The 66,521-nt window shown below is 46.0% G+C and overlaps 1 protein-coding gene across 1 annotated transcript; it reads right to left on the reverse strand.

Annotated features, from left to right (window-relative positions):
- Positions 1 to 34,557: 34,557 nt before the first annotated feature.
- LOC146769220 (protein S100-A2-like) lies at positions 34,558 to 60,740 on the reverse strand. Its single transcript, XM_085640526.1, has 3 exons — positions 60,588 to 60,740; positions 37,697 to 37,843; positions 34,558 to 34,741 (listed from the first exon to the last, which is right to left on the reverse strand). Exons 2-3 carry the CDS (start codon positions 37,826 to 37,828, stop codon positions 34,601 to 34,603), a joined length of 273 nt encoding a protein of 90 aa, XP_085496652.1. The 5' UTR covers positions 37,829 to 37,843; positions 60,588 to 60,740; the 3' UTR covers positions 34,558 to 34,600.
- Between the last annotated feature and the right edge of the window lie 5,781 nt (positions 60,741 to 66,521).

Here is a 66,521-nt window from a genome sequence, read left to right on the forward strand (position 1 = left end):
GACAAATATGTAATGGCTCAAAGGGAGCACACATAAGATAAGTGAGGACAAGATTCAAGTACCACTAAGGCATTAAGAAAGGAGAAGGAGGAAAGAGACGAGTAATGCCCTTCAGAAATCGGTTAAAGATAGGGGACTTGAAAAGAGAAGGCTGATCAGGAAGGTGAAAAAAGGCCGAAAGATAGCCATTAAGATGCCCAGAGCCCCGCTCATCCAAAGAAAGAATGAAGAAGAGAACCTCTGAAAGGGGGTATAAAGGGCATGAGCTACCAGCAGGATGCAGGAGGCCATGAGACCATGAGACCATGAGACTCAGCAGCCTCAGAGTCATTCTCACCAAAATCTGGGAGGATAGGTCCAAAATTGCGCTGTATCCAGAACTTTTCTGATGAGGAGCTTCTGAGAGGGAATCAGGTGCGACTTCGGCACGTTGATCGTGATCCCCAGTGAACGCAGGAGGTCCACCTTTTTCTGGAGGTGAGAGACAACAGCCGGGGAAAGCCCACCTTCAACAGCCAGTCATCGAGAAAGGGGAAGACTGGAAACCCTGATCCGCGCAAATGAGCTGCGACCGCCATCACTTTCATGAACACCCACAAGGCACTGGTAAGGCCAAAAGGGGAGCACGGTACACTAAAAATGCTCGTAGCCTACCATGAACCATAGGCAACGCCGTTGGGCAGGCAAGACTGGGATGTGAGAATAAGCGTCCTGCAAGTCCAACGCTACCATCCAATCTCCAGGGTCAAGGGCAAACAGGACCTGAGCCAAGGTTAACATTTTGAACATCTCTTTCCGAGGAAGCGGTTGACATCCCTGAGGTCTAAGATAGGACACAGGCCTTAGTCCTTCTTGGGTACCTCAACCTACTTCTGGCAGGGGGACTTGCTCGATGACTCCCTTGGCCAAGAGAGCTGTATCATCCTGGCGAAGAAGGGCCATGTGATCCTCCAACATGCAACAGAGTGTTGGTAGCATGGGGGAGGTGTAGTCTCAAAGGAGATGGAGTAGCCCCTTCAGACTATCAGCAAAACCAACATGTCCGACGTGATGTTGTGCCAGTGGGGGAGGTGATAGCAGATTCTGCAACCCACTGGCAACTGGTGGCACTTAAAAGTCAGACTAGGAAGGTTTGGAGGCTGCTGCAGGGGAGCATTGGTTGACTGGCCCACCCACTGGCCCCCAGACCCGCAACGCTGGGTCCCACATCTCTTGCTACGCATAGGCTGGGTAGCCTGTGCAGCCCTGTGGTTCTTGGTGAACGTGGTGGGGCACCCCTTCTGTAGCCACGAAAGGGGCAAAAGGCAGCCTGCATGGGGCAAGATGTTGTAGCGAGGCCCAAGGATCTGGCCCTAGAGTCCATGAAGCACTACAGCACGTTGTCAACCTTGTCACCGAACAGGCAACGGCCATCAAAGGGCATGTCCAAAAGTGTGGATTGGGCATCCCCAGGGAAGCCAGACGTTCTCAGCCAGGCAGAGAGTCTCAGGGCTACCGACGTGGAAACCGTCCTACCCAGCGAGCCGGCGGTATTCAGCCAACACCGTATGGTGAACTTAGCTGCATCTCGACCCCCAGCAACAGCGCGGTGAGCATGGCCTGGGCCTCCTCCAGGCACTGTGGCTGCACTTGCATTACTGTATCCTACACCGTGAGTATATATAACGGCCCAAGAGACATGCGGTGTTCACCAGCCGCAGTCCTAAGCTGGCGGAAGAAAACATTCCCAAGATGGTCCAGTTTCTTGGATTCCCTATATGGGGGGGGGCAGTAGGGAACACCCCTTTTGAGGATGAGGCTTGGACCATCAAGCTCTCAGGGGTAGGGTGTTGGGAGAGGAAAAGTGGGTAACCCTCCTGTCCACAGGAGCCCCTGTGCTGGGCTTGGACCAAGTGCCTAGAGGATGTCAGTGAGAGCCACATTAAAAGGCAGCAGGGGTTCCGAAGAGGCTGCTGCTGGCTGAAGCACCTCAGTTAGGATGTTAGTCCTGACAGCTACAGTAGGAAGCTCATGGCCTCAGCAACCCCACACAAGATCACAGCGTAGGAACCCCCCTCCTCTGTAGCCAAGGTAGGGGAAGAAAGCATACCAAGGTCTAAGGAGGTCTCCAGACTACTGGCATCACCCACCTCCTCCCACCAGTCCGGCTCCTCAAGTTGGTCTGCTGGAAGGCCAACTGACCCCTCCCACTACTCCTCAGGCTGCCACTCGGGGCAATAGGGAACGCCAGGGATAAAAAGGGGTACAAAAGTACCCACCGATGTCGGTCCAGCACCAGGTCCAAGTCGTGTGAGGCTGGGGTGAAGCCGGGTGGGGGCACAACCGGCGTTGGCGGCTTTGCCACTGGAATCGGCACAGGGGAAGGTACCGTGAGGTCGACCGGTTCCGATCCAGACCCAGTCATGGATCCAAGGGGGCTCTCTGGCGCCAAGGCCGGAGATGCCAGCATAGAAGGCCCAGGGTCCCAGGCCAAGTCTGTGGGGCCCAAAGGCATGCCAGCGGAGTCGGGCTGCCCAAAAACGCTATGGAGCACTTCGTAAAAGGCACGAAGTTGGGCAGGGGAGACACTGGCTCTGGGAAAGTGAGGGAAGCGTGGAGCCATCCCAGCGGGCTCCGAAGATGGAGCCGGAGAGCGCCGACGCTCCTGGTCCCGCGTTGCATCAGCCGACGGGAAGAAGGCGAAGAGCAACGATGCATCTTCACCTTCTTACCGGAAGAGTGTGAAGACTTCGAGGAGGAATAGTGATGACTCCGACACCAGTCCCGCAACCTTCCTCTTGACAGGGACCGTGACGGCATGGAGTGGACTGCCAGGCCTCCAAAAGCTTTCGGGACCTCTCCCGCAAAGACTTCGGGTTCATGGCCCGTCAGTTGGAGGACAACTTGGGATCATGGTCGCGCTCCAGGGACCAAAGGCACACGAGGTGCGAATCGTTGACCAACATCAACTTGTGACAGGAGTTACAGGACTTGTAGCCAGTCCAACGATGGGAATTCCGTCATGCACCAGGAGTTGAAGACTCAAAAAACGCGTCAACATAAGTCGAAATAGGGTTAGTCAAAAAAGACTAACCGGCATGCTCTCTCCGGATTTGTGCTGGCTGACGCAGAAAAAGAAATAACTGATGTCAGCGCGCAGGGGCGGTGTCTAAGTAGACACGGCGATGTCATCCCAACGGCCACGACGCCGCCAGACGGGGAGTCGACCGACGCCACCTACCAATTTACAGGGGTACTGCTACAGAAAAATTCTCCAGATCCAGTCTAACGCCTGGGGGTAATTCTAAGGTAAGTAATCTATAATCTACCGTCTTTCAGATGGACAGCATTTCAATCCCCTCATAGATTAATTAATTTAAAGATTGCTGTATGAAATGGAAAGTAACCTCTCTACATGTGTCATACATTTTTAATTTCAGCGTTTTTTTAGTTTGTGTTAAAGAAAAAAAAAGGATGTTTCTCATATTACATTTCATTTGGTACATAACCCTATTATTGATGAGAGGTACATCTATGCTTTCCCAAAAAATTAAAATCTATCTATATATATATATATATATATATATATATATATATATATATATATATAAGAAACTCTCCAATACCCATAGAGAGAACACGAAATGCACCCAACTGCAAGCAATTCCTTTATTTAGCCAGGACACAAACACGGGTGTGCCTCCCCAACGCGTTTCAGTCTTAACACCTTAATCATGGGTTCCAGCGGCAACAAACAATTTTACGAAAGCAGCTGACATTGTTTTATACCTGCTGAGGGACAACCAGTAGAAAACATTCTCAATGCATGCTGGTTCCCACTGCATTGTGGTTAAGATGGTACAACACAGTCCTTTCAATTACATATTCAGGTATGCAGCCGCTTTTCAAAATATGATGAATCATTTTATCTCCATTATTTCAAAGCCCAAGTGGGTTCACCTTATTTGTGTCCTTTAAAAAAACAATTTCCACCAGCTAGCAGTCCCAATGTCACCATGTATTCACAGCAACGCAGGCCCTCTACGCAGTTGATCTGCGATGGCTCCAGCCACCCATCTTTCTCCTGGCAGCACAGAACCAATATTCTCGAGGTGGTGCACTTGCATGCGCCGTTGGGCTACAGCGTCAATTTATGAAAAGAAACTCTCCAATACCCATAGAGGGAACATGAAATATATATATATATATATATATATATATATATATATATTCACTGAAAAAACCATAGGTTTCACACATGTTATAGTTAGCGGAAATTTTACTGATAAAAAACCAATGAAATTGCCCCGTTATAGTTAGTGCTGGCAACTATAACTCACGCGACCGCAATCCTCTGCTGATGCCAATACTGTATTTAGACACTTATTTGCCCATGTCTTCTTCCATACATTTTTAGCTATACATATATTACAAATATTTTTTTTTCATAAAGACACATATGTCATCAGCAGAAGATTGCGGTCGCGTGAGTTATAGTTGCCAGCACTAACTATAACGGGGCAATTTCATTGGTTTTTTATCAGTAAAATTTCCGCTAACTATAACATGTGTGAAACCTATGGTTTTTTCAGTGAATTTGCAAGGTTTTTTAAATGCTAATTCCTAACTATAACGTGTGTGAAACCTATGGTTTTTTCAGTGAATTTGTACGGTTTTTTAAATGCTAAGTTACTTTACGCCATTCGTGGCGTGCGCGCCCACTTAACGCAGTTCGTTCCGTGCACGCACGGTGCGCTTCGCGCACCGTGCGCGCACAGTGAGCACGCGGTGCGCTTCGCGCACCGCGCACCCACTTTACGCAGTTAGTGCCGTGCCCACGTTACGCTAGATGGGCCATGTACGCACGATGCGCTTCGCGCACCGTGCGCACATGGAGGACATATTATGCGCTTCCTTGTGATAGGTAATCTGTTGAAATTTTTTTGGGAATTTCAGTGCTATAATAAGCCATGCACAAATGGTGGCCTTCGGCCACCATTTACACACGGGGTGGAGAAAGTGTGGATTTTTTTTTTTTATAATTTTGGACCGTACGCGTACGGTAAGCGTACGGTAAGCGTAATCGGCGAAATTGCCGAAAAAAAAATAATACCGTTTTTGCTCTTGGGGGATGTTTGGGGACTCCCTCAACATGACTATGTGGGAGGGAGTTGTCAAAACAGCCCCGTAACATGTTTTTGGGCATCATGTTTTATAAATAACACTCAGTGCGAGAGACAAAATGGCGGACGCCGCTTCCTGGTTTCGGCCGATTCGAATGTTTACTAAGATCTAAGAGCCAATCAGAATCGCGCTCGCGCACGCCACCGTACGCTTACGGTAAGCGTACGGTAAGCGTACCGTAAGCGGGCTCAGATATATATATTGATTTAAAGGCTATTTTCTCAGAATCTACTGAACAGATTTACACCAAACCTACAAAAGGCACTTCCTTGACCTAGGGACTACCTCTCTGCCAAATTTCTAGTAATTCTGTTCAGCCGTTCGGGCTGTAGCTCGTTCTAAAGGTCCTATGGAAAAATGCATGGGAAAAACGCGTTTTGGGACCCCCCTTTTATCTCAGCCCCCGCTTGACGAATCCCCCCGAGACTTTCAGGGTAGGAGCGGAGCGTAGCGCCCCACCTATTTTGAGAAATTCGCGAGGATTCGTCGACCGGCGCCAAAGTTATTCAAAATAGAATGTTGCGGATTTCCTATGGAAAAGGGGTCCTAACTATAACTACCTACTGGCGACCGCCAGTAGGATATATATATATATATAGATATATATATATATATATATATATATATATATATATATATATAAATAAATAAATAAATTAAAAATATGGATGTTGTGTAGTTTATAATAAAAGTTAAACAATTTAAATTAACTTCTTAAAAACAATTTTCAAGGTTGCATCAAGACTATGCCATCAATCCAATATGGCCAAAATAATACTTAAATCAATAAATAGTGTATGGTTTCATCAAGATCAATGGAAAGGAATCCTGTTGCAAGAACAATTAATTTGTTTTGGATTAGAACCACAATAATTGTGTGATGTCAAGTCAGAAAAGGAAACAATTATTCTCCGCTCCAATTCTATGTGGTTGTTCTGTAGTGCAAGCCATACCAAAGGATAGCAGAGCCCTGTGCCAGGTCAAAGACCAGCATAAAGCCAGCAGGTGATAGAGGCAACTCTTTCCTAAATTAAAGCAGAATTGGGACAGTACTGAACAGGTATGGGGGGGATTTTATTCCAGGTCGTATGTGCACAGATAGAAAAGACCTGCTGCCTTTTTTTTATTTAGTTAATCTTGATTTCAATTTAAATAACCATAAAAGATGTACATTAACAAATTACACATCACAGTAAAAACATATCACATAACCTTTCAAAGAGGTACCGCTAGACCAATGCATACATATTAGAAATCCTACTTCAGATACAAGACCTTTCTTAGCTGTTAAAAAAATATATATAGGTAAAATTTCAAAAATTCATTTACACTTTATATGTACTGTGATGGTGTAGTGGCAACCACCAGAGAGGATGATCTTGTCTGCAATATCACTGTGCAAATGATTCAGCTGGTTTTGAAGTCAGTCCAAATATTAAAATACATGTGGCTTATTCCAATAATTTGTTAATCCACTACATGCCATTACAGCATGTGTTGAATCAGCGTTTACATAATTATTACAAGCTATAACTGTAAATGAGAGAAATGAGGCCTGAGTTCTTGATGCCGAGAGGTAACTATTTTAATAAAAGAAATTAGAGTTTTGTGGCAAGTAGTATCATAAGGCAGATCTTTAAGTTTTCCACATTTACACTAATACGCTCAGACCTCAAATGAATTTGGGCCTATCACTTTAAACCAAAAAGTACAGTCTGGATGGATAACACACCATCTGAATGTCATTTGTAATAAAGGATATATATTTTTTTTTAATTTAAATACCTGCGTTCCAAAGTAGCAATTTCACCTTTACTGTCAAACATACCAGCCACTATAAACAGGGGTTTTGGTCTCTCCTTTGTATCTATGTAAAAGTTTCCAGAGATCATTAACAATGTGGGAAGACACTGGTGAGTCTTTCATTGTGGTCTCATTTGTTGTGAATAATTAATTTCATTACCATGCTACCACTTGATGCTTACGGGTAGGTTTTCTTCTGATAAGGAACTTTGTACTAATTCCTAAGGACACCTATGGAAATTGCCGAATCTCAATATAGACAGCCCGTAGCCTTCCTAAATATTTGTCCTATGTTAATCTACTACAAGAAACTAAAATTCTAAAAAAGAACGGTACCGTTTTGTGAGAAACATTCAAATACTTTTGATATATCAACAATGCTAGAAGATAGTAGCTTGATAAAAAAAAAACAACCTTTAAAGCACCAATGAAGGTGCATTTGAGATTAGTTTAAAGGGATTTGCAAAGTTTAGCATTCAAAAGCAGCAAAGAATGGCAAATCTGTCCAGAAGCGAGCTTGCTTGTTTCAAGAAACTAGGTGACTATGAAAACATAAGTTGGTGGATAAATAGGATGCTAGTCAAAGATATGGTATGCTACGATAAGATTAAATGAATGTCAGTGACCAATACTTAAATACTATTGGAAAAGGTTCCACCAAACTACTGAGAACAATACAAAAATTATAGAAAGCAGAACAAGGCTAGATTTGAGGGGGAAAACTTAACACAAAGAGTACCTATAATTAATTTACTGCCAACAAAAAAAATCTACTTCATAGACTCATCATCTCCAATTTATTAATTACAAGAACCTCTTACCATTTACTGATGCTTTGTTACAGAAAATACCACAAAGTGCTGAAACATTTTTAAGATGCCATAGATTTACAAATGTTGACCAGAAGTCTCAAAAGGAGTTCTTGATTTGTACCTTAGAGATTACCTCTTTTATACATCTATTCATCATCAAGAAGTATTCGAGTGATAGGGCATTACTCAATATATACAGAGGATGGAAGCGATTTTTGTATTCCTGATAGAATTCACAAAGAACGTACTCCATCGTAACAACTGCAGATCATTAGAAAAATAATATCAAATCGCCAGTACTTCATGAGCATATAAGCATCTCCATCATATGCCACTACCATTACGCACAATATTTTAAAAACGACCAAGTACTCAAAATAGAAGGCTGGGTGAAGGAGTTAACATTACTGCCAAGATGTTAAGATTATCTTTTTCTAATTTGTAACAGAACAAAAGATTAATGACCAGAGGACTACTCTGTGTACCAAATCTACTGATTTGAAATATTTGTTACATGCACATAGCTTTTACCCAAATACTTAACAGAAAAAAAATTTCACAATTAATTTGAGTAAAAAGAATGGTGTCAGATGCAGAACAATTCCTTGGCGAAGGGGAAACAAAAGGATGATACGTAAATTCAGAATGAGGCAGTACATTCAACACTGCATATGGATTAGCACAGGCAAAATACCTGAAAACCCCTAAAGAAAATGGCCCAAAAAATAAATTCAAAAAAAGACTATTCCCCCAAGCAAAAATTATCTGAGCAAAGTGCAAAACTTAAAAGGATCATTTACAACATCAGAAAATGATAGAATCCAATGAAGATCCACTCTTCTTCAAATACATCATACTCTTGATATTGTTGCCTCTTTTAGAGCAAACATTTAAGAACAAACTAAACTAAAGATATTACCAGCACTGAAACTTGAAATGTTTCGATGTCTCACCTTTTTAAAAGTTCCAGTGGGAAATAAATCTAGAACAGATTAAGATCAATGTTTACAAACAGTGGGCTTACAGCCCACCTATAGCTTGTCATTGGTAAGCATTAGAATTGCTCTAATTTGCTAGGTTTCCATTTTCCGTGGCATACACGTGTCATGTCCTCCTCTTGTGTTTGGCCCTCCCCTTGAGGGAAGGCCAAGTATTTGTGTTACTTCTGTCCTTCCACTGCTCCTGTTTGTGGACAATTTTTTCTATTTGTATTCAAACATCCCATATCAGTACTTATTTCAGGCCCCTTGCCACACCCAGTCCTTGTCACTTTTTTTTCACTTCCAACGACCCCCATCCATGTTGCTTTTTAAATTGTGTCACTTTTTTCCCCTTCCACCCGCTCATGTTGCTTTTCTCTCTTCTCTCTACCCCTTCTGTTTCTGCTCTTCTCGCACCTGGTCCCCGTTTCATCTCACTCTCCCTCATTCAGGTTTGTTTTCTTGAGGATTCCAAAATAAGTACTTCAAAAGCCACCCCATGGCAATGTGCAAGGGCCCTGGGCAAAGTCAGAAAGGGCCCCTACTCTGCTGCAAGACATTCTCCCTGGTATCTACATGGATAATTGGTTGTAAAAGAGCTGAGGCAGTCTATCACCTAAGACGTGCACAAAACATAGGCAATACATTCAATTCTGAAATTGTAGCCTAAATCCAGGAGCCAAGTAGCACAGTTGGTGTAATATGACAGATAACCACAAGGCTGGTAAAATGTATGCAAAGTGCATGGGAGGTTTGAGCAAATACTAAAAGCCTTTTTATTTACCATCTTACCACCTGCCACCCACCTATATTTTGTTACTTGCCCAGGCCCCCCATGTTATCTTTCTTGTCCCGCCCCTCCTGCTAGACAAAAAAGGACTATGACACAGCCGGTGCTGGACATATTTCAAAACTTTTTCCCATGACTTTTACCTGTGCTGCTGTAAAACATGGCTAACAGACCTGGTCAATGCCATTAGCTCTCGCAATGCTGAGAACTATTTGCTTTGCCTATCTTTTTTATATTTGAAACCACCAACTGTATCTATGAGTAAATTGTTTTGCAGAAGGGCTTGTGTCTCTAGTGGACCACATTGATGCCAGCACCAACAGAAACAAAGTAATATGCACCATTTTGAAAGATTTTACCTCACCATTGACTGCCTCAAAAATTGACTACCCCCCCCCCACACCCCTCGAAGGGGCTCTGCAGCCATCCCTCTCAGTTCTTCAGCAATGAAATCACTGCCATTTACAGCAACTTCAGCCCAAAACCAGACCAAACAGATCTCAAACACCTCTCGATCTTATCCAAAGTGCCAATGCTAACCACATGACCCATCACCACCCCAGGAGAAACCACTGCCACCATCATGAAGTCCATCCACTCAGTGGCCCTAGCCAACCCCTGCCCCCAACACACATACTCCAGAGGACTGCAACCAATCAGAGCCATGCTCACATGTTATAAATGCCTCTACCTCTTCTGCAACCCTCCCACTTGCTTGAAAGCATCCAACTGTCCTCCTATTACTGAAGAAATACTCTGTGGCTCATTCAGCAATGAACAAATACAGACCAATCTCCCCACAACCATTCCTTGCCAAGATCTTAGAGAAAAATTGGACACCTCACCAAATACCTTAGCTGCAACCAACTCCTCAACAACTCAGTTTGGTTTCAGGCCCAACCACAGCACGAACTGCCCTCCTCGCTGTCATGTCGGACATATGCCTTCCTCTGGACAGAGGAGACACAGCGACCCTCTTCATCCTGGACCTCTCTGCACCATTTGACAGTCTCCCATCCCATCCTTATCCAACACCTACACAACATCCAAATCCAAGGGCATGCACTCCAATGGAACTGCTACTTCCTGATTAGAAGGACCAAGTCAGCCTGGCACCGTACACCTGAGACCTCATCTTCAATGCATATTTGATTGCTCTAGCCAAAAATCAACGTCCTCTCCTACGCCGATGAAACAACTCGTTCTCTTCCTAGTAGACAAGACGACCAGCACCTGGATCAAGTTCAGTGCCTTTTATACTGAAGTCACCCACTGGATTAAGACCAACTGTCTAAAGCTGAAAACTGACCTGACCGAAACAGACCTTCAGGAGGCGCACATCACTGTTGGACTCCACCTGGTGGCCAACAGAGCTAGGACTAACACCCACGCTAAGAACTTTGGGATTATCATTTTTTAAACTTTATACGATTGCCCAAGCCAATGTATGTCACGGCCTCATGCTTTTATATACTTAAGATGCTAATGAAGATTTGTAGATGGTTCTCGATCAGCACCTGGAAAACAGTCACACACACACCCTGGCAACAAGCAAGCTTAAGGGACACCCTCTATGCCGAGCTCCACAAAAAAAAACATCAATACAGAAACAAGCACAATTCAAACTCCTTAACCACACTTCCAAGCCACTCCATACCACTGGACCAGCATATCTCAACAATAGCATCTGCTTTCACAAACCAATGACACCTCCGTTCATTCGAACTCCTACTTGATAAAATCCCATGAATACAGAAACCCAGTTCTGACAGTTGCACCTTCTCCTACCTCGCTCCTAAAGCATGTAACAACATGCCACTTCACAGAAGAGCCTCCTCCTCACTTCTTGCTGAATTCAAGAAGCTGAAGACCTGCCTTTGAACAGTCTCACTAGGCCCACGGGGCACCTAGACTCATGTTCAGTACCACGATACCCTCCTGAGTGAGTGTGCTCTACAAATCTGCATAACATGATCTTCAAAAGGTAAGCGAATATTCAATACAGTGAACATAAAAATTATTAGAAACATAATATAATGCACTAGTTGTACATTAGTTGAAAGAAAGGTGCAATTTAAGTCAAATTAGATTCCAAATAGAAGCAAAACACAGATTTCACAGAGGATGACCATGCTAGTCTACGTGCGACATGAATATTATGGGATTTAAAAAAGCAAAAACATAAAGACTAAATATTACATAACAGGATTGAGATTAAATGCTTCTTATAATCATAGCCCACAGACAAAAATCACTTATTCGTGGCAAGTAAGGATCTTCCAGCAATACATCAGCTACAATTGTTTTGAAATGATCAGTAAGCAAAATGTATGGGTGTTGAGGTATTGAATTAGATCATAAAAACACCCTGTGCATGGGGGGTGTCCAAATGATACAGCAATAGGTGTGAAGATTAACACCAGTGTCAAATGTATATGGAGATATGGTACCACATTATAAAACTAGAATTCATATTGAGAGGTTAGGTTCAATTTCGATAGGTTGATTGCTGGTCATATTAATGTTAAACTGTATTTTTTATTACTCAAAGTGTGGTGACCAATTTCACGTTCAAGAGATTCGCCTCAAAGTACGATATACAGGAGACTGTTTTGAAGGAGGTAATAAATGTTTAACAATATTAACTACAGACAAAAACATTTTCTGATTGATCTCACAAATTTGATCAGGAATAGCCAACCATAAATTTCTTTAACACAACAGGAATGAATCCATATAAATTCTATAATAGATTGTATATAAGTGTCACACAATGAACAGTAGAAAAGGAAATTGTTTTTTCTTCTTTAGAAACAAACTTGAATGGGACCAGGATAATAAGCTATGTATCACTTGGGATGCATTGCAACAGTGGTGAACTTAATTGCTGCTAATATTTAAAATAATCAAAATAAAACTTCTAATGTCATTTCTATTAATTTACAAAATAGCTTACAATGGTTATTGAGCAGTTCTAAATTTACTCTTGATTCATAGTCAACAATAGACAGGTCTACTGAATAAAGGACAAATATTTGTGGTTGTCTAGATTCTGATTCATGGATTACAATTAGTATCAATAAAATTCTATCAGTAGAACATACCATATCAGTAGTATATGTACCTTTGAATATTAAGCTTAAATTACAATGAAATTGAATAGTCCACAAAAAAAAGAAACAAGATGGACATACTAAAGTCTTCCCACATATAGTTAAGTGTAGAAAGAAGATATCCAAGAGGGATTAATAGCATACAGCAGAGGTCAAATTATTGCAAATAATTCTGGAATGGGCAAAAATAAATACTAACATTAACTATGGAAGAAACTAAATGTATTCTTTATGTTCCATAACATATGCATAGATGTTGTTTGAAGGACAAATATTTACAAAGTATCTTTGTTGTCTAGTTGCTTTGTTACAATAGGCAAACACAAGGAGATGGATGAAGTGCTGAAACTTTTCACACACTTCCGCCCAGTCACAGATCTGGGCTGAATCCATAATCGTTCTTTAGCTCACTTAGCCACCCCAGTTTGGACCCAATCATATGCAAATCAGTCTTGACCCTGTGCCTCATAGGAACAGTCCAGCCCGAACTGCCAGGCCAGGTCCTCCCTGGTGTTACACTAAACTGGTCCCAGGATGCTGGTTACCAGTCCAGGGAAAACCTGGCTTGGTAGTTCGGGTATTAGGTTGTAATGTGGAGTAACCGTAGGAACAGTCGATAGTCATTCCATATAAGGCCTTGAATGTGAATGATTTTCTAGAAAAATTCAAAGACCTCCTTTCTCCCATAACTTTGCATTTAGAGTTCATTGAAAGGGCAAAAAAGGAGATAGCATCATCAAGAAATTTGCCATTTTATGATGGTGGGGTTAGGGAGAACCCCCAAGGGCAGTTGCAAAATCTTGTGGAAGGTGACCGTAGTGATATGGTAAACAGTGCAAACCGCCCAACAGTGATGCAACAAACTCATGGTGTGGCTTCAGTCAGCCAGCTTCCATGCAATGCTGCTTGCCCCCCACTCCCCGGTATCAGCTGTGGTTCAAGGACCAGGATCAGTGACGTTGCCCCATCCCCATCTGGACTGCAGGTGCATAGAACACGAGATTTCTGCTTTAAGAGGGGGGGGGGGGCTAATTTCACAAAGATTTGATGAGCGGCTGAGGTTAGATCTCCCGCCAGCTGCATGTCCCCATGTAGTCATTCTGGAAAATAACCCAGCTTTAAAAGGGACCAAACAGAAACTACTGCCCAGCTAATCCACAAAGCACATCACTGGATCTATAAAACTGCGAATGGACAAGTAGAGGGACTCTGTAATATTTGAATTGCCCGCATAGTCTATTGGCTTGGGAAACAAGCCAAATCTATTACAGGTGACCATGTGGGGTTCTAACTCTGAAATCTCTGGCTATGGCTGAAAAGCGGTTACAATTATTACCAAATAACCCTTCAGCATCGACAAATATTTGCACTACCTCTTGGTTTCTTTTATAGACAGTTGATGCATCAGCAAGGTATACACAGAAACAAGGCTCACGATTTTACTTTTTCCAGAGTGGAGACCCAATCACACTTGCAGTATAGAAGAAATACTACTCCTTTGCTACCAACCTCAAATCACTTTATGGCATAGACGGACCTGGATGCCTGTGATTGACTGTGTACTAGGAAGGGATCTCAGAATGTTGTAGTGAACGAGACTTGGCTGAAGAAGTCCCTCTCTCAAAAGATATGTAAACTTTACAGACCCAGATTGGTTGAGGTATATCTCCACCTTTGACCTAGTATGCCTGCAAGAGACCTGGGTAATGGGTCCTGTTAATAGAGATGGCTATAGGTCATACTATACCCCTGCAATTGCCTCAACTGCTGGAAGGGCGAGGGGTGGGATGGTGACACTTTTAAAGAACACTTTGAGATTTGAAGTTTTATCATTGTATATATTTAATATGTTAGATCTTAAAGGTCCGGAAGGCAACACCATAGTATTAATTTTTACAATAATTTATTTGGGGGTGAAACGTACAAAGTTGTTTCTATAGTGGAGGAAATATATGCATAGGCTAATTCATTCATGTGAAAAAGATCCGACAGTGTTGTGGATGGGCGATTTTAATGTACACCACTGCCCTTTTGCATTAACCTCAGTCTTTGGTATAACATATGGGGATGGAGGAGGTAATGTACACTTCTGCCAAAACCACTATGGGAATGCACTAAATAAACTCATTAGCCTCCCGCTAGAAACATTTTACTTTACCTCCTCAATTGATTTTGTAATCTACATTGGGAGGAGCTCTTTGTAACAGGAAAGTTGAATTTCTGGGTTTTAGTGATCATGCGGCTGTAACTTGGCATATGAACTGGATAGGTATTCATGGCCCCAATTACTCACATATAAAACCCATTATAGCAAGGAAGAATGGGATAACACTTAAGTGGGAGGGCATTGATAAGGCTGTTCTTATTCTGCAGGTAGTACTTAGCAGAATGAAAGAAATAGTAATATGTTTAGACCAAATCTGGACGCCCAGTCTACTATTGAGGCCTTTGGAACTATTTTGTTAGAGGTGAAAAATAATCTTTTAAAAAGAGTGGTGGGTCAAATAAAAACAAGGGACCGAAATGGTTTGACCACAACTGCACTAAAGCACTTTGCCAGATACATCAATCTCTTAAGTGGGTGCCAAATAATCCCATCCTTGTGAAACAAGCCCGCCTAAATTATTCTATGGCCAAGAAGAATAGATTAAAGATATTGAAAGAAGAAGTTTGGGAAAAATTACTTAAAGCATGGATTACAAATAATGCAAAGAACGTCTGGTTAACGATTAATGCTCCATTTCTAAAACCAAATTCTGATCCTAACTTGTCACCCATGTGGCTGAGGATTCATGGGTGTAAAATTTTAGTAAAATGTTTAATGGTATGCGAGAGGGCTCTGAGGTGACTGATGAAGAGCCTGTTTCTTCATCCAATGTCACTCCTACTTTTAATAATGTGGAAATAGGTGTAGCTTTGGCACAATGCACTAAGGCGCCTGGTATTGATGGCACCCTAATATATTTTTTTACAGATTGCCCTGATCTTTGAGGACCCTTGCTTACTAACATATATAATGCATAGCTAAAATGGGTCCTCCTGCTTCTTGGCATAAAGCAGTTTTAATACCAAGTTACAAAAAAAGGAGACAAACTAGACTGCAGAAACTATAGGCAATTTCCCTCCTCGATAGCACAGCAAAACTCATGGGCAGAGTACTATTAAATAGATCCCTGACCCCAGTACAATATGGCTTTAGAAAAGGTAGAGGCACTCAAGACCAGTGTCTGAACCAGAGTCTGCTTATAGCGAAGTACACCCATGCTTAACAAGGTAACTTATATTTGGCCTTCATGGATATTAGCACAGCCTTTGTCTGCATACCCCATTCCCATCTATGGTGGATCGTGAGGGAAATCGGGGTAGACCAGGAAATAATTACCTTCATAAGACAACTGTATTCGAAGGTTGAAGCGTGTGTGGGCAACTGGGCGAGTGCACTAGATGGTTCTCAGTTACTAGAGGAGTTTGCCAAGGGTGCATTCTCTCCCCTTTTCTGTACTCTTTATATACTAATGGGGTGGAGTCCCAACTGCTAGAATCACCTTTAGATGTTCCTAGAATAAATAAGATGCGCATCCCAATTTTATTGCATGCAGATGATGCAGTTTTAATTGCATGCACGGGAAGGTCACTCCAGAAATTGTCAAATACCTAAGTAGAATTTATGAAAAGTCTGGATCTTCATACAAATGAATCCAAGTCATTTGTTTTAATTGCAGGATAAAAGTTGAAAATATCTGTCCTTTTTTATTGTAAAGTGGTGTAGACAGAGTTATTTTCTTATCTAGGGGTGACTTGACTATAGAGCATGCTGGATGAATATGGTGGCGAAACGTGGGATCATGTTTGAAAAGAGCACAAATGCCATTCGTTCATTTTCAAAAAAGTTGGGTACATGAAATCCAGATATTTTAAGAAGGGTTTTCAGGGCCAAATCTAGTGCAGTAGTTGCATATGGTGCCGGAGTGTGATGCCACAAACAATTGAGGATTGCTTTTGGAGATCAATGATGAGCTTCCCTATTAGTTGTTCCAACTTTAAAATGACATCAAGAGCTAAATATCCCCTATGTAACTGATCGAATAAACATAGCACCCAGTCTCCTTTGGCATTCAATATGGCGTGAAGATACTGTGTCCCTTACCCAACAAATTAGAATGGATTGCTTATCCCTAGAACACACAGAATATCCAGTGGTTAAAGGATGTGAAAACATTTTACATACTCTAGATCTAGGAGGCTCATTTGAATGACCAGGCCAATATGTATCTGTCTTGAAAAAAGTTTTAAAAACCCATTTTCTATCAATTGCTAATGATGCAAGAATTAATTCACAGTATAGTAAATCTACTATCAGGAAATACCTTGACGGCCCACTGCAAGGTGAGGGAATATCTTTCTATTTGGAGTTTGTAACACTCCCTCAGCACCAGAGACGTTTTAATGCATGGGCAAAGTGGGCTCTGGCCCAGGGCCCCAGCCTTTCAGGGGGCCCCCCTGACAGAGTCAGCTCCATTCTCCAGAGTTTTGCCCTAATGACCTTGAATATTCTTACACAGATTGTTTTAAATACTGTTTTCCTTTAATTAATTTTTTTATGTACCTTATTTGTGAGTCTAGTATAGCCATTTTGCAGAGAAATGTTATGTTTATGTTTCATGCAATATACATAAAAAAGTTTCTTTTAGATCAAAACAAGGCCTTACATATAAGAAATGGGAGGGCGTTACAGAGATTATTTGCAGTAATATTGCTGAGCTGCTGCTGTGTTACAATATTGAAAACACACATAACTATCCCTGAATATTGGATGTAAACACATGTAGGGCCTTATTTATGAGAAGTGATGCATCGCTGTGTGAAAACAGGGATGCGTCAATTCTCAGTGCGCCCTCCTTGCTACATGATGGATGCGTCATATTTACTGTATGACGCATCATGTCGCAAGGAGTTACAGATACGTCAGTATTTCTGACGTATCTGTAGGCGCAAAAGTGATGCATTGCTGGGGTGTGTCTGAAAATAGACCCAACTCCAGCAATGTGTCCGAAAGGGCCTGAATCAGTCTTATACCTGCTGTGAGGCAGGTGTAAGATATTGAGGCAATGGCATCCTAGAAGTGGCGCACTGAGTTCCCATCGATTTCAATGCGCCACTTCTACAAGGCTTTTTGCGGGGCAACACCCACCCTGCATACATTATACCTGGTGCAGGTATAATGTGGTGCAGGAGTTTCAAAGTGATGCATCTGCCTAGATGCGTCACTTTGCAAATATGGAGCAACATGGCACATTTTTTACGCTGCCGGTGCATCACAAAAAGTGATGCACTTGCGGCATAAAAGTGAAGCAAGGCCTCATAAATAAGGCCCTTAGAATTTGAACGAGTGTTCCTTTGCACTGTCAGGGACCTAATGAAATGAAATAGTGTATTTAATAAAGTGCGCAACTACTCAGACTAGAGTGTCCTGGCGCATGACAGCGGGAGGAAAACGTGCGTAAAAGACCCATCAGTTAGTAAAATCCAGGTTTTTAAGTTTTTCCTGAAAGAGAGTAGGTCTGTGGTTAGTCTCAGTGACTCAGGGAGGCTCTTCCACAATTTTGTGCCTAGAAAGCTGAGGGATCTGCCTCCAGTGCGGCCACAGCATTTTTTAGTCACGAGGGCTAGGTTGGCATTTGAAGATCTTAGGGGTCTAGCTGTTGTATAGCGATTAACGCGCTTATTTAGGTAGCCAGCTCATAAGCCGTGGAAAGCTTTAAAGAAGATGGTCCTCGCTTTGAAGTCGATCCGTTCTTTTATGTGGAGCCAGTGTAGAGACTTGAGAATAGGGGCCATACTAGATCTGGGTTTAGGTCTCGGGATGGCTCTGGCCGCTGCATTTTGTACCACTTGTAGGTGCTGGATAAGGGATTTGGGAAGACCAAGGTACAAGCTGTTGACATAGTCAAGCTTTGATGTCACCAGAGCCTGCATCACGATCTTCCTGCTCTCAAGCGGTAACAGTGGCAGGAATATTTTTAGCACTTTTTAGTATGCCAAAGCAAGCGCCAGTTAGATTTGGATTTGAAAGCGCATGGAGATTGTCTTTTCTATGACAATTCCTAAGTTTTTGACTTTTTCCTTTTCCGCGGGTGGGGTGGCAGATCTTTTGGCCACCAAGAGCTCCAGTCAGGCGTTTCTGGATTACCAAAGAAAACAACTTCACTTTTGTCAGGATTGCACTTCAGCTGACTGATCTTAAGCCAGTTAAAAACCTTTGTGAGGCAAGACCTAATCAATGCCCCGTCAAAGTTTTCACACGTAAAAATCAGCTGAGTGTCATCAGCATTGGAAACAATTTTGGCTCTTCCTCTACCAGAAATGCAAGGGAGGATAGATATATATTAAAAAGGGTAGGACTGAGGGACATCATGGCTGGAACCGGGGATGAGAAAGGGGGAGCCAGATGTCCTGAGATCCATTTGCCAAGAAGGATGACATCCATGTTAAGGCTCCTGGATGTTAGCAAGTCTCTCCAGGAGCCTCTCAAATGGGACCGTATTGAAGGCCGCCGACAGATCGAACAGTATCTGAACAGCCTTGCCTCCCTGGTCCAGCTTACCCGTGAGATGTTCAGCCAATTCCAGCAGAGCGGACTCCGTACTGTAGTTAGCCCTAAAACCAGAATGGGGAACATGAAGGAGTTTCCCATCTTCAATGTGTTTTTGGAGGGCCTTGTTTACATGCTTCTCTAATACTTTGGAGAGGGCCAGAAGAAGGGAGATTGGCCTGTAGTTGGCAGGGTCCGTCGGTTTGGCGTTAGCCTTTTTTATCAGTGGAAGAATCTTAGCATTCTTCCATAATTTCGGCATGTTGCCTGAGGATACGGAAGCATTAAAGAGCTGGTTTACAGTGAGGTTTATGGTGGAAGCTAATAGGTTCAGGATATTCGCTGGACATGGGTCGGTAGGAGAACCAGACTTAATGCTTTGGAGAAGGGTCAGTGACTCTTCAAGCTGAAACTCAGGGAAAGCTAGTAAAGATGGAGGATCCAAGAGGTGAAATTTGCTATTAGAACTAAGGTAGAAGGTCAGTTATTCCTCTGAGATGTGAGGGAAGGCTTGTTCGATCACAGGGATCTTTTTGTGGAAGAATTGAGCTATTTGCTTAGACCATTCTTGCGTGCATGGCCCTTCCTTTGTGCCAGCTTTCGGGGCGTTAAAGGATTTAACTATGCTAAAGATTACCTTACTCTTATTTTGGGCATTTTCTATCTTGGTTTTAAAGAAGTTTTTCTTGGGTGCCTTCACGAGATTGTAATGAGCTTTTAAGTTGTCTTTATACACCTTCCTGTCCAAGGTAGATAGGATTTATGCCATTTACGTTCCATTTTTCTACAATTTCTTTTGCTAGATCTGAGGGAATCGTTAAAGCATGGAGCTGGTGGGGGCGAAATCTTTAAGGAGCAGGAAAAAACTGGTACAGGTGCATCAATGTTAGTTCGGAGCCATGAATCTATTGAGAGGGCGTCCGAGTCGGGGCAGACAGATCGCTCCAGTGAGGAACAACCGAGGGCGTCTGCTAACATCGGGATGGATATTTTATGGAATGTCCTGTAATTAGGGACCCTCTTCCCTGCGTTAGCCCGAGGGGCTGTGGCAGAGTTGGGAATGACAAATTTTAATAGGAGGTGGTCAGACCAGATAATGGGAAGAGGTAGGCTTACTGATATGTCAAAGTTGTGAAAGATTTGGCTAGGGTATGGCCCTTCTCATGGGTGGCCGAAGAAATTGATGGAAACGTGTTGCAGGCCTGCAGCGTCCCCAACAAGGAAATTGTTTGAGGGTCTTTTCCATTGTCCATACGTATATTGAAATCTCCCAGAATAAGGCAGTTGTATTTTAAGGCCAGGGAGGTGGTGGCTGTATTAAGTGTAGTAATACAATTTCCAATTGCACTGGGAGGTCTGTAAATTAGAAAACCAGCTATTCTATGATGGGGAAGAAGGTACAGTGGAAGTCTAAGGACTCTGCGCCCTCGATGTTTTCCATTGGGATGGGAGAGCAGTCTAGTATTTGATTATAAATTATGGCGACACCGCCCCCCTTCCCACTCGGTCGGTCCCTCCTAAGGATTTTATAACCCGTAGGGATGACCGAGGTGATAGTAGGGTTGGAGACTTCAGACAGCCAGGTCTCAGTGAGAAATAAAAGATCAGGCTGTTCGTCTAAAAGTAGACCATAAATCTGTGGTTCATGCTTTTGCATAGAGCGACAATTTAAAAGGGTGGCCTTTAAGTCCTTTGTTTTCTTATTGTTTTTACACTTATTGTTGCATGGGAGTATCTTGGGTGTGGGTTTCCTGGGCTGTAGGAGAGACCAGTTGCACTTATTACATCGAAAGTCTACCTCCAAGCTCGGATCAGCCGCTGTACACTGACATAATGGTAGCCGCCTAAGACTAAGCAGTGTTTCCCTATTGTAATATAGTGGAAGAAACTCACCGGAGGGGAACTGGGCAGCATGGCCGGCGTCGGACGCCACCAGGCGCAGACGGGCTTGCCTTTGGTGCGCCTTTGACGTGCCAGCGGCGCGCCCACTGTGCGCATCCTTTTGCATCAGGAATATATCGACTAATGCCTATGATGCAAACTGGATCGCTAATGCAGCTGAGGAAGTGCAAACTACGTGGGTGGAAGTGAGGAGCCTTATAGTAGCCACAGCCCTCCGCACAATCGGCGTATCAGCCGCGGCGGACCAGGGCTGGAGGAAAAGCGAGATGCGAATCGAAGCAGCTGAGGAGGTGTAGGCAAGCAGAATCAAGTAAAGTGCAAGTGCTCGTAGGTAGGAGAAAAGCACAGAGTAATTCAGCCACACATATACATTTTAAAAAGTATTAAAAAAACCTACGAGTAGGGCAGGAAACACTAAATCCTACCGCTGTCAGCTGCGCGCGTCCATTTAGATCGGGAATATATAGGCTAGGAAGCGGAAACTGTGTGGGAAACAGGGGCTCAAATTGGATCATAAATTCAAAGCTGTTCTGAACAGGGGCCCCAAAAATATGTTTGGCCCAGGGCCCCCAAAATTCTTAAGATGTCCCTGCTCAGCACAGATTTATTCTGTTAAGGTTTTGCCTTAATTACATTCGGTGAATACTGGGCCACCCTGCTGGTGTCTATTCTACTAATGCTCTCCCTTGTTGCCCATGTGATGATCTCGCACGTCAAACTGATTTGCACACTTTTTGTAAATTTTATTGTAATCATCGGAAAATGTTTTCAATTCCACTTTTGCGTGAGCACAATTTTAGAAAAAGTTGCCCGGCCTCCTCTGGTTTACCTTTATAGGAGAATATATATATATATATATATATATATAGGTCAGCAGGTCCTGGGTCTGTCGTAGGTGGATGGGGAGGGTGTTCCATGTCTTGGCGGCGAGGTAGGAGAATGATCTGCCACCGGCAGTCGTTCCGCGAATGCATGGTACGGTAGCAAGGTCGGTGGAGCGGAACTGGCAGTTCAGGGTGTAGAAGGCGAGTCGGATGTTGAGGTATGCTGGTCCAGTGTTGTGGAGTGCCTTGTGAGTGTGGGTGAGGAGCATGAAGGTGATCATCTTGTTGCTGTGGAGCCAGTGCAGGTCCCTCAGGTGGGCGGTGATGTGGCTGTGGATGTCGAGGGTGAGGCATTCTGAATGCGTTGGAGTCTCTTCTGGAGTTTGGTTGTGGTTCTCACATAGAGGGCATTGCCGTAGTCCAGCCTGCTGGTGACGAGAGCCTGGGTGACCGTTCTTCTTGTTCCGGTGGGGATCCATCTGTAGAACTCGCAAAGCATACGGCGGATGTTAAAGCAGGAGGAAGAGACGGCATTGACTTGTGGGGTCATTGACTGAAGAGTCCAGGATGAACCCCAGGTTGCATGCGTGGTCGGTGGGTGTCGGCGCGGTTCCTAGCGAGGCCAGCCACCAGGAGTCATCCCAGGCGGAGGGGGTGGAGCAGAGGATGAGGACCTCTATCTTGTCAGAGCTCAGTTTCAGGCTATTGCTCTCCATCCATTCGGTGATGACCTTCATCCCTTCGTGGAAGTTGGTTTTGGCAGTGTCGGGGTCCTTGATGAGGGAGAGGATCAGCTGGGTGTCATCGGTGTCTGAGACTATGTTGAGGTCGTGCGATCAGACTATGTTGGTGAGCAGTGTCATGTAGACGTTGAAGAGGGTCAGGCTGAGTGATGATCCTTAGGGTATGCCGCAGGTGATCTTGGTGGCTTCGGATCGGAATGGAGGGAGGCAGACTCTCTGGGTTCTGTTGGTTTTATTAGGACAATTAGTCTAAACATGGAGGACTCAATCAATGATGTAGGGAAAAGCCCAGGAATAACAAGTTACCAGAATAGATTGCATATATCAGAAGATTTTTGATAAGCACAATAGGAGTACACGTGTCCTTTTTGCAGAGTTGACACAACTTCAGCATAACTAGTCAAACGGCCTCTCTGTTACTAATGCAGTCGTTGCAGATTCCTTATCACACAATCTGGTTTATTAATCCAAAACATTTTAAATCTTACTCATAAAAGAGATATTTGGTTATCTTTGGAACCATACTTTAAGTATATAGAATAAAAGGATTGGAGTATCACTTTGGAGTGCTGGCACAGGCGCTCAATTAGACTATGGCAGATGACCCACAATCTGTTAGTGTAGGAGAGGGTGTTGCCTTTTTAACCCTGGCCTCACAGCTGATCATCATCCTTCAGCCCTACAGAGAGCTCTGCCTTCAGAGAAGCTGCCACCGCAGCTCCGCTGAACCGACCAAGTTTAGAATGGTTGCACAAACTTGCTTTAAAAAACAATGCCCAGAATGTGGGAGCTTGTTGTCGAAAATGAAATGACCCAGATACCTTTAGTGTTCTCTCTCAGGATGTGTGGTGCCATGTTGATTGGTTTCCAGTTGGTGGCCACTAGAATTCCACAGCAGTCCTAAACTGGGGCGAGTAGGTTTGCATTAGACTGTGGCTCTAAATAAGGCACAAGGTGTGATACATAAACACCGAGGGCCCATACTCCAAGGGTACACTGCTGCGCGAAACGCGAGAGTTCACCCACCCTCAAGTAGAGCAAGGGGACCATCAGTTTAGTGGACAGTGTACTCCACAACATTTGTGACGGGGTACCTCACACACCAAATGAAATCAAGCCCATATACTTCACATCAATGATTTTTTGTTTTTAAGAGGTTAGTTAGATTCGACTTAATTGGACTATAAGATACATGATGACACACAAGTCCATAATCAATTAAGAAACCATGAATCAAAAAATATTTATAGAGCAAGCAGTTACCCCTGGAAATGGGTGCTTCCTGGCTTTACAGCAAGAGACATCAGAAAGACTACACAGTTGTTGGAATAACCTAGGGATTTTCTGAAACAGTCATGTAGTAACCTTAGGAGGGGAGCACATAATTCCAAAGCTTAGCAGCATGATCAAAGGAGAAACACACTCTGTGGTATTGTCTACATTTAAGGTCCTGCAGAAGTGTGGACCTAAACATAAGGCGCATGCAGGGAAGTAGATACACATTTTCCTAGACCCTTGCCTGCCATGGCTTCAAAAGCCAGCTAGACAGCCTTCAAGGTGCAGTTGTCGAATCTGAAGCCTACGCAACATGGGGAGCAAGGGTTTAATGGGGGTGGGTTCAGAATGACCCCAAGCTGCTGCATTCTGGACAATTTGTAGTTTGTCCAGAAGTTAGACAGGCAGTCCCACCTAGAGATTTTGTAATAGTTGAGGAACAAGATCAGCACCAAGACTATTGTTTTCAGGGCAGATGAGGAAGGATCCTCCAGCTCACACATAATGTTGCAAAGCATTTGGAGGGTTGTATGACATAACCACACATGCATTACAATGCATGCTTTTAGGACGCATCCATTAAAACGCAATGCCCTTACCAAGCAAATACATTTACAATGCATGGCAAGTATATATGGTAAACTAAATCCATACTTTGTTTTACATGGGGTAACGCTCCCAAATGATAAAGATAAGAATATTTTCTTCTGGGGGAAATCCCCCTCAAACCCTACCTTTTGTAGTGTTACAGCCCAATTCCCTTACCACCCTATACACATCCCAAACCATATCTGTGTACACATACAAGTCACCCCCTGGGCAGGCCTTGAACAGCCCAGAGGGCAGGGTGAGGTGCTTTTAAAGTTAAGCATGTATTTGAGTTGTACATGTCCTGGTAGTGAAACTCTTTAAATTAAATGTTTCACTACTGCAAGAAGACCTCTCCCATAAGAGAGCATTGGAGTTACCTTATTACAGGTAATACACTGACTTCCATTGGGACCGGGTAGACAGGTCGAATTTGGGTCTAAAGAATTGTAATTAAAAGCACTCTAATTGTAAAGTCAGATTCTTAAATCCCAATACTGAAAAAGCCACTTTTAGAAAGTTGCCATTTTCTTATCCTGATAGTTTGGTGCATGTAGCCTGTTCCTGGGTCACATGACTAGGTGCAGTCGATCTTTGTGTATTGCTCTCAGACAGTGGAAGCAAGGGAAGTTAGGCTTTGCTTGCAGGATAGGCTACTCTCAGTTTACAATTGTTATCTGCCACACTTGCACACCACAAAGGCTCTGACCCGAGTGCTCACAAAGGCCTGGTCACTAGCCCATTGTGACTCCAGACAAACTGTGCTTGGGACAGGGAGGCAGGGGATGCCTGAAACCTTGGGGTGGATACCTGTAGAAGCTGCTCTAATTTCTAAGTAGGCACTGGGTATAATATTTGGACCTCAGACCCAAAGTCTTCAGAACCCTTCTGGACCTATGGATACGCTGCCCAGAAGAAGGACAGCTGTTGTGCTGAAAAGACAGCTGCCCTCCTGGGCTGGCCTTTTTGTCTCACCTGGGTGAGAAGTACTAGACCTGCAGCTGTTGAACCAAGGACCCCAGAGTGACTCCAAGGGCTAGATGACTGGCCTCCTGACTGGAGGCTCAGGACCAGAAAGCTCCCAACACCTGCAGTTAACCATCTGTAATTCTGCTGTGTTAAGTGGGGCCACCCCAGCCCTAGACCCTTGGAATTGAGCCCAAGGTGCTCTGCCAGCCTCAGTGGAACCAACCCAGAGACAAACCAATGCAATTTCACTTCTGTGTGGATCTTTTCTGTCATAAAGGTCGCATCATCAGAACCACCGCTTGCCAAAATCCTCCGTGCAGGCAGCCTCGATGACACTGGACTCTGCATTGCAGCTCTTCAGATTCCAAGCATGGTCACCGCCGCGCGCTTCCCCCCCCACCCCATTGCATGTTGCATCCTTGACACCGGACTTGGATTAAAAGCCATCAATGAGCTTCTTGATGACCTCACATCATAACCTCTCTGCATCTCAAATAGACATTTGCGACCCTCACAACACTCTGCAAAGCACGATTTAGGTACTTTGGTCAATTAACCTAACTGGGTCCCAGTACCCAGCCCATGCTTCATCGTGGTCAGCCTGAACTTGTGACTTTGACCCAGTCTGGCACAACCAGATATCCACAATTTGAGTCTTTGTGGGGCCATTGTTTTTACAGAAATCTTTAAAATGTAACATCTCCTGTTGAAATGATGGGATGTGTCATTTTGGTCTCATTTTTTTATTAAAAACTACTATTTTACTGTTTGAAGTGTTGCACAAATACTTTACACATTGCCTTCGGGTTAAAACTGGCTGCTCTGTGCTAACCTACCAGAGGGTTGAGCACAGGATAATTTGGGGTTTGCTTGTGACTTCACCCGGAAAAGAAATGTGGTGGTTGCTGCTCGAGTAGGATTACACTCCCTCAACAAGTAAGCCAATTTCCTACACATACCTAGGCTTTCCTGTTTTCAGTTTCTATTTTTGGTAAATTCTGGTGTTTTTTTTCCCCAGTGATTTCAATATCTTAAAAACAGTGGTTATCAGTGGCTACACATTCACGCCATTAAAAAACTACAGAAAGTGTTTTTAACAGTGGTTATGGAGCATTTTGCTTTTATTATTGCTTGCTTTCTGCACTGATATTGCATGGTATATAGACAGTGTGTATATATATGAGGTCCAAATAGATTTTTGCAAATAAACTTGTTGTACACCATACAATACTTCAGTGATTCTTTGGTCATGTGCGCCGACTCTTTCCTTCCCATGTAAGCTTCTGTGAAAAAGCTTACAACATTGGCACTTGAGCTGGTTAACGACAAAACCGCCAGTACTCAATTTGTTAGCTCTGGCCACTGACACAGCTTTCTATGCCAATACTGGTTCACTTGAAGATTGCGATTCTCAGGGCAGGTTCTGCAACATTTGCACTGATCTAGGCGCTTATGCTCTCAGAGTTATTGAAGCGGTCAAAAATAAAGCAGCACTTTGAAACTACGGAGGAAATTCCTTTACAGAAGGGATCTAGAACAGAGTACCACAGTGAGGTTTCATTAACTTAAAATACCATTGGTGGTGAAGGGACATTTCTATGCATCATTGCAAGCCATTTCTCATACATTGAGAAATACAGGTTCCTGAATTGCTCTTCACCATTGCTTAGCAAGCACTCTAACATGGAACCTGTTTCAGTGCCAAAGTCACTAAAGGTGTCACCCAGCCTACTCTCAAGAGGTTTCACATCTACATCAATTATGCTGAACACTTGACAGACAAGCGTGTTTTCCAGAATCTAGTTTGTTATTATGTTTACTACAGCAGTTATGTTTTCCTATAAAAACAAATCTAAGAATTCAGTAGTGTACTTTTTTCAAATCATTATGTGACCAAAGATCCTTATATTTCTGGTCTTTGGCATCATCGCTCAGCAAAAATTCCAAAAACAGTTGCCACATGGATAATAGAGCATTCATAGCCCCTTGGACTGAGCGCCATCAGCTAAGGGACAGAGTTGGGATGATTCTTTGATGCCACACAAAGAAACAAATAATAAATATTTGAGTTTCAGGTCCTGTGCTTAAGAAAACAGTGCACCAGAATGGACTAAATAAGTCAGTCAATAGCATTCCTCATTAACCTGGAAGATTGTAAAGATGCTTTCAGCATACCATCTAACAAGTGGCAAGGATCTCTTACAAGGAAGCACTTCAGCTCAGGTATCAATTATGATAGTCATCACACAACTTTTTCAAATAAATAGCTGAATCACTGCAAATACAAACAGTATCACTCCAGTCTTTGTTGAACTTGGAAATAACCTTTTTGCAGAGCATTCCAAGTGACACTGCGTTCCATGTTTTCCAAACGTCTGGTGTCATGTTTCAACCACTATCCCAGATACTTTGTGATAACCTCTTTTCACATATACTTGTCACTATAGCTTGCATTAACTGTTTAACCCAGAGGTGTTGGCAATTTGCCTACTATCAATACTGACTCACTAGAAACTGGGGACTGATGTATTAAGGGGCTTTTACCCATTCTCTGTGGGTAGATGTGATGACACATTAGGAAAGATTCTTATGAAAACAGCCATTTTACCCCTCAGTGAAAGAATCAAAACGCAGCCACAATACGATTGATATTTCCTGGTTCTCTACAGTTTATAAAATAATTAAACTAGCTCTAAAACATGCTTCTAAACACTGCATCTTTGGACCAAAGACGACAAAATTGAAAGAAACAATATTTTAGTGGCATCCCCAAACAAAACTCAAGCAGAATAATGTCATCCCAGACTTTTACTGCTAGCTTGTATAACAAAGTTACATTGTATTGGCCCCTTCAAGAAGGAAAAAATTAATGTTTTCCTTTCTTCGAAAGGCATTTAGTTTGCGGTTGTGCAGGCGTTTTCAGTGTTAATATGGTTTTACTGGTGAGAGCTATTTCTCTTTCAGTTGGGTTTTATCAGTTATAAGTTTAAACCTAAACCAGGACAGCCTACACATACCTTTTATTGTAGACGCACAGTTCTTCTAATGTCTACAAGTACTCAAGTGCTGGGGCCAAATGTCCAATTAAAACTGAACAAAATAAACAAAAAACTTTGAGTCTATTTAAACGTGCCTACTATAAAATAACCATAGGTGTATTTACCACCAATAAGGTGGCATGAGAGGTCTTTAGAGCATGTAGAGATTAAATGCCAGTTAATATCAATACTCGATTATGACGTAAAAGCAGAATTCCATTTTATCCGTTAAGGATTATTCCTTATTAGGATGTTATTTATATATTGAATCTGGTTGTAACAAAGTTCTTGCAAATGTATGGACTTGAAAAATCAGCATTACAAACGTTTAAGGATTTCCTTCACTATAAATATTGTACAACTCCTGATGGATCACCAAATGCATGGAGGCAGACGGGGATGTTCAGATATAAGCGGAGACTCCACAAGAGGCATGGTGTTCTGTTTTTGGAGTAAGTTTTACAAGACGTTTTCCTGAACAACAAACATGTTCAGTCTGCTGACTACGCATCTATGCTCCATCACCTTTTTTGATTAGCATGTCAAATCTAATTTGGAGACTATGCCAGAAGCTCCAGAGTGCACAACTGTATCTGAAAGGAACCACATGACCAATTTCCTTAGACATACGGCACTATATGTGGCGCACCTTGTTTATGGAGCCTTATACTATTATGACTTAGATAGTGACTATTTGAAGTCATCAGAACTTGCTATTAATAACCGTAGTGTGCACAAGAGCTTGACTCCAATCTGAAAACATGGATTGTTCTTTCAACTGAGAATCTGTAGACCGGTTTGAAATGGTCTCAGGGATACATTAGTGCAGTAGATTCAATTACCAGTTCACTATGGATTCTCCGGATTCAGGTGCATGACAAGATATACTTGCAGTAGTACAGCATCTCAAGCCCCACTGAAGTCATTTTACTCTCATCCCTTGCCCCTTCTTAGGGTCAGGTTGGAAGGATGTAGCATGTCCTGCATGGGTAGGTGTTGGGTGAGGTACTTGTGATTCAAAGCGCTCCTTCAAACATGCATTGAGAATTACTATCCTAAATTAGGACAGAGTATCATTAAAAGCCAGTAAGGGGGCGTGGCCAACCAAGATGGCCGTGCAGACATGATCCACTAGGGCTCTGTGGCATTTTCCCCGAGCTCAGCTTAAAATGAGCACCCAGGGGTTAGACACCAGAGAGATCATCCTGCGGACACTGACGAGGAGGACAGACACAGGAGGACCGGAACAGCAGACGAGGGCTTTGCGAGCCAGCCTCTCTGGCGGGACTACAGCCTGTAGCAGAACACTTTACCCAGCAATGTGCGACAGTGCGTGAGACCAGAGCCAACTGCCAGAAGACCGGAGAGTGCACACATGCAGAGACCCACTTCAGGCACCCACAGGATCCAAGGAAGGGGGCAAGCTGACCATTTGCAGTGCCCATCTTGTGACTATCTGCCCAAACACAGGATGCCACAGTGGTGGGCATTGGACAGACCAAAATCGTTCACTAAATGCCTGCTGGAAGGGTATGCGCATGCCTGGACTGGGAGATGCTGCGCCCCAAATGCAAGTGCGTTTTTTTTCCATAGTCAATGATACGGGATAGAGTACTAGAGAATTCCCTTAGGGTGACCATCAACACCTTTAAGGCAGGCCTAAGGGGGCAGTGCATTACGCTAAATGCTGCCCTCAAGGTCACGGATTAAGGACAGGCAGGCTTTAGAAATAGAATTACAAGAGGCAGAGAGACTCCATAAGGAAAATCCAACATGGGTTATGCAGAGGAAAGTCACAGCTTTGAGGGGGAAGCTTAATGCAATTCATAAAAACAGAACTCTCCCTATAAACAGTCACGACAGATCAAGAAAAGGTCTAGAGCACGTAGAATCACTGGGACCCCAAGGCACCACCCAAGTAAGGGGGACCTCCCACACACACAGGCCAGGTACAGTGTGATAACATGACCGCAGGCTCTGTACAATTCTATGGGGAAGTCAGTTACATTATTAAAGTTTAAGGACCCTTCTAGGAGTACTTAGCAAACCATTTGGAATTTCAGAGTTTGATGCCACCCCACCAATGGGTACTGTGGTACCAGATCTTCCTATCCCAGAGGAGCCAGGTGCATAGGTCTGAAGTGGCATCTGAAGCTCTCATCGTTATCAATGGAAGGCTGTGAAGTACTGCTGCCGTGAAGGTGAAAAGTGTCCGGTGGAATCCAAGCCTGGATTCTAGAAGAAAGTAACCTGAAAGCAGAGAGGAGAGTCTGGGTCTCTTCAGAGTGACCAGGAGCTCGGTAGGAGAATGGCCACAGATGTCGGGTGCTTCAGTTGCGAAAAAGGGATGCTGTACTCTGCAGCCACGAGAACCAGGAGACAGAGGATGACCGGGAGCCAGATGCAAGCTGTCCCACGAAGGATGTTGAGTGCTGAGGGGTCAGTGTCCAGCTGGAGCACCAACAAGCCTTGGCAAATGCAATCCATGCAGGAAGGTCAAGCAGGTTACGGTGTGGACCAGCAAGGTCCAGGGGACTCCAAGCAATGGGGAGTCAGGGCATGTCTGGAGCAACCAGGAAAGCCCAAGAGAAAGCAAGGTTACCCTCAGGAGGACCCACAGGCCTAATGACCAGAAGTCACAAGGGGACCTCAAGCAAGATTGCAAAGTACCAACCCACGGAGAACTTGGTGGGAGGAGGCAGAGTGCTTTGGTGCAAATACTTCACAGGGTCAGGACTACACGGAGTCCAATGCACAAGCTCAGGCATGACCAACGCCACTTGCAAATGGACAGTGCACAGGGGTTCGGGTTACGCAGTCACCGAGGGATACTGGCCTTAAACTTGGTGAGAGGGCAGATCAACCTCAAGAACCCACCTCCTGTGTTGCTGAAATCTTTAGAGTCGGCAGGAGGTCAGGAGCAGCAGACCAGTCAGTTGTGCTTTAGGTGCCTGCGAAGCAGGGGAGTGACTCCTTCACTCCAAGGAGATTCTTCTGTTTTAAGTGCACCACAGGTCCTGCACGGAGCCTGTATGGAGCAAAGGCACAAACTAAGCTTCAGCAGGAGAGGGGGACCAAGTCGAGGTCCAGCAAAGTCTAGTGTGTCCAGACTGTCGAAGGTCAGTGATTTCTTCTCGTAGAATCTTGTCCATGTACAAGATAATGCCCTGTAACCAGGTAATCCCTTTTATACCCACGGGAGAGGGTTGGTCAGATTTAGGGGACCCTCCTAGGGGAGGGTCAGGACAGAGGGGTGGCTACACCCATGTAGTTTGTCCAGTTTCACGCCAGAGCAGGAGCCAATGGCTCCCAGAACTGGTTTGAGCTGGACTATGCACAGTGACCCCAAATGTGGCCCTAGTGCAGACTTTTAGGCACTGAGTGCACCCAGCCAGCCCCAAAAAACTAAATCCTGTCTGGGAGGTGGTCACATCTCCCTGTGACAGGATGCCTATTGTGCTACCTTCCTTGGCTCAGCGGCAGGAGGGCATAAATGTCTTTGGTCGACAGCATCCAGTTTGTGCTGTCCAGGTCGAGAAGGCTAGCACCAGTAAGACCAGTGACCCCATGAAGCTCGTTTCATAAGGGTGGAATCATACCTCCCACACCAGTTGCTGGTGTGGAGGTATGATTCCAAGGTGTTTGATACCAAACACAAAATGTTTCTATACAGCTGTTGGAGATGCATTTACCACAAGGTTATAATGCACCTCTGCCTATATGTCCAGCTGAGTCAGACAACCCTGGAGAATTGTCTCCGAAGGCTGCAGAGAGGCGCTCTGCTCATGCAGGGGTACCGTCTCAAAAAACCCAGCACCCTGCCTTCAGGATTGTTAAGGCCTGCTATAGGGGTGACTTATAAGTTTTAAGTGTTGTGACTAATAGATATAGGTAAACTATATCTAGAGTAAGAGGTGCAAGCACCAGCTTACACAGGCTGCAGTAATAAGAGTTCCATTTTGCATGGCCTCTCATGGGTGGCATAATACATGCTTCAGCCCATGGGAGTACCCATGCCCTGGGTACCATATAGTAAGGACTTCTAAGGGTACCCCATTATCCTATCTGAGTGTACTAAAGTACATGCATGTCAATTTAAAGGAGAAAGCAGATGGGGGTCCTGATTAGCAGGATCCCAGTCAGACTAGTCAAAAACCAGCAAAACACCAGGAACAAAAGTGGGGGTAACCATGCAGTCAGATCCTACCTTCTTACAAACACATAGGAGATATCTATGATGATCACAACACAATTGTGGGACAGGATACTGGGGAAGCCTGGGAAATTCTATTGAGATCTCTACACAGCAGAGCCAGCTACAGAAGCCGCACAGTCTGAATACTTGCAAACCACTAGAGTATAGAAAGCCCAGAATACTCAACTGAGCAGCCCTATCACCGATGAAGTCCGCATGCCATAAAAAGTTTCAAATGACTCAAGTCTCCAGGGTCTTATGGGCTGACAGCCCAATTTTACAAATCCTATATGGTGGATTTGGCCCCAAAGCTTGTACAGTTCAACTACATGGCAGGTGAGGGTAGGGCGATTACTCTATGGGTGAGGCTTTGGTGTCTTATCCCTAAACAAGGCAAAGATTTAAGACAATGTGGCTCCTTCCGACCTATAGCATTGTTGAATCTGGACGCCAAACTATATTCAAAATTCTTAGCCACTCGACTGGATTGCTTACTCCCCGAAATTGACCCACCCAGAACAATGGTGGTTTATAAAAAGGCAAGACAAACCCATGATAATATTCAACGGACGCTCCATATCATTGAGAGAGTCTCCAAAATGAAGATACCAGCTGTCTTTCTGGCACTAGACGCTGAGAAGGTGTTTGACATGGGGGGGGGGGATGGGGGGGTTCCTTTACCGAACGTTAAATTTGGCTTTTGTGATAAATTAACAATGGTCAATGTGAACTACCCCTCTCCAGCAGCTAGAGTGCTGGTAAGCGGGGTAAGCACTGAGGTGTTTCCGTTGGGAAGGGAAACGCGACAGGGGTGTCCCCTCTTGTTTGCGCTCAGTCTAGAACCTTCAGCAGCCACGATCGGACAGAACCCAAAGATTTGTGGAATACAATTTGCAGGCGACCACCATAAGGTTTTGCTCTTTGCAGACAATATTCTGCTCTCCCTGACTGAGCCCACGACCACACTGTCGGCCATCTCGGAGGATTTACAACATGCATGGAGGCATGAAAGGATAAGAACTCCCCAATCACTGATGTGATACTTGAACCCATTTCTGGATGACACATGCCACTCGTACTACATTTTGTATCTGGTTGTTGGGGGGGGGGTGCGGAGAAGGGAGGAGATGCCTTGGAGGGTTTTGTTTTACAGTTAATTTCTCAAGCTGTGTCTCCTTACTCAAGGCTGTAAGAACACTACTCTTGGTAATACCAGTTAACCTCCTGTATCGAGGAGTATGGACACCGTAAGAATTGCATACATGCTGTGTAATGTACTATTTGGAAAAATAAACAAATCTTTGACTAAAAGCCAGTAAAGGATTCATGAGTTACGGTAGGGATACCTGGTTTGAATGCATCTGCGAACCATGTTCCAGAGGGCCAGTTTAGGTTTACATTTTTTTATGTAATTTCATTACAGGTTATTACAATAACCCTAAGGCACATTCTAGTTGACTCCATACCAGCCTGGAATTTGGAGGGGGGAACCGGGAGAGTGCTGCACACATTTATGATAATTACTTTATTTCAAGACAAAATGTATGCAGTTCTAACTTGGCACTCTTTTGCAAACAATTAGAAAGTGGAAAGTACATAGGAAATTCATGGACCCCACATTTGCAGCCTTGCATTGCTCCATTTCCCCACACTCATGCAGACCAGGAAAGCAGGAAACACTTCAGGATATCACCCCTTAACTATCAACCATGTGAAAAACTCACATGTCAAGACCGACATCTTACTGAAAAGAGGAATAAACTAACAAAATGGCATACTTATTTTTTAATCAACAGAGAAAAATGGGCTTAGATCACGATTCACATTCCTCCATTAGAATACTCAAAGTTGCTAAAAATACAGCAAACTCTCTGAAGGAAACCTTCTGGTCGCCATCCAAGTCCATCTCTTTCATCACCTCTTTTGCCATCATGTCCTCATCCTTCCCAGAGTCCTGTAGAATGAAGAGGGAACACACAGGAGAAGGTTTGGTAAAATGAAATGCACTATATTCAGAACATTCTACTTTCTCGCTGGGAAGGAAGTGGAGACGCTTCCCTCCCAAAACCTCCACCATCCCTCAATGTTTGCATTATTCTATACACTGATTTGTCAGGCTCAGTACAACAAACTCATTTCATAAGACCATTCTCCAGAAACCAATGTTTCGCAGATCTTACTTTTGACCAGATGGGCTAGCCAACAAGGGAGAGGTCTATTAGTACTGGTTGCTCAAACCCTATACCATGTCAGACTCTGGTAAGTGGGGCGCGCACACACACCCTTCAAGTGGAAGTTCTATGGGTTATTAACAAACAAACCTTCCCAGCACAGTCCAGCTTCTGATCTCCTAGAACGCAGTCAAGTATAAAGCTCCACCCTTGGGGTTGCTGCATCTGCTGCCTTAAGGAAGAACCATCTCAGATGAAAGTCCGGGGCAGAGACGGACTTCATTTACAGGGTCATTCTCTAGAGAGAAAAAGCTGCAGAGAAAACATGCAGCTCAGAAAAATCTGTGGCACAGAAATTGCCTAGAGCGTTTGCTTGTTCTGCAACACCTTACAGCATCCATGGTGTCCCACGGCCTTCAACCAGCAACGGCCCTCAGCCTCAAGCACTGGAGGAGTGTTACAAGCCATCCAAGTACACCTACCTGGAACCACTAGAGCCAACATAGTCTGTCCTTCTGCCCTCAATTTGTAAACTTGTGGATTGAACCAAAAGTCACATTTGTGTTTAGAATGTTATCCCTCCTTTCATAGAGGGAAGCTAAATATACCTAGGGACATTTAGTGTTGTGGAGATTGCATGTAATCCAAGAGCTAAATAAAGGAACCTTGGGGGGGGGGGTGGGGAATTGGATTGCAAACTTTGAAACTAATAGGGTAGTTGGTTCATGCTCATCCTGCCTTCTATTTCTTCAGAACAACCTGACAACCACTGCCCTCCTCCAGACCTGAACTAGGAGAAGAAAAATAAAATGGAGGTTTGGAGGGCAGGGTAATAAAGAAGGCACTTCAGATAGAACAGTCTACTAGCAATAACTATAAAGGGCTAAACATTTGCTCAGCCATTAGTCATTTGACTAGACTGCAGGTAAGTTGGTCACATACTGGGCCAGTTCCTATACCTCAATCATGGTAGTTGGAGCGTTGGCCATCTTTACCCATCAGCATTTATAGAAAGTAGGTTCTTTCAGAAAGCTCAAACTAACTCATTTTCACCTTAATTTGGGATACAAAAGTGCTTTCACCCATGCGGGTAGATGACCCAATCCTACCCATTGTTTCCAGCCAGGCTACTGGGAAGGTGTCATTTGGGTGAACCAAGCTCACAGTATCTGTAGAATATTAAATGTAATAAATGTACTCACCCTTCCTGGCTTCCTCCCAGAAGCTAGTATTTTCTGGATTACAAGCTCTCCGTGGCAAATACATTGTTAATCCTAAAACGTGGTTAAAGTACACACAACTCTAGACATTCAAATTATACCAAAGCATTGCTTGTCTGAAACAAGTGTGGTAGACAGGAAGGCGTCCAAATAGCATGGCAGAAGTGCACTGCCTTCAAGGCTCAAGTGCTAGCACTCTGGAATTGTATTCTAAACTTCTCACCCCAAGCTTCAGGCTTACTATAAAGGTGGAGAGCACGAGTGCTTTCCAAACAGTCCTACTTAGGTAATCTTGAACAGTGACATTTAGGCAGCTGTGCATGCCTTCTGTAGGAGCTAAACAATACATTTCACATCTGGAGGAGACAATCATTCTGCACAGCTATGATGCAAACGTACTGGAGCAAAGCATCAAGAGATTGAGAGAGGCTATTCATACAAACAAAAAGCTTGGAATATTGCCAAATGTTAAAAGTCAGTGGTGGAAGAGGACTTCAGTACTAGTGTCTCTATAAGGATTATCCTGTACTTTGTTCTAAATCCAGCCTTTAAAGCTTCAAGTCTACATAGACAATCCAATCTCAATAGAGTAGAAGGTACCAATAAAAGATAACCGAACTGGCAAGCCAGCACCCAACCAGAGACATGAAGGGGAACTCAGAAAGCACCTGCTGAGCTGCAAGTTGCAAGCAGCATTGTGAAGGTCCAGGTATACATTTGGCTAATAAGCCCTATAATAAATAGGGGAGAGAATACATACCGATTAACTGTGCAATATGGGCCTATATTGCCATCAAGCAGTTCTGGTGACATTTACAAAACACAAGGCTGAAGGTAGAGTTTTAACAATGTAACCTGAATGCCCCCCCTTCACCACCCCCCCCCCTTGCTATATTGGGAAATATTACATGTTACACTGTATACATTTTTTACATTAGAATTGATTGTATGTCGCTTCAGATAGATTTAAAGCCTGATCAGTTTTTTTAATTCATGTTTGACCGATACCGCAGGCAGGTCAATGTTTTGGGAAATATGGGTTTTGTTTGGGGAAAATATTTACAAAAAATTATTAAATCAGATTTTAAAATGCAAAGAGCATTATAAGGAAATTAAACAAGCAATTTAAAATGCATTTTCGTAGTACAACGATATAGGATTAGGAAATTAAAAGAAAATAAAGTGCGATGAGGGACAGTACATTTTTACAGACCGGATCGTTGGTTTACCTAGTTTCACACACGGGGAGGATTCATTGGTAAAGGTTTGCATCAGGGTGGGCCTGCAGGGGGGCTTGTCCAGTATGGTAATACATGTTCTAATAACAGCACTAATATTGTGCAAGCATGACAATACCTGCATTTAACTTTTGTTTTGGAAAGTTAAAATATCCTGCAAATTAATTCGGCACTGAATTATGAGAAATATTCCCAGCAAGACCTTTAAATCACGCTCTTTGAAACCACTGGCACACATTCAATAGGTGTATATTTAAAGATAAACATAGGTTGTACTCACAGATAGACTTGGGAACTCCTCCTTCAGAAGCTTGGACAGATCCTCCTGGTTCAGCTCTCCATCCTTACCATCAGCTCCAGAGCATTTCTTGAATGTCAGGATCATAGCCTCACACTGCTGTTCCAGACGCATCTGGACTGTTGCAATCTGTAAAGCAAGTACACAAGCCCTCAGTCTGGGTCCAAAATATCCCAGCTTTAAAATGACAAAGCCGCATTCTCTTGCTTCTTGGCTGTGCTGAACAGTCTGTGCGTGCACTTATGTTTTATTTAAATTCATGTTTCATGGAAGAAATTTTATTTTTTGTGTTCATCATAAGAGTGTCTGGGTACGACTGGGTATCCTGGTGCAGTGGAAGATCATGTATTGTGCTTTAAAAGCTAATGCAAGAGAATATATTATGAAAAGTGTTGTAGAATGCACCATTTTTCCACACATTGTCTTGGGGGACACCCCCACCCCCCAAATCTCACCTTGTAGTGGTCAGGCTCTCGCTATGCATTGTTTGAGCCAGCATGTAATGAAACGAGCCCCCCCCCCCTCCCAGCAAAGAGCACGGATGTGCCCCCTACCTGGCTAACAACTTGTGCTGAGGGGGGGACCTGTGAAGCACACCGTGGGGGCTTATGTTACGCCACTGGTTTGGGGTTGGTGTGACAACATTGGCAAGAGCTGCTTTAGGTTCTCAGTCCGACCCTTCCCACCAGTGCTTTATTTTGGCGACTAGGACTTGTGTTTATTATCCGACTATGACCCAGAGTAAGAGATAAAAAAGCATTGGCAAAGCAAATGGGTCTCGCCAATGGTTTTAAGCACACTGCAGATCTATTTGAAGAAATGTGTAAATCTAAGACTTTGCGGCTGCCCGCGACCCACGCAGGGGGCCACCTTAAAAGGGCAGCCCTTTAGTGCCATTTGGGCACTAACCCACCACCTCTAATGCCGGGACTCAGGGAGGAATCCCCTTGCCTTAGGCACATCATTTCTAGTGCGCCGAGGAGGTGGGGTGGGTATTCATGCCTCCCCAGCCATCCTAGCATCCCTTTGAGCATATGGTCTGGTACTTAACCATGTCCCCTACTCCAACTACAGACCCTGGGGTTATGGTTGGCACTTACCTCCCCTCCCCCCCCTCCCCCCAGCGTAACAGTATTGGAGACCACACCAAAAGTTATAATTTTTTGGATTAGGGGAGTAACCCCGGCTGTATTTATTAAAATTAACAAAAAATTTTAAAAACATTATATACAGAAACTTTGTGCAGAAAGTACAGATACATTTGATGGTCCGATATTCCACGGCTAACCTTAACACAGTCTAATACACAAGACACTCCTACCGTAAATCTATCAATGCATGTATTTACTTTCTGCGTGTCCCATCTAGAGCCTACGGCAAAGTCAATGACTGGCAGCTCCCCCGATCCCAGTGTACTAATAAGGTTGCGCAGGGGGTACAGCTTATCGGATGGATACTTTCCCCCGGGGCCCCCCCCCCTACGCCCTGTGCCTTACACTCCCTTACAGGGGGCTGAAGACTTCTGCAGAATGGTGCCTTGATGCCCACTGGGAAGGATGACTCCCCCGGCCCCCGCACCCCGACAGCCTACTTACCAGCTGTCACTACCCCCTGGAGTTACATGGTGCTGACCGCTAAGGACCGAAGACTATGCTTACCAATCATGACCTTACCGCCTGACCAGAGACACCCTAAATACAACAATATCTGACTGAAAGAGGAATTCAAACTTGTGCTTTTATTTATACGTTACTACAGAATCAATTACATACAATCGCTTTGTTCCCTGCAAATAAATTGGGAAAAGGGGACAAAAAATAATTATCCATAACACACAACCGAAAACAAGCCTTCCAACAATACTTGCCTTAGGGGATGGTGGGTGGGAAAAGAAAGAAGATTACGGGCCCGCAGCTGGCCCGGTGGACGTTGCCTGTGGGGAGCAACAACAGACTGTTCTGCTCCCCACAACCCCCTTTTAAAGAGGGCACCCAGGATGACTGGATGAGAGCAGTCTGCCTGGTCGCAAGTTGGACGTTTGAGCCGGAAGCACCCAAGTGCTTCCGGCTCACAGAGGCCGCCTCACCCATTGGTCGTTGCGGGGGAGGGAGCACCGCGTCATCTGCTGACGCGGCCTCCCTCCCCCCACCCCCCTACTAGTGGCCGGGGACTGGTGTGACTGCCATAATGGCAGCACGGTCTAGTCAGCCCTCGCGTTCTCCAGGACATGCAGTCGCTGCAATTGACACCATTTTGGACCCTCTTTGTGATACTCGGGATCGACGGGTACCACACGAGCTGCACGCAGCAAGTGCAAATAACCCCCCCCCCCTTCTCCCCCAGTAGGCACTTAGAAGAGATGGCAGCAGTTGTAGGTGGTGGTCTGCTGTGTGGGGTATTCGCACTCACAGCATAGAACCTGGGATACAGGCTCAGGCCCGGTGCCGCGCATGTCGCTGCCTGGGCCCGTCTAGGGTACTCACCGGGGCTCCCTTGCAGGCCTGGGCGGTGTGGGCAAAGAGGGGCTAGGTGAGCCCCCCTCCCCCCTCGTTGTGCCTGGTCCCTCCCATGGCAAACGGCAACTGCCCTATTAGAAATTTTGCTGGGGAGTCTTGAGTCGCGGGAGGCAGCCTGCACTGCAGCGATTCTGCCAAGCGGCCCTCACTGGCCACACTCTGCCACCTTTACCCTTGCACAGGTTCGCACAATTCTGACACCTGCATGTAGGTGCTTTAAACATACCCCAGGAGTTCGCAGCACCTCTCCGGGGTGAAAAACAAAAGTGCTTCCATGTACATTTCAAGGGAGAGAGCTCCCTGGCCGCAGGAAAGTATCCGCAGGGGGGTTCTTTTACGCAGTTTTCATGGGACTCAGGCAGGCGAGGAGCACGTGGCTCGCCTGATTCGCTCCGTGGGGAAATATTTTGTCTGGTGTGCACCAAACAAAAACTGAAAACGCCTTTCAAAAGGGCAAGACCAGGGATGTAGATGCATTGATGGGTTTACCATGGCCAAATAGGGGGGGCAATGGGGTGGAGACAGTATTGAATGTAGAATCGGGAGTTCCATTCCCAGATTTTCCGCTTAAGAGAAGAGAATTGTGTGATCTTGGGAAAGCAGATGTAACTTAGTCTTCGAGGCAGTGCTTGGTGTAACAGCAAAAGACTTGGGAGCTGAGGGACAAGGTCCACGTGCCGGCGCGAAATCCTGTGGTTCTGGCCAAAATAATTAGCGGAGCCACTGCCATGTAAATCTCTGCGCTGGTAAGGTGGCGCAAGTCCTTGTATATTGTAACGGGTGCGCAGGTAAGGCGCTCCGATACCATCAGCTCTAGTATGTGCTAGATAGAACTGAGACAAGACAACCAATGACACTTTGCACTTTTGGGTAAAAAGCTCTGGTGGTCTGAGATTATCCCCCGCAGAGTGTGGCATGGGGCTAAGTCAGAGGAGGCCGTTGACTATTCCCGAAAAAGAGTGAACTGTTTAAGGCGCAATGGTCTGGGATTCATCAGACACGAGCAGATTCAGGCCAATATTAAAGGCTACTGTGACAAAGATGGGGTCCACTTGTCACCTGTGAGGATAGTACTGTTGCCCAGGGATTTGCAGGAAGCCTTGAAATGGCAAGTTGCAGGTGAGAAAGGAGCTGTATTGGTGGTGGGGCTCTTTAGGCAACGGGGGCTGCCTCCAGAGCTGCGGCGGAGTTACAGGGTGATCTGGAAGGCTTGCATGTTAATGAGGCCTTGCTGTTGTTTCACCCTTTCTAAGAGCCCCTGCAGCTCCACTCTGCCTATGGCTTAAAAGATTCAGCCCCCCCCCGAAATTTTTTCTTAGCCCCCCCCCCCAAAATTTGGCTCTAGTTGCGCCTCTGGCAAGAGTACAATAGGGGCGCCAGAGCCAAATCCCAGGAGCCTCATGGTAGGGTCCTGGAAGAATTACGTTTGCGCCCCGTTAGTCCTTTGGGAGGTTGTGGGCCTGAACAACCAGGGGCTTGCCTTGCTAAGCTCCGCCCTGAAAGGGGCTTGAGTAATAAGAGACCAATGTGTCACGTTATCTGGAAAGAGGATCACCCCATACGGTGTAGCACTGATGGTGTTCTACACAGTGCTTGGCTCATCAAGCAGGCAGAGCAGCATAGGTTGGTTACAGCTGCCTGCCCTTGGACCGCTCGTAAAATAACCCATTAGATTTCATACTTTTGTATGGCATAAACCTGCAGCAATATTTTTCCCCAAACGAAAGTTGTGTTGTGTATTTATTCATGCGTACTCTTGTGTGGGTGGGGTGTGTTGTCAATGGCACTTTCCTTCGAGACCTTAGGTGGGTGGTGGAAGTAAGACTCGGACCAGTGCCGCCCAGCAGCTCTTCAGAACTAGGACTGTAGCGTCGCTCCACTGCGCTATGATGATTTAAGAAAACCTGCGAGATTAGCTGCAGCTCCCTGGAGATGGACAGCTAGATTACAAAGAAACAGATGTACAACATTCTAACAGGAAAGGGGGTCATGGAAGTAAAATGTAGGCTGGGGAGAAGCTCCTGGACGAGTCAGAGAGTCAATATGGAAAACGGTGGAGGGTAAAGAAACACATTGGTGAGAGCAAGGGGGGGGGGGGAGGATAAGAGGGGACTGAAGCGCACAGTAAGGTGGACTGCGAGCTGCACATGGTGCTTTAAACTGACAGCCCTGATGAGATATGATATGATAGACTGCCCTGCACAGAGTTCTCCACAAGCAGAGAGAGACAGGGACCTCAGGTGCCCACTCACAAGCCACATTAATTTGAGTAGACATGAAGTCTGCAGTATCATGGAAAACACAAACAGATGGATGACTCATTTATACAAAGAGCAGAGATTGTTCCTCGTGACAGAAGAGCTCTCCCATCTACACACGGGAGAGGTTGTTCAACTTCAGATGGGAGGAATCATCAGCCTAGAGTGGGATCAGAAATACTAGCAGGTTCCAAAGAATCAAAGGGGGGGGGGGGGGGGGGGAGAAACCAGCAGCATCATGGAGGAAAATTATGGTTCAAAAGCACAGCACATTTGAACAAGCATTGAAAATGTAATAGGTCTCGCCTTTGATTAAGTTAAAGCCATTTGCTTATGGTATTGTATAGCAAGTAAGTAGTAGTAGTAATTTTATTAGCATAGTTACTTAAAACCATTGCTATACAAAATAAATTAAGAACAGGTACGGTAAAAATACAATTCTAAGTAAAATCAGAATAAAAACTATCGCATTTCCTTAGATAGACTGTACACACAACAGCTTCTTGAGTATAAAGTTTTTTTGTTTTTTTTAAATTTAGCACTTCGTGTTAATAGGGTTATATCTTCTTTCTCGGTTTCCTCATGAGTTTGTATGATCAGTAATGTCAATCGACAAGCAATGTTAAGTCGATGATGCAGGGACCGTTATAGATTAATTTTTGGCATCTTTTTTTCCACTGCCTTCATAAATTTTACAAAGCTGCAATTCATGCGAGGATCGTGGGAAGAAAAGCAAGCGAGAACTGCCTTTCTTCGTGTACGGATCCCTTGCTGATTAAAGTGGTGTTTCAACAAGTGTTTTCGTTCATCGCGTAGTTTCTCACAAGAGCAGATCAAGTGCAGCATATCCTCTTGCCCCAAACCACATAGCCGACAAAGAGGATCAGTTTTTATTTTATTTTAATCCAGATTGGAAAATTTTGAATGCAGGGGAGCAGGCCCAGCCTGTGCTTTAAGAAGCACATTTTGGCGGATTTAGAATATCCCTCACCAAAATAGCTCTGTGGTGCCTTAGTTGAATACGAGTTTAAGATCATCCAGCCATGCGTTCTTTTAGAAAGGGCTGCCTTGTCTTGAACCCATGATAGTTGTTTGATCGATTTTTTGATCAATTTTTTGAATGTTGTGTGGTTTTCTGGGGTATCCCAGAGCTGCTCTAATCCCGTGTTCTTCAGGCTGTCCTGTAGGAACTTGGCTGCTGCTGAGGACGGGTGTTGGGCTAGCTCCATCCACAGATGTTCATTTAATGTTCCTTGTTTCGATTTCCTCACTTTGTCCCAGGCTATCATGTAGGCTCCCTGCCTTGCCAGGATCTGTTGATCAATGCCAAATTCAAGCCTGATTTGAGCTGGTGAAGTTTGCTTGGGCAGGCTGAAGATGATTCTGTAGGCAGCTGTTATTGTATTATCAAGGATCTTGGCATCTCTTCCTCTAAGAGCAAAGCAAATGGCTTTAACTTAATGAAAGGCGAAACCCATTGCATTTTCAATGCACAGAGACACATGGACAGAGGAGTGCGGCGAGAGCTGGTGGTGCGTCTCCGTGATGTGGGTCTGCTACGATATCTGCTGTGGGAGGTGGGCAGTGAGCATCAAGGTCTCATCAGATCGAGGAGTTTACCAACACATGGCTGCGGGCGATATAAATACTACACCGCGGGGACCTCTGGGAAGAGGGCTGCTCCCAGGAATGGGGGTAACGTGGTGTGCTAATCTGCACTTGTGATGGAAGCACATTGTTCGGTGTCTTTGAACACATACTCGTGCAAGTAAACAAGCCAACACTGACATGCAGAAGGAAACAAACACTTATATCTATGCACAGACAGGTACACACTTGTGCAAGAAAACACATACTTGTGCAAGCAAGCACGTGCACACTCGTGCAAGCACACACAGAAGCAATCATTGACATGATGAAGGAAACATGCACTTCTTCATGCACACACCCATTCACATATACCCACATGTGATTAGGGCCTTCAAAGCACACACATGTGCACCCACACAAACGCGCGGGCACACACACCCCCGCACAGACCCCCGCCCCCCCACGGAAGCGCACACAGACGAGGGCAGGGTGAACATTCACATAGGGCCCAGAGACCAGGACGAATCTGCTGAACATGTGCGTTGGTGGGAGTGGGCTCAGCAGCATGGTGGTGCCGGAGGAGGGGTAAAGGGGGGGGGGAATAAGCCAGGTGCAGCCCTCCCCGAGTCTGCTGCCAGAGGTGCCGAGAGCGCAGTGGAGGGCCTCAGAGGCACCATAGCAACAAGGCCTGACCCGGCTGGAGAAAGGGCAGAGATTAGAGGGTGGGGGCCCCCTCTGCCGCCACACTCTCCATCTTGAGGCCCCCATGCTGAAGACTTCACAAGTGAGGCCCCAGTAAGACAACCTGTGGGGGGGGGGCCAAGGCAAGTGAAGGACAAAAATCCAATGAGCGTGCCATGCTCGGGAATTACCAATCACCGGAAGATCTGAAGTCAGGCTGTGTGATTAATGCCCGTCCTGCCTGCGCTCCCCGCGGTGCGCCTCCCTGAGGGCCTGGGCCGGACTGGCTGTAGCGGGCACCGGGCAATCCCTGGTGGGCTGCATGGGTGGGGGGGTGGTTTCGGGCCCCTGGGGGGCAGTTTGTTACTGGGCCGTTCAAAATAAATCAGCCCTGTAACAAAATCGGCTGAAAACCGGCCCTGGCAAAGAGCTCGGCGGTACCCCCAACCCCCAGGGGGTGTGGGCCGGCCGAGCACCTTGCCAGGGCCAGTTCTGGTTCCCAGTCCAGCCCTGCTGAGAGCACTCATTTCTGACTGAAAAAAACACTGCTGGGCAGGCTAATGGCAATAATTTTAGCCCCCAGGCAGAGCTGGGTGTGTGTGAGGCACCAGCTCAGACAGACTGGTCTCGGCACAGCCATGACTCCCACTCTCGGTAAGGATTCCTTGGCCTGTCAGCTGTCGGTAATGGCCAGGGTGGAAGAGTTGTCGCGCTGGCTCTTACTGAGCACCCACGTTAACGAGCAGAGTCTAGGTAACAGAGCAATTTGTGTCGTAATGTCAGACTTGTGCCTGCAACATGAGCCCTTGCCGTTCAGAGTCAATGAAGGAAGCAATAACAAGCCTGGGAATGCGGTGTGAAGGCAGCGTGATTTCTAATACATGCCCATTCACAGAGCTGGACTGGCGCGTGCACACGCCCACTAAGATAAAACGTTTACGACGCATGGAAAGCAGGTGAGCCCATCCAAGTGGGCCGTCACAAAAAGCCAAAGGGAGGCAACATACAAAGCTCTTTTGCAATGGATGGCCACCGTTTGGCATAAACGGTGACACCAGCCAATGGAAAAGAAGGGCGAGGCTTAAAGCCCTTTTCTAAAAGTACTCAGTTTCATTAAATCTCGCCGCGCGAGCTGCGCATGCGCAGCAACGCTAGCCGAGACCTAACATATGTGCAGCAATGCTAGTCGAGACCTAAAAAGGTGCACAAAAGTGCTCACAGAAGCGACTTGCTTTTGTCTCCCTGCCAGAGAGATGGACGTTGTGAACTCTGAAAAATGGTGAATGATGAAAGGCGAATACCCTGTAAACAAGCATGCACTATTGGAGGGGGAAGAAGACCTGAATCACAGCAGGAGCAGTAGAGCGAGACTAAGCACAATCAATCTCCAGAGAAAAAAAAATTAAAAATACAGGAAGTGATGCTTGCCTGGGCTGTCTAATTAGGAGGCAGCAAAGAAGAAGTGACACTTAAGCCAACGAATGGGAGGTACTGGGCAGGCGCCAAGCACTTTTTGTATGCTATAGTGTCTTGCAAGCGAGATGCTTGCTCGACCCCCCCAAAAAAAATATAGGTTAAAAAAACAAAACTAAAAGTGAGGAAGAAGGGTTTAAAGAGATCAAGAGCCAAAGAGGCTAGCAGTGCATGATGGTGGATAAAAGAGGCATGAGGCGGAAATGAAGACTAGACAGCCAAATTTGGAGACTATATTTTTGCCCCAGGCCTTATTCTTAAGAATTAAGCGAACTCATCCTCAGCTCTACTTAGTTTACTAAGACGCAGATCCCACCAGAAGACCTGTGGTTTGAAGACGTTTTGCGGTTCCGTTTTAGCCAAATACCACAGGAGCGAGTCACTCGAATTCTTCTTCATAGCTGCCCATGTGACAGTCCAGGGTTTTTCTTTGGATTCTGAGACTTGTAGTCGTGTTGATTCAGTCATTAAATCCAGCTTACAACATGAAAATGAAAAAAAACTGGACCGGAGCAGCATGTCATGGATGCGCCTGTGGAATATGGCATTATATGCAACATTGGACGGATGAATATATCAGCTTAATCAAAGTCCTGATCGATGGGACCTTAAATTGCGTCCAATCAAAGTTGCTGAGTGGTCAACTTTAGTTAGCTACACTCAGTCATGGTCATTTCAAAGCAACCACACTTTCTGGTGCACGCATCGTCAGATGCCCCAACCCAGGTCGTTTGCATTCTGGGACTTGTAATTTATTTTTTTTACTAGAAAAAGCATGAACGCAAGCCCCAGATTACAGAGGAAGCAGGACTTGTAGGGTCCAGTCAAGCAGATCAGAGTGCATTCCAGTTTAGCCAACAATCTTAAGAGCTCACATTTTTCTGAGTCAATGCGCGAGTCGCACCTTCAGGCCCATCTTCCTTTGCATAATAAAGCTTGCAAGGTTTGTCACAGCCCATAAAATATGTACCCCAAAGTATCAAAATGTGGAATAGGTATGTGGCTGGACAGCGCAAGATACAGCTTGGACGTGGAAAATTCTAAAGTGCTTCATTCGGCCCATACTTATTTAAACTAAGTTAAAACTACAAGCCCCAGAATGCCGTCTAACCGCACAACAGGTTGATGCACAGGAAACAAGGTGTAACTTGCCAAGAACAGCCACACACTCACTGGCGTCCATCAAGTGCTGGGTCTTTACTTATAGACTTGACTTCTCATTACGGGTCATTTGATACAAACTTTTCCCTCCCCATCTTCAGACCGCTCTAGTCCCACAAAGGCTCAGCTGCCACTATTCAATGTATGGCAGGGTCTCCCACCCCAGGCCCGCCTTTGCATTCTGGAGGAGGACAGCCATGTGCACCCCATTGTGAGAAGTTGGCCTGGTATATGATGTTCACTAGTTAAAGTGACCACCTTGTACCATGCCAAGCAACCCTTATGGTGTGGTTGTAAGTCAACCTTTTCGGACTAGCTGCCCTAGTGGTAGCGTAGGCTAAGCAGTCTTTGAGGCTAAACTCGTTAAAGCGTGTTAAGCAGGCTGTTTTACCAAATGTAACCCCCCTTTATACCAATGAAAGGACACCACACATATATATATTGAAAATATATATGTATTTATTTCTCAAAGTATCCCCTAGACTCTTTATGAGCACAAATCGTTAAACAAGACAATGTTATAATATACAGAAGTTGCACTTTATATGGATGGGCCCTGGTGGCCACTCAAACCATATACTAAAATAGTGGTATAAGTACCACGAACAGGAAAGGGAAAAGGCCTAGGGCCTCTAGAATCGCTGGGCCTACAAGGAGCTAACTTCAGTTAGTGACCAGGTTGTCCACGGGTCGCGTGTGCAGTGAGGAAAGTTACACGCGGGCTCCCATAGGTTTTCAATGGGTGCGTAAAAGTTTAAAAGTTACTGCAGAAAGGGTCTTCTGGATAGACTACGATCTTAAGATTCAAAACACAGACACTAGAGATGTTTCTCTACACTTGGGCACCGGAGTGCCAGCTTTACCTCACCCACAGGAAGCGGGTGCATAGGTCTCGAAGTGCATCGGATTTCTTCTATCTATTCAATGGAGCCTGATGACAAAGATGCTGCAGGCGGTCGGTCCAGAAGAGTTGCGCTGGATCCAAGGGTAGATCGGAGTGGTCGAAGACCTGAAAGCAGAGGGGACAGTGTTCACAGTCACTAGCCAGTGACCGGCGTGGCACCAGGTAGGTACCTGGCGATGTCGGGTGCAAACAGGTGGTTTGATGTAGCTTGTCTCCGCAGCCACGTGGTCCCTGAAGGTCGACGACGTCCAGGAGTCGAGTTACGAGCTGTCCCACGCAGGCTCTCGCTGTCGGCGGTGTCGGCGACTCGAAAGGAGCAAACAAGCCTTGGCAAAGGCAGGAGTCCTGAAAAGAGAGGAAAGCTGATTGTTCTGACCAGCAAGGTCGGAGGGGCTGCTCTTTTGGAGAGCAGCTAGGGCCAGTCTGGAGCAACCAGACCAGCATTGTTGATTTCAAAATAGGTCGCCAAAATGGCCACTAGCCAACGGGCCAGGGACCGGGCAGGCGCGTCGAGATGCAAAGTGCTGAGGGGCCCCACGCAGATCGTGGAGATGCTGGAGGGCTCACCTTTGGTGCAGATGCTGCTCGGTGGTTGGGCTTCTCAGGACCCAAAGCACAACTTGGAGGGAGCCTCTGTCGTTGCGCTTGCAGCTTGTCGTCGGTCTTCCAAGATGGCTGGCTCCACGTGTCTCGGTGCCTCCACGGGTTCCTTCTTTGCAGGGACTGTGGATCGGGCGGTGAGAGGTCTGGAGGTCCAGGTCTTGTTGGGCTCTGGGCTCGGGCTCCGGCAGGAGGCGGCGGCGGCAAAGCAGACGTTCAATAACTGGTTGGTGCTTGCGTTAGCAAGATGGTCACTCCCTGACCATAGGGGAGATTTCCTTCAGTCCTCTGTGCAGCAGAGCGTCGAAGTTCCCGTCTTCTTCTTGTGGTTAAGTTGATTCCAGGATGTCTGAAGTCTTAGGACACAGCTCCTACCTTTAAGCGGATTCTAGGGGCCGGACTACCTGCTAGGTCCCTCCCTAAGGGTGGGACCAGGAAGGGGGGTGGTTACACCCCAAATCCTTTGTCCAGCTCGCCCCAGGTCCATGGCTGGTGTGCCCCAGGACCGGTTTGAACTGGCATATGCACCGAGGCTCCTTGTGAGCCTCAGGCATGTCTGGTTTCTTTCAGGCCCTACCTGACCAATACACAAAATCCTGTCTGGGGTGGTGCTCGCACCTCCCCTGGCAGGAAACCCTTTGTCCACGTCTCCCAAGCTGGAAGGACTCCCAGCAGCAGGAGGGCAGACTTGTGTCTGTGGTGGCAGCATCCATTTTGTGGAGCTGAGGCTATGTCTCATTTTACCCGGGTTTCAGGTACTGTACATGTCGTGTCCCTCTAGAAGGGTGGAATGCTAACCCCGTCGCCAGAATTGGCGAGGGGTTAGTATTCCAATTCGTATGACACCTTGCTCGACATGTTTTGATAAAGCCAAACCAAAGTTAGCATTTAACCGCGAGGTTCATAATGCACTTAAGAGTATATGGTATGACGATATCTGGAAACGGTAGAAGGAAGTTGTTCCGACCACTGCAGACAGGCTCAGCTCATGCCAGAGCACCATCTCACATGGAACCAAGCACTCTGCCTTCAGGATTGTTAAGGCCTGCCATAGGAGTGACTTATAGATTAACATGTGTCCCATTTAATGTTAGGTATAGGTATACTACACCTAAGTAAGAGGTGGTTACACCAACTTACCCCAGCTGAGTGATCAGCCAGCTGTGTCAAATTTGTTAGGCCAGGCCTGGCATAATACACGCTTCAGCCCCTGGTAGGCCTTAGATACACCAATGCCCTGGGTACCTAGTGTACACTGGTACAGGGGCTCACAGGGTGATCCAATTCCAATTGGTTATGCACCTAGGGTGCATAGTGTCAATTTAGTTAGAGAGAACAGCAGGCTGGGGGTCTGATTAGCAGTCCCATAGCCTCAATATGTCAAAAACCAGTGAAGCAAAAAGCAAAAATTTGGGGTGACCATAGGATAGCAGACCCTACTCTCCTACACAACCCCCCCCCCCCAAACGCAGGGACATTAAACTAGCCTTGACCAGTCTCGTCTTCATGTCCTAAGTGGAAGTACCTGAAGAGACCATCTGCATTCCTCTTCATCTGCCTCTAATGTTCGGACAGTAATGACATTTATCCAGGACTGGATGAACTGCAACCACCTCAAACTCAATCCGGACAAGACTGAGTTAGTCCTGACCGGAGGTGGTTGCAGCCCATGGGCCCCTTCTCACTGGCCCCTGTCACTAGGTGTTCCCCCTCTTCCGGTCCCTAAGGTCAAAACTCTCGGGATTTTTCTAAATTCACAACTCTCTATCCACTCACAAGTTGGTTCAGTGGTCTCTGCTTGTTTCTTCTCATTAAGACTAATCAGGAAAGTTTCCCGTTTTTTTCCCTTTCTGCGTTAAAAATCATTGTGCTGGCCATGGTACTATCACGAATTGACTATGGCAATATCATCTACAATGGAGCCCCTGCTTATGCGATCCATCGTTTGCAGCTCATTCAGAACCAAGCGGCTCGTTTGATTCATGGCTTACCCAAATACCACCGAGCCACTCCCCTGCTTAAAGCTTTGCATTGGCTCCCGGTGAGAGAGCGTGCTCTTTTTAAACTCGGCTGCCTCACCTTCCAGGCTAGATCGGGAACAGCCCCCGAGTTTATACGCTCTGCCATAAAACCATATTTTCCAGGTCGCGAACTCCGCTCTGCCCACATGGCTCTCCTGACCATTCCTCGTTTCAAGAAACAGAAATCTGGCGGAGCGAAGTTCGCTGTTCTCGCCCCGCTCTTTTGGAATTCTCTTCCTGCCGCTCTCCGTACTTCTCCTTCCTACACTCTATTTCGGAAGGATCTTAAAACCTTGCTATTTGAGCTAGCCTACAATGTCTAGCCTTCTATCGCCGACTGCTACTGCATCACTTAAAGCGCCATGAAACCGCTTGGTATAAGTGCGCTCAATAAATGTTTTTAAATTCAAATTCTGTACCTGGCCGGTGCTCCACTGTAAAGTCCATCCCCTGTAGGGAAATGGACCACCTAAGCAGTTTGGGGTTTTCACCCTTCATCTGATTTAGCCACAAGAGGGGCTTATAGTCGGTCTGAATCTTGAAGTGAGTGCCAAACAAGTATGGCCTCAGCTTCTTCAGGGCCCACACCACAGCAAAGGCCTCCCTCTCAATACCTGACCAATTCTTCTCTCTGGGGGTCAACCTTCTGCTAATAAAAGCAATGGGTTGGTCTTGACCATCTACATTAAGTTGTGACAGCACAGCTCCCACACCCAACTCAGAAGCATCTGTTTGGACAATAAACTCTTTGGAGTAGTCAGGACTTTTCAGGATAGGTGCAGAGCACATGGCCTTCTTCAGGTCCTCAAATGCCTTTTGACAGCTTACTGTCCACTGAACCTTTTTGGGCATCTTCTTGGATGTCAGATCATTAAGAGGAGTCACAATGGACCCATAGTTCTTAACAAACTTCCTGTAGTACCCAGTCAAGCCCAAGAAAGCTCGAACTTGAGTCTGGGTGGTTGGAGGAGACCAGTCCTTGATGGATTGTATCTTACTCTGCAGTGGTTGAACTTGGCCTCCACCTACAAGGTGGCCCAAATACACAACCTTACTCTGCCCTATCTGGCACTTAGTAGCCTTGATAGTGAGGCCTGCCTTTTGCAGAGCCTCAAGTACCTTCTTCAGGTGGATCAGGTGATCCTCCCAGGTGGAGCTAAAGACAGCAATGTCATCAAGATATGCTGCACAAAAGTCATCCAACCCAGTAAGGACTTGATTCACCAACCTTTGGAAGGTGGCAGGTGCATTCTTCAGACCAAAGGGCATCACCAAAAATTGATAATGCCCACCTGGGGTTGAGAATGCTGTTTTGGCCTTAGACTCCTCAGCTAATTGATTTGCCAATAGCCAGCTGTCAAGTCAAATGTGCTCAAAACTTAGCAGAAGCTAGTTTGTCTATGAGCTCATCTGCCCTTGGAATAGGATGTGCATCTGTCCTAGTGACAGCATTGAGTCCTCTGTAATCCACACAGAACCTCATCTCTCTCTTGCCATCTTTGGTGTGAGGTTTGGGGACCAGAACCACTGGGCTAGCCCAGGGGCTCTCTGAGGGTTCAATGACACCCAGTTCCAGCATTTTGTGTACCTCAGCCTTTATACAGTCCCTGACGTGGTCAGGTTGTCTGTAAAGTTTGTTCTTCACAGGCAGACTGTCACCAGTGTCCACCACATGGGTACACCAGTCAGTTTGACTAGGTATCAGTGAGAACATATGTTGAAATGATTGTAGAACCTGTCTACATTCAATCTGCTGATGGTCAGTGAGGTTGCTTCCAAGGGTCACTCCTTCAACTGAACCATCCTCAGGGTTCTGAGACAACAGGTCTGGGGGAGGGTCACTCTCTTCCTCCAGTCCCTCATCTGTAGCCATGAGCAAGCCCATGTCTGCCCTGTCAACATATGCATTTACCTGTTAACATGGAGTACCCTGTGGGGACTCCTGGGAGTTCCTAGGTCCACCAAGTAGGTGACCTCTCCCTTCTTTTCCAGGATTGTATGGGGTCCAGACCATTTGTCTTGGAGTGCTGCTGGGGCCACTGGCTCCAACACCCATACCTTCTGTCCTGGCTGAAACTCATCCAAGACAGCCTTTTGGTCATGCCAAGCTTTCTGTAAGGCCTGGCTTGCCTCAAGGTTTTTGGATGCCTTCTCCATATACTCAGCCATCCTGGAGCGGAGACCAAGTACATAGTCCACTATGTCTTGTTTAGGCTTTTTGAGAGGTAACTCCCATCCTTCCTTCACTAAACACAGTGGGCCTCTTACAGGGTGCCCAAACAACAATTCAAAGGGGCTGTAGCCAACTCCTTTGTGTGGGACCTCTCTGTAAGCAAACAGAAGGCAGGGTAGAAGGATGTCCCATCTTCGCCTGAGCTTTTCAGGTAATCCTTTGATCATACCCTTTAGGGTCTTGTTGAATCTCTCAACAAGCCCATTGCATTGTGGGTGATAAGGAGTGGTGAACTTGTAGTTGGCACCACATTCCTTCCACATAGCTGTCAAGTATCCTGACACAAAGTTGGTACCTCTGTCAGAAACCACCTCCTTAGGAAACCCCACTCTGGAGAATACTCCTAGCAGGGCCCTGGCCACAACAGGAGCTGTAGTGGTCCTAAGGGGAATTGCCTCTGGATACCTGGTGGCATGATCCACTACCACCAGTATAAACCTGTGCCCAGATGCAGTGGGAGGATCCATGGGACCCACTATATCTATTCCCACTCTTTCAAAGGGGACCCCCACCACAGGTAGTGGTATTAGGGGGGCCTTTGTTGTGCCACCTGATTTGCCACTGGCTTGGCAGGTTACACAGGAGCGACAAAACTCCTTGGTATCTTCATTCATGTGAGGCCAGTGAAAGTGAGGGACAAGCCTGTCCCAAGTCTTGTTCTGGCCTAAGTGTCCTGCTAAAGGAATATCATGGGCCAAAGTAAGAAGGAAGCCCCTAAATTGCAGAGGTATAACCAACCTCCTGGTTGCACCAGGTTTTGGGTCTCTAGCCTCTGAATAAAGGAGCCCATCATCCCAATACACTTTATGGGTACCTTGAGCATTCCCAGCAGCCTCAGCAGCAGCCAGCTGTCTGAGGGGTTCAAGAGATGGACAGGATAACTGAGCCTGCCCCAAGTCAGCCCTGGAAGGTCCCCCTGTCCCCAGAAACTCAACCTGATCAGGTTCAAGCTCTTCAGGGACAGTTCCTTCAGGGTCCTCTAGATCATCTTCCTGGGAAGGCTGATCATCACTTGGAGGCAGGGGGAGGCACAGCCTTAACCCTCCTGTTCTTCTTGGTAGGTGCTTGGTCCATTGTTCCAGGATCCAAGACCTGTGGTTCAGTAAGGCACTTTTTGGCCTGTGACCTGGTCACAGCAAGGACATGTGGTGATATACCTAACATCTCTGCATGTGTCCTGTACTCCACTTCTGACCATAGAGAACTCTCTAGGTCATTGCCCAACAAACATTCTACTGGGAGGTCTGCCCTAACCACAACCCTTTTGAGGCCAGTTACCCCTCCCCATGAGAAGTTAACAACTGCCACCCTATGTGAAGTAGTGGCATTGCTGGCATTGGTCACCAGGTAGTTCTCACCTGGTATGTACTGTCCAGGGTCCACAAAGCCTGCTGTCACCATAGTGACACTGGCACATGTGTCCCTGTAGGCTTGAGCCACTTTTTCATTTATTAAAGGAGTCTGTCTGTACTTGCCCAGGTTACTGGGGCTCACAGTCAGGGACAAATCCATGTCCCCATCACAGATCAAGACTGCCTGTGTCAGGGTTCTGTCTAAGTCAGAATCTCCTTCAGTTCCCATAGTGATTCCCACTACACCCTTTGTTTGGGGACCAACACTGCTAACAGTAGTACTGGGAGCAGGTGCCTTAGGGGCAACAGTGTTGGGGGCTCCACCCTTCTTACAATCACTAGTCCAGTGAGTTGTATTCTTGCAAGATTTGCACCAGGGTTTCTTTGGACCTTCTTTCTTCTTCCCTTTAGGCTGGGACCCACCCTCGTTAGTACTATTTTGGGGCCCTGTTGAAGACTTCTGGTCTTTAGATTTCTGATCTCCACCCTTTTGGTCTGTTTTCTTCTGATCACCCCCTTGGCCCTGGTTCTGGTTCTTTTGCTTAACCCTGGTTCTGACCCATTTGTCTGCCTTCTTTCCCAATTCTTGGGGAGAGGTCAGATCTGAGTCAACCAAGTGTTGATGCAGTTGCTGGTTCTGACAGTTATTTAAAATCTGTTCTCTCATCATCAAATTGTACAATCCTGTATAATCAGATACCTTACTTCCCAGCAACCAACCCTTCAAAGCCTTAGTGGCACATTCAATGTATTCAGACCAGTCCTGAGTCTGTGTCTTCTGGGTGTCTCTGAACATTAACCTGTACTGTTCAGTGGTTAAGCCTAACCCATCAACTAGGACACTCTTCAGGGCTCTGTAGTTACTGACATCCTCCTCCCTAACAGTGAGGAGTCTATCTCTGCCTCTTCCTTCAAAGGAGAGCCATAAGATTGCTGCCCACTGGTCTTCAGGAACCTGCTGCACTTTGCAGGCTCTCTCAAGAGCAGTCATCCATTTGTGGATGTCATCCCCACTTTTGTAGGGGGGCACAACCTTGGACAGGTTCCTATTGTCAAAGACCCTATCTTTGTCCTTAGGGACAATGCTGCCACCAGTGGGTATAGACCCACTCTCTCTAGGTTGCCTAGCCTTACTCAGTTTCTCTTCCATCAGAGCTACTTCTAGCTCCTGTCTCCTGATTCTCAGCTGAGCTTCCTTCATTCTGGCCTCATGCTCCCTCCTTTGAGGGGTGGTAATCCTTCTCCTGGAGTGACCTTGAGAGCCTCTAGAGGTATGAGAAGCATTAGATTCACCTGAGTGATTCCTTTGCCTCCCAAGCCCCTGGTGAAGTCCACTGGGGAGATCCAATGGGATGATCCCATTGTCAGTCCCCGAAAGCCTTAGGTTAGCTGGGCCACGTATAACACTTGGCACTGGGCTAGTTGTCCCTTCATCCTCACTACCTTCTGTATCAGTACCCTTATCACTTTCATCCTCTGTAGTATGGTTCTCATCTAAGGGGTGACTATTGGAAAGGGGTACCTCAGTAGCATCTTCAGAAGGGGGGCCTCCTGTTCCAGTCCCTATGGGGCCTAACTGGGAGGCTTTCTTGAGAGCTTTCTGATCTTCATCAGCCTGTAAAATGAATGAATGAATGAAGCAAATTTGTATAGCGCAACTAAGCCCAATGGGCGTCAAGGCGCCTAACCAAACAATACTGACTTAGAAAATACTCGGAACTTACTGGTAGGCCTTCACAAAATACCAGGTTTTAAGTGCTTTCCTAAAAAGGACCAAAGAGGGTTGGGACTTAATCTGCAAAGGGAGAGAGTTCCAAAGTCATGGAGCAACGATGGAAAACGCTCTACTACCCCATCTCACCTTCTTACTTCGGGGGATTACCAATTGATTAGCCTCTGAAGAGCGGAGACATCTGCTAGGAATATAACGTACCAGAAGGGACCCCAGAGCATCAGAAGGGCCAGCGGAAAGAGCTCTGTATGAAAGACAGAGAAGTTTAAAAGTAATCCTGAAATGGATGGGGAGCCAATGTAAGTGCTTCCTAGCAGCAGTTGCAGAGGAATCTTTCGGAAGAGCCAAAACGAATTTAGCAGCAGCATTCTGCACAACCTGAAGGCGCTGGATGAGATGTTTATTAGTATCCGCATTGAGTGCGTTACAATAATCCAACCTCGAGCCAACAAGAGCAGTCACAGTTTGCTTGCGTGCCAATGGTGAGAGATAATGAAGAATTTTTCTTAGGGTCATAATGACACCCCAACATGTAGAAACCGTCCTGCTGACCTGGAGATTCATAGTCAATGAAGTATCAAAAATGACTCCAAGGTTCCTAGCAGACTTAACAGGGGAAGGGCAGGTTCCTAAAGATGTAGGCCACCAATCACTAGACCAGATATCTTGGTCTTTACCAAAGACAAGGACCTCAGTTTTGTCGGCGTTCAGTTTTAAGGAGTTTGACACCATCCAGTCCGCGACCAACTGCATACAGGACCTAAAACTGGACGCCGAAACACTGACAGGGTGGGCTAGGGACACCATGATTTGTGTGTCGTCAGCATAGGAGAAAGCTCTCTGAGTTCAGCAGAAGTAGGGTTCTTGGGCTGTTTAAGGCCCCTGATATTTGCCAACTGCCTGAGCTCATTTTGATTTAGGGTAGCAAAGAGAGTTGGTGCCCTCTAGGGGTCACTCTCGACAGAGATGGGTACCTTGGACCCCTCTGCCCCCTCCATTGCTCTTAAGTGTGGGTGGATGTGTTGCAATTTACCTACACTTGGGTTTACCTACTAAACCTATCTAGTAGTTGTAGTCAGGGTGTGCTACTCCCTTTGCTCTACAACAACTAAGTTCAGTAGAACTTAAGTATATCTATCTTGTTTTATATGTACCTACAGGTACCTATGTGATCTTTCAATTGGTAACCAAGAGATTACAATGGTAAAACACAGCAAGCTCAAATCCAACCGCTGCTCACCAATGTGAGAAGTTGGCCTGGTATATGATGTTCACTAGTTAAAGTGACCACCTTGTACCATGCCAAGCAACCCTTATGGTGTGGTTGTAAGTCAACCTTTTCGGACTAGCTGCCCTAGTGGTAGCATAGGCTAAGCAGTCTTTGAGGCTAAACTCGTTAAAGCGTGTTAAGCAGGCTGTTTTACCAAATGTAACCCCCCTTTATACCAACGAAAGAACACCACACAGATATATATTGAAAATATATATGTATTTATTTCTCAAAGTATCCCCTAGACTCTTTATGAGCACAGGAGCACAAATCGTTAAACAAGACAACGTTATAATATACAGAAGTTGCACTTTATATGGATGGGCCCTGGTGGCCACTCAAACCATATACTAAAATAGTGGTATAAGTACCACGAACAGGAAAGGGAAAAGGCCTAGGGCCTCTAGAATCGCTGGGCCTACAAGGAGCTAACTTCAGTTAGTGACCAGGTGGTCCACGGGTCGCGTGTGCAGTGAGGAAAGTTACACGCGGGCTCCCATAGGTTTTCAATGGGTGCGTAAAAGTTTAAAAGTTACTGCAGAAAGGGTCTTCTGGATGGACTACGATCTTAAGATTCAAAACACAGACACTAGAGATGTTTCTCTACACTTGGGCACCGGAGTGCCAGCTTTACCTCACCCACAGGAAGCGGGTGCATAGGTCTCGAAGTGCGTCGGGTTTCTTCTATCGATTCAATGGAGCCTGATGACAAAGATGCTGCAGGCGGTCGGTCCAGAAGAGTGGCGTTGGATCCAAGGGTGGATCGGAGTTGTCGAAGACCTGAAAGCAGAGGGGACAGTGTTCACAGTCACTAGCCAGTGACCGGCGTGGCACCAGGTAGGTACCAGGCGATGTCGGGTGCAAACAGGTGGTTAGATGTAGCTTGTCTCCGCAGCCACGGGGTCCCTGAAGGTTGACGACGTCCAGGAGTCAAGTCACGAGCTCTCCCACGCAAGCTCTTGCTATCGGCGATGTCGGCGACTCGAAAGGAGCAAACAAGCCTTGGCAAAGGCAGGAGTCCTGGAAAGAGAGGAAAGCTGATTGTTCTGACCAGCAAGGTCGGAGGGGCTGCTCTTTTGGAGAGCAGCTAGGGCCAGTCTGGAGCAACCAGACCAGTGTCGTTGATTTCAAAATAGGTTGCCAAAATGGCCACTAGCCAACGGGCCAGGGACCGGGCAGGCGTGTCGAGATGCAAAGTGCAGAGGGGCCCCACGCAGATCGTGGAGATGCTGGAGGGCTCACCTTTGGTGCAGATGCTGCTCGGTGGTTGGGCTTCTCAGGACCCAAAGCATAACTTGGAGGGAGCCTCTGTCGTTGCGCTTGCAGCTTGTCGTCGGTCTTCCAAGATGGCTGGCTCCACGTGTCTCGGTGCCTCCATGGGTTCCTTCTTTGCAGGGACTGTGGATCGGGCAGTGAGAGGTCTGGAGGTCCAGGTCTTGTCGGGCTCTGGGCTCGGGCTCCGGCAGGAGGCGGCGGCAAAGCAGATGTTCAATAACTGGTTGGTGCTTGCGTTAGCAAGATGGTCACTCCCTGACCATAGGGGAGATTTCCTTCAGTCCTCTGTGCAGCAGAGCGTCGAAGTTCCCGTCTTCTTCTTGTGGTTAAGTTGATTCCAGGATGTCTGAAGTCTTAGGACACAGCTCCTACCTTTAAGCGGATTCTAGGGGCCGGACTACCTGCTAGGTCCCTCCCTATGGGTGGGACCAGGAAGGGGGGTGGTTACACCCCCAATCCTTTGTCCAGCTCGCCCCAGGTCCGGGGCTGGTGTGCCCCAGGACCGGTTTGAACTGGCATATGCACCGAGGCTCCTTGTGAGCCTCAGGCATGTCTGGTTTCTTTCAAGCCCTACCTGACCAATACACAAAATCCTGTCTGGGGTGGTGCTCGCACCTCCCCTGGCAGGAAACCCTTTGTCCACGTCTCCCAAGCTGGAAGGACTCCCAGCAGCAGGAGGGCAGACTTGTGTCTGTGGTGGCAGCATCCATTTTGTGGAGCTGAGGCTATGTCTGATTTTTCCCGGGTTTCAGGTACTGTACATGTCGTGTCCCTCTAGAAGGGTGGAATGCTAACCCCGTCGCCAGAATTGGCGAGGGGTTAGTATTCCAATTCGTATGACACCTTACTCGACATGTTTTGATAAAGCCAAACCAAAGTTAGCATTTAACCGCGAGGTTCATAATGCACTTAAGAGTATATGGTATGACGATATCTGGAAACAGTAGAAGGAAGTTGTTCCGACCACTGCAGACAGGCTCAGCTCATGCCAGAGCACCATCTCACATGGAACCAAGCACTCTGCCTTCAGGATTGTTAAGGCCTGCCATAGGAGTGACTTATAGGTTAACATGTGTCCCATTTAATGTTAGGTATAGGTATACTACACCTAAGTAAGAGGTGGTTACACCAACTTACCCCAGCTGAGTGATCAGCCAGTTGTGTCAAATTTGTTAGGCCAGGCCTGAGCTGGCATAATACATGCTTCAGCCCCTGGTAGGCCTTAGATACACCAATGCCCTGGGTACCTAGTGTACACTGGTACAGGGGCTCACAGGGTGATCCAATTCCAATTGGTTATGCACCTAGGGTGCATAGTGTCAATTTAGTTAGAGAGAACAGCAGGCTGGGGGTCTGATTAGCAGGCCCACAGCCTCAATATGTCAAAAACCAGTGAAGCAGAAAGCAAAAATTTGGGGTGACCATAGGATAGCAGACCCTACTCCCCGACACCCATTATAAAACCAGGGCACAACCTCCAAAAGGCAAAGGGACGAGGCCTGGACCGGAGCAACTCATCACCCGTGGGACTGGGACACTCGGCAGCTATGAGAATTCATCGGTGGTGCGTTCGGAAAAGTTAATGTGATCGTAGTCCCGCAGAACTGACCACAAACCCCGCATACCACGGCGAGTCACGTTATCACCCAGAACGAGCCACAGACCTCTTATTGCCACACAGAACAGAACACACACCCCAGGATTATCACCCACTACAGACTACTTGTTACCCAGAACAGACCACACCCGCGGAGTATCACGCTGTTTTCACCCAGAACAAGCCACAAACGCGAATCCCAGCTCTTACCGCAAGTCTCAGCTCACACGGGGTGAGCGCAGGAGCCTGGAAGGAGAAGCGTAGCAGACGGCCAGTCTCATTGGCCTCTTTAAAGCCCCCAGCCCCTCCCCTTTACTCCAGGTGAGGACCGCGCACGGGCTGCTTCAAACACAGGCTCGGACTCACTCAAAGGGCAGTCAGTCAGTGCTCGACGGGCTTCGCTGATAGAGTGTGGGGCCGTTTTTAGCGCGGTTATGGGTCTATATAATTATCTATTGGGCCTGTTTTTTGCAGTTAATTTCTCAGATATTAAAACACACATTGTCTGCAGCAACATCACATCCATGCAGTCTGCCCTACATTGCAAAACGCGGACACAGCGTGTCTTTTTATACTCTGAAAACTGCCCCAGTTTGCAAATAATATGGGCCACTCTTTAGCTTCCTCATTCTCAAATGGGGGCACTTTTATTTTGGTGTCCGGTCCGATTTTATATCTCGGTCCGATCCTGTTCAACTTCAACAGGTTTGGAGCGATCGATTAAAAAATAAATATAAAAAAATCACGAAACCGATTCTTCGGCCTCCCTAGCCCTGGTTGACGCCTACTGAGAGCAAACACCAGATTAGCTGATTTAGTTTATTTCCAGAAAGGTCTTTGAGTTCACTAAATTCCATAATTAATTATATTTTTTCCCTCTGGGTATTTAGACATATACAGAAACGACAGCCCTATAAGCATCACTTTCATCGACGTTTTCTCCCTTTGTTTGTCGCATCAGTAGGCCTGCTCAGTTTGTCATCACTCACTCACCTTGACACAAGAAGGAGTATTTCCAGGGCTCTCCAGTTCCCTGATCCATGCGTAACTCACCTCGTTCATGTCTGTACTGTGCATTGTGGGATTTGTAGTCCCGATTATCCCATTAGAATAGAGAGACTACAAATCTCAGAGTGCAGAGAATAGGCCTGGACTGGATGAGCCACTGACTATGTACAGGAAAACTCGGGAACTCCATGATTTCTTGTCCACGCCTTAAAACACAAACAGGTGAATTGGTTGCCCTAGGAGACGTTTTATTGTTTTTCTACCAAATACATCTCATGGATGCTTGCTAAAGAAATGATTGACCTTATTTCTCTGTGGGAGTAACTAAGCCCTCTGTAATGCACGTATGGATACATTTTATGAAGCACCTACTCTGGACTGAACGGCTTCCAGGCACTTGAGAGAACAGTGTGTGTTTGTTCATTTGGATTGTGTGTAAAGGCAGCACCGGATCCTGAAGTCCTCGACACAAACACCTGCTTCTCACTCTTAGGGTGACCAACTGGCATGGGTGCAAATTCAGGACGGTGAGTGTAAACATTCAGGACAAAGGGTCAAAATTCAGGACAAAAATTCAGGACAGAAGGTCAAAATTCAGGTGAAAAAATCGGGATAAAATTTACATTTCACAGACACATCAGAGGAGGTCATGCAATAGCATATAAGTAAGTAAATAGGCAAAGAACATAAGTAGAAGTCAAAATATGTTTATATTAGGTTGAAACAATCTTGTACTTCACGGCTTTCCAGTATGGGCGCAGCTTTGATCAACTGTGCAAGTATTTTTGTGGAATTTCATATAATCATAATCTATTTGTATGGTTCCTGCACTGGGTTGTCCAGTCTGATATTTTGTTTACAGTTCATGGTCCTGGTTCCTGGTTCATGCATCGGGTAATGTACTGGGGAGAGTCTGGGGTGGGAGCCAGCCTTTGAACCCCTTGTGGACCCAGAATGTGGGTCTGTGTGGACTAATCTTGCTTTGCTTAGGGGTTCTCTTCCCAAATCCCACTGGTGTACTCTAGCATATGCTGCTTTTTCAGTGCTTCTCTTGCCAGGCTTTGTACTTTCACCATCTCCAGTAATTTTGTTTTCTTATGTGTCCAGCACGGGTAACGAATGCGTAGATGAAAATATTTGTGCAGCGTCACAGGCACCCTTCTAAAGTTCTTGGCTCTTTGGCTGTTTGCTTACATTCACCTGTTTTACAGCCCGAGGTGCTGCGGTTCAAGGCCCCCAGGATTCTGGCCACACTGGCACAGTGCCCTCAACTGCTCTGAGATCTTGGTCCAGCGATCTGTCACTGCTCGGGCTGATCCCACATGAAGTATCACACAAAGGGCAGAAATCATTCAACCGTCCCCATGTGTTGCAGGCTGGTGTGGAAACCAATGCAATGTCCAGTGGTTGTGTTTTGCAGCTTCGTTATTGTGGTCGGCAGGTTCCACTGGTTCATTTGTTCATTTTTGTCTCTAGTGTGTGTTAGGGCTTCAGCTCAAGCATTCACAGGCTTCTCTGAACTCAAGCAATAAACAGGATTAGTTTGAAGGGCAGACTGGGGAACCCCAAATCCGCTTTGAGGGTGTCCAAAAACAACCTCTGCCATCTCTGTGATTTCTCTGACTTTGCTTAGCTTAAAAGAGGTTGCAGCTCTCCTCAAACTAGGACGAGGATCGCAGTGCCATAGTACTCCGACATTTCTCCTGCCCAGTCACTTCTCCTACCCGGTCACTGACCTGCCCGTCAACTGCTCCTGTCCCGTCACTTCTCCTGCCCCGTCACTTCTCACGCCCCGTCACTTCTCCTACCCAGTCACTGACCTGCCCATTGACTGCTCCAGTCCCATCACTGCTCCTGCCTGGTCACTGTTCCTGCCACTTCACTTCTCCTGCCCCATCACTTCTCGTGCCCGGTCACTGCTACTACCCGGTCATTACTCCTGTCCCATCACTGCTCCTGCCCTTTCACTGCACCTGCTCATGCCCGGTCGCCCCTCCTGCCGGTCATTGCTCCTACCCGGTCACTGCCCCTGCCCGGTCACCGCTCTTGACCGATCACTGCTCCTGCCTGGTCACCGCTCCTGCTCAAGCCCGGTCACCACTCCTGCCACATCACTTCTTCTGCCCAGTCACATTTCGTGCCCGGTCCCTGCTTCTAACCGGTCATTGCTCCTGCCCAGTCACTGTTCGTGCCCGGTCACTGTTCTTGCCCGGTCACTGCTCTTGCCCGATCACTGCTCCTGCCTGGTCACTGCTCCTGCTCCTGCCTGGTCACTGCTCCTGCTAATGCCCGGTCACCGCTCCTGCTAATGCCCGGTCACCGCTCCTGCCACATCACTTCTCCTGCCCCATCACTTCTCGTACCCGGTCACTGCTCCTGCCCTATCACTCCTCTTGCTCAGTCACTGCTCCTGCTATACTTAATACTTTAGAAGTAAATAAATACGAACTAAAACAGTGAAGTGATCCAATAGTAATATGCGGAAGTATTTTGTCAGCACTGGGGCCAACGAGATTTTCCTTGCTCGGATGTGGGTGGTATAGTGATATTTAGGATACTGTGATTTATTTATGTTGGGCTATCAATGAACAACATTGGCAAACTGCACAAGGCCGCAAGTTCCCTGCAAGTTACCCACAGTATGCTGAATGGGGAAAGCTTCTCTGTAATCAGTAAATGCAATCTACGGGCTCCAAGTTAGTCACTTGCCTCCAAGGCACTCACTTGCCACATGTTATGTTAAAGGCAGACGGCCCATCGTCATTCAAAGGTGATAATCGGCCTCAATCAGAATGACAATGGGCCTGTCCACAGCCTTTGTGAGGTCGGGGAGGGGATGCTGCATCCTGTGGAGTTCAGAAGAGAAGTGCGAGCTGGCCCCAAGAACTTTCAAACTCTTGGGGCTTCTCGCAGGGGAACAGCACAGTTTGCTGTAATTAATCTGATGAACCATAAAAATAAACTAAAGGTCTATACCTACTAATAGTCCCAGTGCCATTACCAAATAATCTGTCAGTTGGCAGTGAAGAAGGTTCAATCGTTTATTAAACAAAATACTCTGTAGAGGAGCCTCTCCGAACCTCACCCATCAGGTGCGCAGAGAAGTCTGTTGGCTCGTATTCAAACATGAGGTTATATACTTTTCAGTTCAACACATACAATCACTGTAAAAGGAAAAATACCAGTTGGCCCTCGAGCTCCAGGAAAGGACCATATATGGCACACATCAGACCAGTACAAAGGCTTGACTATCTATTACAGATGAGGTCAGGAGGGGTGACTCCCTTTCGTCTTGGTGCCTGGGAGTGTAGACACGGCGCCTCCAGGAATGCGCTTATTGCCCCCAAAGCCAGATGCAACCTTGAGTCTTGGAACAGTCGAGTAAAACAGCTTACCTTCAGCTGCTACCAGTAACTCAGATGAACTGGGGCCTGACAACTGCACGTGATCAACGCGTGATCACGGCCCGTGCTCGAGCATATGATCAGAAGATGGCGTCTGTATGGTTCTTGGCCTACTCTTTTAGCAATAGCTATAAAGGGAGGAAATAAACGAGTATATATCAAACAGGGAGTACACGTATAGATGCATCATGCTAACATAATATAGGTCCGATACTCCTTATATACAGGAAATCTAATTTTTTATCCCTCAGAACAGCCCTTTTAGCATGATGTAGCTAACAAAAACAGTTCAATCTTCAAATATTCCCTCATCAATCTGCATTAATTCTTTGAGCTCCTGCTGAACTAGCTGAGCTTTTACCATTGTTGGGGATGGACCAGACACAGAGGAAGTGAGTTTTGTTGCGCAATAAGAGCAACATGCAGGTCCACATTGTACACAAACACAACACGTGAATATGATACCGGCTATTCATGCCAGCACCATCAACATTTTCCATCCCCAAGTAGACAGCAAACCCCAGAACCAACCAGAGAGAGAACACGTACCAGTTTCTACATGTATCTCGGAGGCTAAACGATGTAGCTTCTGTATAGCCAAATGAACGGAGGGGGCGGAGTCAGGAATATAAACACAGCAAGAGCATCCGATCACACGGCATGCTCCTCCTCGATCTGCCAAGATAACGCCCAAAACCATACGGTTTTGAAGCGAAACGAGTCTGGTCGCCTGTAGCTCTACTGTTATATTGGTCAGTATTCCTGCAGTAGTGTTAATTACCCCTTCAACTACTCTAGACAAACGTCGTACTTCTCGGCTAGTAATCATAGGCCCCCAAAAGGGTAATACCCCCTTCATAATGTCGGTGAAATGCTGCAGTGGAGTATCGGTCTGATCTATATCGGTGGTATCTATCACCCTTTTATTTCTCCTAATAAGCACGCTACGTTTATCTAGTCAGTGATCCTTGTGATAATTAGAAGGGGCAATATAGACTGGAGGGTACAGGAAGGACAGGTAGCAACGTCCAGTCCAACCTCGCGGAAGCCAAGTATAGGCACTTTCTCCACAGACAAAATATACATTAGGAGGGGTTAACAACAGAGGGCTGCTAAAGGTACGCAACTGATAAGTGTAATTACATCGGCTTTCTCCTACTGATATGTATCCTACTCCTTGAACACAAAACGTAGAGGTACTGTTTAATACGGGCACTAGAATAGCCCTATCTTCAGTAACATTACGGTCCTGAAAGTGTCGAAAATACTGAGTGAAATTGAATTCAACAAAGTCCAAAATTTCATTTTTCAACCAAGTGGTATTTTCATGCGTTATATACATATTCATACAAGCATTCGGATCTAAGGTTCCCGCTCCATTATTCCCTTCAGGGTTGAATCCTTGATGAACCTCAATATATGCTAAAATCATTTCATAATACCTCTCTGACAACCTTCGAGCGTCCACAGTGTAATGCATATACATCATGGAAAGCAATTTGAACCAAGCCTCACAACTTTCCAGATCAGACAAAAGTAGGGATATAAATAAGTCGTGCTTGTGCATAACAGATGGTAAAAGACCACAAACCCAGCAATTTGTAGTATTGGTGGCACTGTGTGCTTGATGAAGCATTTCAATGAATGCGTTTTTCACATAAGTCTGACGATGCCTTTCCTTATGAGGGGCTAAAGTATGAAACACATGTTCCATAGGTGGGGTAGTTGTTCC

The sequence above is a fragment of the Triturus cristatus genome, unplaced genomic scaffold (assembly GCF_964204655.1).
Source record: "Triturus cristatus unplaced genomic scaffold, aTriCri1.1 SCAFFOLD_788, whole genome shotgun sequence".
Classification (NCBI taxonomy): domain Eukaryota; kingdom Metazoa; phylum Chordata; class Amphibia; order Caudata; family Salamandridae; genus Triturus; species Triturus cristatus.

What these genes read in the sequence shown, in the direction of transcription:
- LOC146769220 (XM_085640526.1), bottom strand. Translation starts at nt 37,828, where the DNA reads ATGCGTCTGGAACAGCAGTGTGAGGCTATGATCCTGACATTCAAGAAA. An exon ending in AGGAGTTCCCAAGTCTATCT is followed by an intron (nt 34,742 to 37,696) that starts GTGAGTACAACC and finishes TTCATTCTACAG; the next exon opens with GACTCTGGGAAGGATGAGGA.